Below are 61,161 nucleotides of genomic sequence, written 5' to 3'. Positions count from 1 at the left end.
TCCCTGCCCAATATAAACATGTTGAGAATGTGCAGCGAGGGGGGGGCACATTACAACTTGATGCTCCTCCAGAGCTACCGGTGAAGGACAGGTTGTAGTGGTGGTTTGGTAGCTAGGTGGTTGCTAGTTCAATACAGTCACATTTTAAATAAGTAAATGTTACAGCTCTGTCATTTCAGCTGTTACAGTGTGCACTGAGTTCATTATTTTTTGGCATTACAGAAGTTTGCCAATCTCTATTCTGCTATAGCTTTGGACTGATTATAAATTGTGTATTTTAAAGGTGAAACTCACACATCTGATCTGGCAAGCTTTCAGACTCACTGGGTTTGGTCTGATTCAGGTAATTATAAGGAGGCATAGTTATCCCTAGTAACAAGCTGTTGGAGTTACCAGCCAATGTAATGTACTGTAGATTGCTATGCGAATCAGTGCTAGTAAATGTATACATGTTTTGCATGGCATATATTCCTAAAGATGAATGAACATGCCAACTGCTTTAATAAATTCTCATTGGGTTAATCATTTCAGTCAGGGTTTTAAATATGGGTAAGTCCTACCAGCCGATTACCAGTAAGTGAAACTTTCTTTGCAAATAAAACATTAATTTACTGTAATAGATTTCGAAATAGTTTTCAGCAGAAAAAATCTTTCCCCTTGAGATCATAACAGTTCTTTATGGTTTCTTCATGCGCCAGTTCAAATGATTCTTCTTATTTTTTAAATATCTGGAAGAAGTGAAGCTTTAAGTAGATGTTTTTTATAGAGAGCATTTCCATAGGAAACGGTGAGCTGGCATGGTAAAACATTCTTGCAGCTATACACCTCATCAAGCTTTCAAGATATAGTATTTCTCGTACTTCATTACTATGTACCTGACTTGTCATTGCTATCCAGTAGATCTAAACAATCTCCCTGTCCTCTTTCTCAAGTTTCTTCTTATTGCGCAGTGAATAAATAACTGAAACCAGTTCACCACCACCACAAGGTCGTCAAGGGTTTAAAGCTCACAGATCCCATCATTTATCTGGTCTTAAAAGAGTCACATTTCACTATTCTACAATTCCTTCTTTTGTACTGTTATCAATCTTTAAATCATGAGAAAACACTGTACGATTCCTCTGCTGAAAAATATTGTATTGACGATACATCAAGGATGGCTTTATTAAATTATACACTTTGAAGACCACCATGCCCGCCACATGCGTTTTTAATTCCAGCTAGGATGTGAACATCACATGGGTACATGATACTCCCACTGCCATGGGATCTGTCACTGCTGCTATATATCTCACAGAGTAGCTGAGGTCTAAGAGAGATGAACCACTTCAGCAGTGATTAACAGAGCTCTGCAGTTGGGTTTTAACCTAGATGCCTCCTTCCATTGCAACCATATGGCTGAGGTGTCTGCCCGTTACTCTCCCACTGACAAGCACAGCACTTCTTCACTTGAGGAAAAATTACAAAACCAACTATTCCTCATTCCAAGGTCTACTTTTATGTGTTGAAACTCATCCAAACCAGACGAACATAAAAAACAAAAAGCATTTTTTTAATTCTATTATTTTACCTTCATCTTGCAGCATGAGGCACTGGGAGGTTTTATAATATAAATGATCCTTGCCTGTCAACTTCTAGGGGATGGAGGCCCTTGGCTTTGCCTCCGGTTACATAACTCCCCAAGGCGTCTGTATATTGGACGGATACGGTCATCCTGGCAGGCGTTATTGCATACATAGATAGATCTTTTTTTTTTTCTAAATATATAGAATGTTCTGGATAGCCATATCTTTATTCCTTTGCTTCAAAATTCTGCCAACTAAACAAGTTTAAGCTTTTTGGTAGGATATATATCACTGAGTCTGGACAAGTTATAAAGTTGTCAAAAGATACTTTAAAAAAAAAAAAAGAATACCAATTACTTAAGTACAAAAGTATGTGATGTTGCTGTCAGACATACTTCTGAAAATACAGCACACCAATGACAGTCAAAGACTAACTGATAACAGCAGCTAATATTTTGGCAAAAACCCGCCACTGTTAAATCACCTGGGACTCATTTGGAAGCGAAGGTCACGTAGGATCATGAACATTAAAATATTAAAATGGAATTTGTTGGCTATATATATATATATATATATGATTTTTTGTTTTGTAAGAAGGTTTTGTTTCTTTTGCGGGACAACCACTGCTTCTGCATAATAGACCTAGGTGATAAACTCATCTTTAGAGACAGGTATTGAGGACACACAGCAGAAGGAGAAAGTGGATTTTATCAGAGCTGGCATTTGTAAACTCTGATAATTAACATTTGGATATATATATATATATATATATATATATATATATATATATATATATATAATAACCCATCATCTGTTTCATCCTAAATCCCTTTAAATGTAACGCTTAATTGGTTCATCTTTTTGAAAAAGACAGCTTTACTTGTATTGAAAATGTAATTTACTTTACTATTAGTATTAAACACAAGAACCACAATATCTATTTTACCAGCTTGTTCTTTTAACATATTGTTGTTGTTTATAGTTATTGATATGGGCGACAATTAAATAATTACAGAGTTCTGCTAATCTTAATGTGAACCTTTTAGCAGATAACTGGAAGAACCCATTTCTAATCTGTACGAAAACAAAGCAAGAACACAGAGTTCAATGTAGGCCTAAGTGTTTAAAAAGAACTATGAAAATGCAAACATGTAAAACCATGTTTTAAAATGATGGGTGTAAATAATACATGTCTAAAATGTCATGTATTATTTTATCATGTATTGAAAACAACAGGCTGTTTGGGAAACACATGAATTTATATAAACTAAGTGTAAAAAGGACATGAAAGTGTGGATATGTGCACTGTGGATATGACACTTCTACAGTTCCTGTTTCTGTATTAACATGAAAAAAGAACAAGTGTTTGTGTAGTTATAGCCTAGATACAGTATACTAGCTATAATTACATTTTGCAATCCTTTTTTGTTTTATTTTGTTGCTCAATTATAATTCTGACATAATTATTAGAAAATAATACAATAAAGGGCTGGCATAATGTCGTGGGTATATCCTGATAAGTACGGATGCAGAACAAACTGGGAAACACAATGATACAATCAAATATAGCTTTTGAAGTTTATGTTGCATTATTTTGTTTTATCTTATATTGCCAGTACTTGTTTTTAAACTGTTGCCAAATGTTTTGTTAATCTTGTTAGTGTTTGAATTTAAATACACTAGTCACTTCCATGAAATATATAAAGTGTGTTAAAAAAAAAAAAAAGTAATATAATTTATAGAAATTTGCCTCCCACATGTGCATTTCCAGCAAACCACTGAAAAAAAAAACCTCTTCACACTACATCAGATATAAGCCAGGAGCGAGAAAAGAAAATGATTCATTTATTTAATTGCTTTTTCACCATGCGTGTACAGCACACACCCATCCAGCTGTGGCTATTACATCAACGTATGAACTGATCAAAGTCCCATTAAAGTGACCCAAACTAAATGCAGTGTCAAGGAGTTTGACACAGCAGAAAAATGACCCTACAAAATCTACTCACTGCCCTGACAAAGGAATATAGTCACATGAAATAGTGCACTATTTATTCTAATGTAATCAAAATGTTTCTTTGTGTAAAAAAAAAGAAAAAGTATTTTGTCTTTAGCTTTTGGACAACATAGTTTTAATCCCTGTAAAGAGTGAAAGTCTACAAGTCTACAGATTACTACAAGTAAAGGGTGCAACAGAAAATCCAAAGTATCATGTTTTTGCCAGTCAGAACAATGGTTGTAACAAGCATCTTCCTTTGTGGCTGAATTGCCTGTAACTTCGAGGTGATAACAGCAATCCTGCTTTCTACCACAGATAACTGAAGAGATTAGAGCCTGTGATACCGGGCCTGCATGTTGTGCATCATTAGGTGGGCCTGGTGACCCTTGACAGAGCCCCTTTGACGAACGAGCCCCTTGTTTTCTCGGGTTGACGTCAGGTTCCTGCCGCTTCTAGATGATGAACTGCGAAACACAGCCTACAGTATCAACAAGGACGTTACAAAACTGCCTGACGTGTTTATAAAGGGATTAATCAGTTCACGTACATGGGAAACGCTTTAACTATGGGGATCTTATCATTTAATAATCTAAATAGGGGGCAACCCTGGGGAAAACACATGCCGAAATAAATAAAGAGATCACTGTTGAGAACGCAGTACTCTTCAAGGCTCTATTCTAAGTTTTAAAAACAGATGTATATGTATCTGTGTATTTCAAGTCAAACCCAATTGGTTGACAAAGCAGACACAATTCTGTAGTTGTTCTCCACAGGGAGCAAACATATTCCCATTGTAAGCTGGCTGGTGCACCAGTGAACCAAAGGGTCAGACATCTGAGAGGATCTGACCGCAAACATGTTCCTACATAGCCCTGTTTATGATCCACAGTGCTGGCGTCAATATACAAGAAATAAAACAAATCCCCTCATATTTCATTACTGTCCATATTTTCTTTGCAGACCAATATAATCCTTGCTTTTGTTCAACGTTACTTCTAGTGGAGATTTGTATTTTGTAGGTACTGTACATCCTTGTTTGCATTGGGCCATGTTTCAATCACTTCAGAACGGGTGAATAAGTAAGACAGCTCTATCACTTACAGAGCCTTTCTTCCCACATTCCCTTGAACTGTTATCTCTCAATTAACAAATCAAGTGTCATCTTTCAAAAGCCTGCCCTGGGTCCCAGGTTCCCATCATACATCCTGGACCTGGTCTGACAGCTGTACGTCTGAGTGAGTCGCTGGTATGTCGACTGAGGACCTCATCTCCGGATCTGTCAGTCTGTGGACCCAGTTTCTTGTGATTTAGTGGAGGGGAGCATGGGCCAGCACAGGTGCTTTCTATCATATGTGCAGTGACTGCACATTGAGCTGTGTAGCTCTCTTGGCATAATAAGATTCGTCATAAATAACCCCAGTTTAAAAAAAACAAAAAAAAAACACCTTGTCATCCACTGGAAAAAGCAGATTATTTATACTATAACGAACATGATTGCACAAAAACAGGTAGACACGCTCTGTTGTAGAAAAGCTGGCAGTAATGATTTCTTTGGCAAGTTCAAATGATTTCAGTGGGAGGTCCCTGAATGGCTCACCTGGTGAAAGCTCTGCTGTGCAGCATGCAGGGTGAGTCGTATAACCAGATCGCAAGTTTCAATCCTGCTTGTGCGAGGCAGCCGGTCTTCGTTGGGGATTTCGTGGGGGCGCTGCATTGGCTTTGGCCCTCCCGGGGTTGGGAGGTGGGATCTGGCTTAGACTGTTTTCACCGTTCTACGGCGACCCCTACAGGCCAGGTGAGCTTGGGGGCGGAGATTTTCTGGGCTGGTCTTTTTCCTCCCGAAGTCAGTAGTCTGCGGACATCCGTTCTCCAGCTCCTAGGTGTAAAAAGACACTGATTATCCCGTGGGATCGGAGGACGCCCACTGAGCCTCGGGTCTCTGAGCTGTGAGGGGAATCGCTGCGGTGAAGGAGAAATAACAACAACAACAACAACAACAACAACAATAATAATAATAATAATAATAATAATAATAATAATAATAATAATAATAATAATAATAACTGAGCATTCCAAATTGGGAGACAATTGGGGGAAAAAAATAAATAAAATTATTTCAGTGAGATTAATGATTGAGTGTGCTAAAGAGGAAAGCAAATTATCTGCAATACTATGCTTTATTAAAAAGCAATAATTAATTGATTTCTGTAATAAATGTAGGGTTGTTTTTTTACACACAATTCATGACAGTGTGATTTATTGTAGAGGTCAAATGTATTTGAAAAGTCAGGTTTTGAGAAAAATGAGGTCAAAGGTTTTCAGATTATAATTATTGTGGTTCCTGTACGGTCAATCATGTAAAAGATAAGAATGGGGAAGACTAACAGGAAAAATATACAAAATGCAAATTTCACATGGCATTAATGCATTTCTTTTGTAATTTATGAGGTTCTCATCATAATACCTCCCCCCCTGCCATTAAATTATTAGTTAATGAATAAATATTTGTAGTAGAGAACTCGGCCTTAAAGATCAGAATCTTATCTTTGATTGAACAGAGAACATAACAACTAAATATACAATTATTAAGAAGAGCAAATGCCCAGGTTTAATGGACTGTTAACTCTCTAAATTGGAAATGCATGGTGTTCATAACTCCAGTGTCGTCCAGATCCCCACATATGAACTTTAATCCTTAAGTGAGTCTTTCATCATTCCTGGAATTTGGGAGATTTAGAGCAGAATAACCAATCCCTCCTAAATGCATTTCAATGGCTTTTTGGAATGACTGATTCATTTCCTGACTTTCAAAAATGTTTACATAAAATGTGTATTAACAGACCTTGGGGTCTGTGTTTCAAGACTTAAAATACCACAACAATCTTAAAAACACCTCTTATCGTGTTACATTAGAGTGTGACATTAATGTTAATCACATTAGATTTTGCTACATATTTTACAGTGGTTAGAAGGGCTGAAAGAAGACCATATACTTATTATACTCAAATGGTTGAAAACCTCTTATGGTAAGTATGCATGCTATTGTATTTAGCATCCAGCTTTTTCAATATAATTACTATAATAAACAGTTCATCCAACACGAAATATGGTTTCACTTTCCAAGTGCCACAAATCTAGCTGTCGCTTATCAGAATACCAGGGAAAAGGAAGTTGCTTGAGTATATGTTTTTTTTAATCCAACACTATAAAGTCACAGAAATATTGACCTCCAATGGATCTATTCAATTGATCCCAACAGTATAAATAGAACATACAGTTACAGTACTTATAGAGGCAGAAATACATAAAGACTAGCATAATCTGTGAAACTCTGATTGGATCCCCAAGTTGTCTACTAGTTTAAACACTGATATAAGGCTCTATTTTAATTCCAGTTAAGAACAATCTGGTATCGACACAAGTTTTAAAAAGCAGAATAAAACGGTAACGGTGAGTTCTATGTTTATTGAACCCAAAGACATACAGTTTAAATGATTATTTTAGCTTAAAAGAAAAGTGTAACAGAACAGCACCCATACTATTGTTAGTGAAGAGACTGCTTTGGTCCTTCATCCAAAATCAAACTGTCAGCTCTGTTATGCACAAAGTTCAAGACTTTCCAACTGGCAAAAGATAAGCAGTTTGCAATGATTTGTAACACCGCCATTTGATTCTTAGTAAAGCGATCCTATAAAATGTGAACGCAGAGATGCTATCTGAGAAGAAATGTTCTGACCAAACATAATTTTAACAGTCTTTTGGAATCAAGCCAACTGTGATGATTTTTTTTTAAAATCCCTGTGCTCATAAACTAAACTCAAGAATATTCTCTCTGAGATTAATAGCGTATTTCAAGAATATATATTTCACTGCGCACAAGTTCTGACAATAGCTAACATATTTTCATTTATACCTCGATTCACCCTTCCAAATAACTTGATGGTTTTATTTGGTTCTATTACCAATGGTTCAATGGAGAAGGCCCAGTCTTCATACCAGGCCTTGCTGTGTCTTAAACACATCAACAGTGTCATGATTTAGTATTGCAATTAAAGAATTATATGTACCGGTGCAGCCTGAGATAAGATGGCATTCCACACTCAAGATGCCTGCTGCCACTGCTTTTTGCAATAATTGATCACATGGGAAAGACAGGGATATAGTATAGGGGGGCAGCACTATATGCTGGGGCATATATTAATACAATCTTAAAGAAAGGCTCATTTCCTTCAGATTGGCACCTTTGCAGTCGTGAGCTTCCTCTTCAGAGGACAGGAGGTATTTCACAGCCACCCTACGAAAACAAGACCCTAATGTTCAAATGGAAAATATGTTACACTATTGAGACCACTGGATCCTAGAGTCTACCCCTATACTGACTAGTGATTATACAAAGACATTATTGAGATATTAGAGTTTTAGTACTGTTACAATGTTAGGGGGACATTTCACCATCATTGAAAAAGTGAGAGGGGCATGTCTCATCTCCCCCGCCCCGCCCCGCCCCTGCCGCCCGAGACAGAATACTCTGCCATGGTGTTGAGGACTCTTAGAGGAGAGTTCCTTTGGAATGATGTTAAACCAAAACCGCTGACATTCTGCATTCCTTGAGTCTCTGTACATGATACTTTGTGAAGCAGATGTTGCTGGCCAGCGAGTGGAATCGATCTTCAGGGCCACTCATTGGCAGTGTGTAGATGTGGGGGTATACAATGGTGTGACTGAACTGCATCTCTCTTTAGATTATCCACATCTGGTGTTCCCTTCACTTTTCATTTTGACTTAATCAAAATGCACTTTATCAGAAACACACTTTTCCTGAATCAAATCTGGTAAATTTAACAGCTTTACCAAGGACACATTGATACCATTCGGGGAAGAAATAAATAAACATTGGGAAAGAGGGCACACTGGCAGTGTTTTCATGAACAGCCGGGTGTTGTACGTCCCATTGGATTGGTGCTTGGATATGTTTATTATCACCTAGGGAGAGGGAATTTTATTTGGAAAATAATAGTTTTTTGGGGGGATTTGTTTTCCTTATGGATTTTTATAACAGTTCAACTAGTAACGTTTTCCCCGTCTATTCACCAAAGTTTTGAAGACACTCTACCAAGTATATATCCTAATATGTTCTCTTATAAATTCAATATGTTTCTTTCCCTGATGACCCTAAAAATAACTGCTCCACTGAGTAATGCACAAGGCAATGCACAATATATAAGAACACTGCCCTGTATTTAACCAACTCACTTACACGGTTCACTGTGCAATATGAATTGCACTGTCGTGTCCATACACCCGATCCCAAGACAATAGAATGCCTATAGTGTTGAAACATTACTGGAAGTGGAATTCACAAGCCTCCCACACGCAGGACTGGAGTATTTGTTTAAAGTGTGTTTAGCTTGTAGGTCCCATTGAGAGTGAATGCTCACATACACTTTTACATTTCTGGATTCTGGGTTGTTGTTACTCAAGTCAAAGGAAATCAGATTATTGAAGATAAATATACACTGCCCAAGCCACGTTGTTGATGCTGAATGATTTAGATATTTTATGAGCCAAATTGACAGTGTTTTGGGTCTAATCAGCTACTAGGTACCCGGTCTAGCATTGATGGGCCGAATGGCTTCCATGAGTAAATGTTCTGCTTGGCAGGTTGCAGCTTTTAAACAGTACTGCATGTTAATATTTGATGGACCCTTCTCCTTCCTGCATGAGCTATGGCCTTAAAGAGTAAGTAGCGGGGTTCCGAAAAATATAGCGTTACACATCCCCACGTGTTGCTACAATTGTTTAAATAATGTACCTGCATTTTTTCTTTTCATTGTTAACAGTCTGTTTCAAGCTCTTTTCAAATTGTCAGCTCTAGTGTACTGACAGTGTAAAGATTATTGCCCATATTCTCAAACAGGTAACACAGCAATACCAATCCATAATGTGGTACGGAACAGAGAAGCCAAAGCATGTGTTGTTATGTTTTTACACTCTTCCTGCAGTGGTTTAGAGGACAGATCTCAAAACCCAGAGCACTAGAGCGGCCATCCTGAAACGAGCTTTAAAACAGACTTTCAAGTTCTAAGTGTAAACAGTTGTCAGGATGTTAACAATGAAAAGAAAAATACAGTAACATTATTTATTATTATTTGTTTATTTAGCAGACGCCTTTATCCAAGGCGACTTACAGAGACTCGGGTGTGTGAACTATGCATCAGCTGCAGAGTCACTTGCAACAGCGTCTCACCCAAAAGACGGAGCACAAGGAGGCTAAGTGACTTGCTCAGGGTCACACATGGGGACTTTATAACGCTATATTTTTTGGAACCCAGCTACTTACTGTGTAAGAGCAATGTATACCTCTTGATCTCTTCCAACTTAGTCTATTCATTTCTGTGTTTATTGTTAAAAAGAGACGTTGACCGAGTGAAAGTGTGTTCAGTGTCGGCACTCGATGGAAACAAATCAATGATTAGGCAAGCAGTGCAGTATCTGTGAATGACCTTTGTGTATGTGCTTCAATACAGTACCAAGCACCCATACTGGGGGTAATGCAGTTCAAAACAAGACAGCTTTACCAATTTGTATTTACTGCCAATGATTCATTCTCTGAAAATATTACAGCCAGAACTCGGGTTCCGATAACCTTTACTTCAACGGTAGTGTGCCAGGAATTGTGATGGGCTTCAATGTAGTAACTCACAGCATGTGCTTGAAGAAATCAAAAGACAAATTACAAACAGAAACGAGAGCAGGCCATGTAATAGTGCTTTCAGTGCAAAAATGTTGGTATCAGGGCTGATAAAAACAAAATAATAATGGAGCTGAGGAAAAGGTTGCACTTGCCAGACAAAAAAAAAAAGTTAAAACAAATTCTTGGCATTCAGTTTAAAAGAACAAAGTTTGGAATGTTATTATAAGACATATTAAACACATCACAGATTACAGCTGCACTTAATATAGAAAAAAAAAACAGGTTTTAGTTCTCTATTCTACAAAAATAATACTTAACGTGTTTTCTACATGACATTCATGTACGTTCTGTTTTATAAGCAAAGTATGTTTAGGTAAGTATCTGTCATAGACTCAAAGCATTTTGACAACAATCTGTTTTTAAGCAAGGAATCCAGATATTCGTGTGCTGCAGTGTTGCTAATGTATTCAAGGATGTATTCACGTGGGGGGTAATGCTGTTCCCAAGCAATCTGAAAAATGTCTGCCACTCTGCAGCTATTATATTTTTTTTGATCTAGGTCATAAAGAAGAACTTGCGACCCAGAGATAAATCTCTCGTAATTTTCAAGGATCAGATCTGCTTCAGTTCTGAAAAGTCCAGCATTTAGGGTTGAATTTAAAGCCAGCAGAGACGGCCAGACCTGCATAGTACAACTTGGACGTCTGTGAGAAAAGCATTCTTTTCTTAAAATAATTTTTATTTTTTTATTTTTATCAAGGTCGTTCTTGCTCCTGCATACCAGGGTACATTAATTAATGTGTCTGCAGCTGGTGGTACCACTTTGGCTCCTTCAGAGCAGCCTCTTCTTCCATTTCTGTTTAGGTAATGTTGGACTAGTTCCCATATCTCGTTAAATACGGAATCTGTGATCCTAGGCTTCTGAGAGGAATCCATTATTTTAAAGCTCTTAAAAGAAGGAACCGTTGCTGTTTTTCAGTTTCAGCTATAGAGTATTGCCATCTCAGGTCATACAGCACTACTGGAATGTTTATGTGGATATGTTTTAATTTCTTAAAACTATTTTTGTTTTCCAGGTCACTTTTTGAGAATCTTCAAAGATTATCAAAATGGATATATCTTTTTTTTTTTACTGTATATAGTGAATCGGTAAAATTTAAAAAAATCAATATACATTTCAGCAAATTAAAAACTCTAACATTACAGTAAAATTCCACATATTTCATTTACGCGTATCCTGAAACAAAACAGAACTTCAGCAACATTCCAATACCAAAACTTGACCTTCAGAATACTCACTGACGAAAATACAGTACAAAAAAACATTGGGTTTTTTTGGTGTTATTTCTTCACTACTTATGCACTGGAACTATGGAGCAACAGAATGTACAAAGCTGAACCTATGTTTTAATTATATATATATAACTTTTTGTTATATAAAATATAACAAAAAGGTTCACACCTCAGTTGTATATTTCAATTACAGTGAATTAATATTATTTATTTCGTGAACTTTTTAAACCAAAGATGAATGAAACACAGTCGATTGGGGGATCTCGTGGATGCCTTGCTTCAGCCATCTGCAGCTTGTTTTTACTGTTTTAACTAAAGATAGTAAAAATGAGGGAGTCAGTGTTCATTGAAGGGCTGGCACAAATGTGTGGCTCAGACAAAAGAGAGCCTTTCTGCTTTTTATCTGCTGTTTTCATTTCGAGGTTTTGGTGATATATATGAAGTGCATTAAATGCCAGGGCAAAGGCACAGCTGACATTTATTCCTTTGCACTATATGTGAGGGTGTGTGCGTGTGTGTGAGCATGTGTGTGTGTCTGTTTATTAACTGTCTTCGAAACTGCTGAAAGAACTAACAGTAGAACATTGTTCAGCCAAAGATAGGAACACATTCCATTGTAACATCCACAAGAAAACAATCCTAAATAATGATTGATGCCTAACATAAAAACATTGTATACAGTTTGTTTAACCCTGTGGTGATAAAGAGAACACAGAGAGGCTTATTTAATAAAATATGTGTGAGTGAGTATTTCTGTGTACTGTATTGACAGGTTTCACAAATCTAGATTTGCACTAATCTTGGATATTTTAGGTAAACAAATGTAATATTTTTGCTAATCAGGGTCTGTGAAACCGCAGCTGCACTTTTTTTATTAATATAAATTGCTGTAATAAATATACTTATTTGAAATCATTTTCTGATAACAGAGTCTGCAAGTTTTCCTAATGCACTTGAGATAGTGGATGAGATATTCCTGCCTCATCCTTCAATAGCTCATTTTGCACACACTGTGGCTCTGTTCTCACAGATATTCCTCATGTGTTGGAGATAATATACCAATTCCAACTCATATAATGCCCTTTTGTACTACTTTTTTTGTCCCAGAAATGTTTCTGCACTGATGTAGTGAAGGTAATTGAAATCTTCTGATATCTGATATAAAAAAATAAAAAAACAACTTGGAGTCTTTTAAACTTTGAAATAAGCAAGTTTCATTCATTTTCCCATTCCTCTGTGCTGTGATTGTATTGCTCATGTTCTGGTCTTTTTAAATTTGTATTTATGGCATAGGTCTGTGTATTAAGAAATGCTGCCAACCCCATACAAATGTTAATAATGAGTTTAGTTTGTGTTGAAATGTTATTAGTTACTTTGTTTTACTTCATTTCAGTTACTTATGCATTATCCCTTTTAAACCTCTTCATCTGGAAAGAGCTAATTTAATGCTGATATTCCAGTTCATTTAAAATAATAATAATAATAATAATAATAATAATAATAATAATAATAATAATAATAATAATAATAATAATAATAATAATAATTCTAGCTCTACGATTAAAGTTTGATAAAGACAGTAAACAAGGTACTGAGGCAAAAAAAACTGCTAACGTTTCAATCAGGTATCTTCCACAGCTGTCACTGTTTCATTTAGGATACAATAAGCAAACCCCACGTTCTCCCCTCTTTGTTGTTTAACACACTGCTTTTAAAATATTTTCAGGGTCAGTTAGACTGCATTTTGTACTAAAGACCTCTTGGGCAATTCAAAGTTGATTTTTAAGTAGGATAACTTGTTGTTCATTGAGAGGAAAAATGCATTCAAATGGCCAAGGGAACCATTATTTTTCTGTGCTATTACCGATATTTAAAATGTCTTATTGGACAAGTACAAAATGCCTTTATTCTTTTGGGGTATCAAAGAACCTCCTTGCACTTCACCTGTTAGACATTGTCAGGGTAATTATTATTCCACAGCTCCCATCAAACACATAACACCCTTTTGGTCATGGCGATTTAAGCCACCTCTATCAACAACTTCATATTGTGTCTGCAAGATGTCGAAAGGAGTCTGCTGTGTTGTGCAATGGCTTTGCCTTGCCAAAGTTGTTAGTCAAGTTCACTTTGCACAGTATTAGGCTATGGTTCCAGGCAGTCTTACCTGTATATCATGACAGAGTCCATTCTGCCTGCAACGCATCACTTACAGTAATTCCTGACAGAGATGGGTAGACTAGTACCAAGACAATTTTACCTTTATCCAAAGTCTTGCGTTTAGGGTTTGGTTTACAGTACTTCCCTTAATAAAGGTGTTTTCTGGGATATTTGGCATCCTTTGAGTATTACAGACACCCACTTTCATGCACCAGCAGATTCTTGCTTCTGTCCATTTTAGGGCCAAATAACAAATAGCTAACAGTTAGAGATTGTATATAGGACACAGCTGCCCGAGTATATAACAAAGTTTAAGTCCACACCAGGTAAAGTATAGGAATATTCTGATGATACAGCAAAGGTAAAGTCATGTGCTTCTTGTAAACTCTGCAGGGTGCTCTGTAACACTTTAATACTGCAAGATTAGTTTAAGACAACTATTAAGGGTAAAAAGTAGCACAAAAAATAAAAAATACATTTCCAAAATCAAAAATAACAGTAAAAGCTAAAGCATGAGATAATTGTGATTTATTAAAATAGCCACAATTCCCAGAGTGACATGTAAAATGATGGCAAAGCATGATTTTTATTATTTGTACTTTGGCATTAATATCCAATGGTTATTACACATTATGATCTTACTTCTGTTATGGTTTTACACACATCTGATTCTTTCATTGTATCTGAATTATGGGTTGGGGTGGGGGGTGGGGGGTTCTGTACAGAAGTCGGCTGCACATTCATCAGCAAACACATACTTCATGCTGATGATACATGTTTATTGTGTTTTTACCTTCAGAGACGACATGCATCACAGACAATTTAGCAATGATCGAAGCTGAACTTTCTTTTTATGTAAACTATGCTTTTCTTAAAATAGCCTCTGGTTGTGTAGATAGTGTCTCTGATTCAATCCTAGTTCCACTTCTCTTATCTTATTTGTATTAAAGGGTAATGTTTATAAATAATAATACATATTCCAGAGAAAGGCTGCATATTTTTTTCTGTTATAAAGTTATGCTCAATGCTGTGTACACCTTTACTGATTCGTACCGCAAAGCACACCTGTCCTAACTGAGCAGATCATGATTTAAGGAAGAGAAGTCCAACTTTTTACCACTTTTAAAGTCACACCAGATGTGTCCTAAGAAATTGAGTTTCTCAAAGAGAACAAGATAAGGACAAGATAATGGACTTTGATATTGTATTTTCCTACAGGACAAGACTTTTTTTTTTCCTCCTAGTTAAAAGTTGAATCTCAGGTCAGGAGCTCTCAGCATAACCCCAGACTAGAATTCCAGATGGTGCAGTCAGGACTAGCGACGGGTCTCAGTTCATCAATTTCATGTGCTCTGGATAGCTGGTCTCCTTATGGCCCGGCCTCCCATCCACAGTGTGCTCTTTATTCAGAACAAATTGAGACATATCCTGCGTAATTGGTCCCAGAATTACCACAATTTACAGGGGGGAGAATAATTGAAAGCTAGGACCAGGACAAGTTTAATTCTTGGTCAGTCCCATTTGGAAACACACTATATAGCACGTCTACAGTATTGTTTATCGCATGTAGGGCACTTCAAGGCAGTACATTTCCAGGGCATTGCAAAAGAAATATAATATGCTGCAAATAATTGTATACAGGAAACACTGGGGGTGTCAGATATTTCAGATTTTTAATAGGTTCTACCCTCTCAACCAGAATGTTTTTGTTAGCCTTAATGAAGGACATAACCCCTGCTGGATTACCTTACTGATAACATTACAAATAATTTGCAGATTTCTAGACAATGGTCTATTAGCATAGTACTAATTGAAAAGAAACATGATTTACTTAAGCATTTACAGTTCAGGTTTTAAATTCATATACATTTTCAATGACCTGCCTGTTGTTAAAATAATGTATACCTGATCTCGTGTTTGGTGGCAAATTAAAAAATATAATAATCAAATTCCAAAACAGGATAAATACTATTAAGAAACATCTGATATTTAAGACATTTGAAATGTAAAATTCCATCAGAAGGCATTAGCACATGGACGATGACCACGGAGATTTGAAACAGAAAATCTAGCTTTAAAATAACGACACTGAAGAAAATGAAAATAAATCTGTAAATTAAAGCTTTAAATAGTAAGACAAATAAATACATAACTACTACTACTACTACTACTACTACTACTACTACTACTACTACTACTAATAATAATAATAATAATAATAATAATAATAATAATAATAATAATAATACAATCCTAATTAGAGGGCATTATTTTGATATTGGTAGATGAATTTGCCTACGACGCAAACTTTTACTTTCTAATTAATTGTCTTTGCTTAATTCTGCATATTTTCCACTGTAAATGATGCAACTGTGTTTTTTTCTAGACAAGACCAGAAGCAGTGATAATCTTAAAAGGGTTCAGGGATGAAAAAGATAGCTTAGCTGACAAAAGTAGAAGCACACGATGTAGCAAAGCCATATAAACAGGATTGCTGTTGGTTAGAAAAGACAGTAGTGCTTGATTACATTACAGGGAGACTGCAGCAAAAGAGCAGGATGCTAAAACAAGGTTTAAGAGAGCAACCTGGGGAGTTGAAAGACGAAGTTACAATCTGGCAGTGATTAGACAAATAGTCTAACGGATGGACAGACAGCTTGGTCAGCCCTGGTCAGTGAAATGTGGAATCACAAAAATTAGAATTATTTCTCTTGGTCCATTTATCCAGGTTCACAAATGGTTAGGAGCACAGCTAATGCAACAGATAAGTCCCCATGCATTTTATCACAATGGGCTGTGTCACGGCTACAAAAATATTTTAGGTTGACGATATGAAACCATCCAGAAATCAATAGGCCTTGATACACAAAGAAACAGAGAAACAGAGAAACAGAGCACAGCCTGTGATCCTCATTGCAGCACTGAAAACATTAAACAATCAAAGGCAAACAATCTTCCCAAAACAAATACCCCTTCAGAACGAATATGTGGATTTAATCTAGACTTAATCAGAAAGCTGGACACAGGTAATGACTGAACGAGTTCGGGTTGGGGTTGGAGGTCAGGGGTCAGGGGTTAGGGTATGAACAGCCAATAAACAAATGCAGTAGACCATGGAGTTCTGTAACTGCCCAGACTTAAGTAGTTTTGCAAATCATTGGTTTACTGAGTGAATATAGATAGGGAGCCAACAAAACGCTCCTCTGGGTCGGGATATTTCTGGAATTGTTGTCTGAAGGATGTAATGCTGGCGTAACATTTGGCTGCCCCACAATCTGTGTTATTTCAAAATCAGGGTTCACCTAATGGTAGTTGTAGAAGCCAATGCATGACACGAGACCTAGTAAAAAAAAAAAAAAACTGAGAAGATGAAATAAAAGCTGGCCCACAAAGTCAGCATAGTTGCAGATAAGGTATAGGAAAGAAACAGGGAGAAGTAAACCAATGAAATATAAGAGATTTTAGTGCTGGCTGTGAGATCTATTATAGGCAAGGTGAGGCCACAAGTGTAATATTTAAGCATTAACTTAACTCAACACAGCTGGCTTCATGTTTTAAATCATTTTACCTGGACAAGAACACTTCATGAAAGTCCATGAGAATTACCTAGCAGGTAATGCCGTGCTGGATGATGTATCTAAACCGATTCAAATTGACAGTAAAGGTCTCCACACACCAGCTGCGATGCATTTTCTCCTGCAATAAAATGGTACTTTTCTGTGACACTAGCTTTCACAGCAGTGGCGACAGGCGCGCGCTGTGTTAGGCGACTCTCCTCTGATTGTATCATCAGCTGGAAACGATCACACATATGATAGTCCTGATATACAGCTAATAAAAATGCAGAATACATAACAGCTTTTCAGAATACTTATTTCAGTAAAGGTAAACGAATCATACACAACAGCTATATGCCAGATGGTCTCCCTCATTGCCGTGTCTTTATCATTTTTGTGTCCTAGATTGTACAGCTCTGGGTATTTTGATGCTACAAGAATGACCTTTTCTTCCGCCATTGTTTATTGAAGGTGCTCATGGGAAGCTGTTCCTCATTGGTCAGTTCCCGAGCTGCCGCGCGACAAAATCCCAAAAATAGAAACCAACCCTGCCATTAGATTTTGTTTCCAGAAGTGTAATAACACTTCCTTTTTATTTTAATAAACAAATAAACGGGAAAGGTGAAAGCCAGGAGCTGAATGTTTTCCATTGCAGCATGATAAGAATCTAGTTCAACATTCTTTTGTCCTGTCTGAGGCCAAAGGCAGGTCACTGCCACTATTTATTACTTTGCTCAGTTAACTCACTGAGGAGTACATGAATCATGACAGATTGCTGGGTGCGTGCCTGTTTTTTCAGTTGTACATTGGATGTAAGGTTACAAAGGAAACAGACCGAGGGCTGACTTAAAGTGTTTCTAAATCCCATGTGAAGATGAGCTAACAGACTCAGGCCATACTTTCCTTTAGATGTTGATGACAGCGAGCCATGGTTTAAAGAAGGAGTTCTGGAGCAGAGGGAATCCCTGTCCCTCTGGGTCCACTCCTTCTGATCTCCGCATAATGGCTAGTTTGGTAAACGTGAAATGTATGTCATTGTTTAGCCAGACTCTTCGTGCTTCTTGTAAGTTCTGCACATGTTTTTTTTATTTTTATTTTTTTTATTATTATTTTATTTCACAGCAACAGTGCTCATTTTGGATAGTCTGTGATACCACTGTAGCTTCCATTTACTTAGATTTAAAAAAAAAAAAAAACTTTCCTTTTTCATTTTATGATGTTTTCAAGCGCTCGGAGTGGCTCTTATTGCACTTTCTCATTTGTTATATAGTCTTGTGTTAGTCTTGTGGCAGACAACTAGGACTGAAGAGCAGCTCCTATATTCACAGTCAAAGCACCTTACGACAGACAAAATATAATGAAAAAAAAACAACACACAAGTTTGAAGTATTTGCAATAAAAACCAAATCAGAATTGTTGCAAACATTATACAATGGTCAGGGGTCAGGTAATACAAAACAACATTTGTCAGGGGTAATGCCAGGGGTGTGGATTACAATACAGTGCACTGAACTGAAAGCTAAGGACAGCTTTTCATGTTCCAGTCTGTTCCAGTAACATCATCCTAAATCTATTCTGTCTATGAGTTATTTTATATGGTTACTTTGGTCTGGACGGAATTCAATCAAAATGTATGGCACTGCCATAGCAATATGATATAATGGATATGGCACCGCCCTAATTTTGTTTTATTTAATCCACGACACTCTTCTGTTTATTTAATACCCATTTCCTAGTCTAGTCACACTGGGTGGTGGCATGCATACAACTTTTATTTGTAGGCTCAATTCAATAAAAGAAAAGAATGTGTAAAAAAGAAGTTTTGAATGTGTAAGCCTACATATCATTTTGTTAAATAAGTGGGGGTTTTTGTACTGTTTTTTACTCTGCAACAAAGACCACCCAACTCAAAGCACCCTGAGGCCATTGAGAAACACATGCCCAGTGTGGTTCTGTTTATTCCGTTTGCTTCTTTTCAATTATCTTTTTGCTCACAAGAGTGCCATCAGCATCATATGGGGACATTACCCCTGCCAATCACACATTTCAGTGAGCAACAGCAATGTTAATGACAAACAGCAGAGAAGCCCCCCCCCCCCCCCCCCCCCATCAGGTGTGCCACAAATAGCAGTTAGCAATAAGAAGGGTATAATCCTGGCTACTTTAGACTGCACTATGGTCTACTGTAACAGACTGGCTGATATTATAGTGGTGCCGATATCACAAATGGGAAGGCAAGGCATTAAATGCACTGTGAAGTTCACAAGTGCACTAGTTCACTAGCATGCTAACGGCTCAGATGATTTAGCTGCTTTTTGCTTTTAACAGATACATTTTCTTTCAGTAGATAATCATACTGAGGTCACCATGAATTTTTTTTTTTACTTTCTGACCAGATACAGTAGTTGTTCCTCCTAATATTCAAAATCAACCACCCAGGTAATCTGCATTTATCAGTCATTTACATGCTTTGTAACCCCCCCCCCCCCCCCCCCATCATTTGTATAACGTTTTTTTTTTCCATTAAACTTCTTGAATCTGTTAATTCACTAACTGACGGTGAACAGGGTTTTAGTATGTATTGTATGTATGTATGTATGTATGTATGTACATGCTATGTATTTTCAGAATGGTTGGGTTCAGCAATAGTGTTGTTTAATTTCACAATTCACAGGGAACTTCATTGCTACATTTCCCATGCAAGGCAGGAAATCAACACAATATGATGGTGTGCACAGCATTTGATAATACACTTGGAATGTTGTTCTCAACTTCAGTTCCATCCATTAAGTAAGCGTGAATGTGGAGCGATATTTATTTTGGCTGACAGTCCAAATATAGATTACTATATCCATTTGTTTATATTTTACTAGCACTGCTGTATACATAACAAAAACAAATGAACAAATACTCAGTGAAAATGTTGCTTTGTTTTAATTGAAATGTTGGTGGATTGCTTGTGAACGTAGTGCTCTTGAAGTGAAGGGACAAACAGCAGCTCCACTGGTTACACCCAGACATGATGCAGACTGCTACTGTCCTCGAGCACAGCCTCAGAGTCCAGACCTGTGAAAGAACCCCCCGGCTACTCCAACACTGAGGGGGTGTACAATCTCATCAGAAAGGGTTACTTCAGGTTATTATTAGTAGTAGTATTATGATTATTATTAGTAGTAGTAGTAGTATTAGTATGATTATTAGTATTATTAGTAGTAGTAGTAGTAGTAGTATTGTTGTTGTTGTTATTGTTTCATTTATTTTAATAATTACTGTGAAGGAGAAGCTACAACATTGGACCTGCACTGCAGTTTTAAGACACTTTCATAATCTGGATTTATACCATTTACATTTCCCTATCATTTAATTTCTCGCCTGATTAATATCCTGTCATGTGTTATAAATGATTCTCTATTAAAGTTTCTGCTTTGTTATAAAAAAAATGCTTTAAAAAATTACTTAAAAAAAGGCTGATTAAGTAAATATTCTTAAATAATCAATAAAACAATACACGAAATGCAAATGATTCCGAATGAAATAGCTGAAATGAATTATCCCAACATCCCAAACATCAGTTTGTCATTCTTTCAAAATATAAAGATTACTAATTCTTCTTCATGTAAGACAGTATTATTCATACATCTTATTACACAATAAAACAGAAAAGCATTTGGGTTAATTCTATGTATATGGGTTTTTATGTCAAAGCCCTGGGCTAATAAAATATTAGGTAACACGCAATGTGCTAATGACTAAAACATAATTGTAGAAGCCACCTAATTATGGGTTAAATAGAGGTGTACAGATGTACCTCGTTTAACAGTGTGTAACCTTTTCAAATGCAGGGTACGTGTTTTATTGCTGTGTGTACTGGCCAGGTGAGAGGCGGATGTGTTGCTATAACGGGGCGCGCGCATAACCAGCAGAGTGAGTGGAGGAATGTTGAGGGAGATTATTTTTAAAACCCGGGATTTTAATCTTAATTGGAAAGAAGTGTCACTGTTTGTAGACACCTGTGTGTATTAGAACATTGCATATTTTAACGTGCAATGTGTCATATCAATGCATATTGCGAAACTATATTTTACGATGTGCTTGCGATCAGGGTCTGAATGACTGATGCCACCTTAAGACTCCTTAAGACAGTCTCGGTTTTACATGAAAGAAAAAAAGATATTACTCAAATACAAATATAAATAATATTTTTGTTGAAGATTTACAGTGAAAAAAAAACGTTAATAGTATCGAGGCATGTTCATGCAGTTTGGTGGCATACTGTTCTTAAACGACATGCACTGAACTTATGAGTTTGTAATGAACAGTTTTTTTTGTAATAAATATAACTAGAAAAGGGTGGTTTAGTTTGTTTTATTAAAAACAAATTAGTTTTTTTAAAAAACGTGCGTGGGAAGTGTTTTGTTTTTTTTTAAAATGCGACTTGTATTGTATTGTCTGAGTGAATCTTCCATGAGGAGATTTATATTTTCAAATATATTTATAATGACGTATTTATAATGAATTCGAAAAGAAATTCGTCAATAACCAAGCACTGGTTATATATCGTGCACTATCACAAATAATTTAACTGAAAGATATTTATTTATTTTATGGGAAAAGTTGTCTATGATTTTGTATTTTTATTTTTAAAAGAAAACATAAAATGTTTATTTTCTAATGACTTTAAACCATTTATTATTATTATTATTGTTATTATTATTATTATTATTCCTCTAATAGTGTAAATGTAACGTTATTGTTTATTCGTTTGAAAATGTACAAAATTCACATATGTTGTAAAACAATCAATCAATAAAGATACAATAGGCTAAGTCGTTTTTAATAAATCGGGTATGATGTGTTACTTCTGCGTGCAGCGCGTTAGCCCACAGTCCAGTTTAACACGTAATTTTTGTTCTAAAAAACACCAAAAACATAAAAACGTGCTGCTTCTCGCGTTTACTTGCAACAACCGGGTGATCATACAGCCTACGACAAATCTTTTATTGTTGATGCTATAGCTTTAAAAAAAAAAGAATGCAGAAAATTGTTGTGAAAAGTTTATATAAAATCGAAAATATTCAACTTTATTTAGGTCAATATTAACAGACTTGGAAATAATAATAATAATAATAATAATAATAATAATAATAATAATAATAATAATAATAATAATAATAAATCAGGCAAAACACAATTTCTTGCCATAGACGATTTTATTCTGCGTATCATAACATCTGCCTGCCGTATAACTTCGGTATCAACAAAAACAAACGTTTTCTCAAAATCCAATTGGCTGGTGCCTAGTGTATGTTGGTCCTATTTTAAAGGAGACAGAAAATAGCTCTACAGGAGCCTGGTGGAGCGTGTGAAAATAAATAGAAAACATGTCAGGTAAAAGCGATTATCGAAGAGGGGAAAGTTCATCAACGTTTTAATCCAGATTCCAGGGATGCCAGACCAGGAAAGGCATCACTGTCCGTTATTCGAGAGTGACGTCGGGCGGCTGACCTTAACATAGGATTAAGAACAACATCATTTCTCTCACGTAACCTTGTTACAATATTAGATTATGAGACTCATTAACTGTGGAAGCGCCTATTTATATTTTACAATCGTGTATTGACTAGGCAGCAGTGTGGAGTAGTGGTTAGGGCTCTGGACTCTTGTCCGGAGGGTTGTGGGTTCAATCCCCGCTGAGGAACACTGCTGCGGTACCATTGAGCAAGGTACTTTACCTAAATTGCTCCAGTAAAAACCCAACTGTATAAATGGATAATTATATGTAAAAAAATAATGGATAAGGGCGTCTGTTAAGAAATAAATAATTCACTATCTATCTGTGGTAAAATCATAAAAGCACACAGCAGTATTTAATTAGCTACTTTACACCACAACTAAAATAAGATCATGGATATTATAATAGCATTACAATTCAATATTTGTTTCTTCTACTACAAATTAAGAATTATAACTGTATTCCCATTGTGCTAAATACTTTTACTGTATGTATGTATAAGTAAAAAAATCTAAGCAATAGGAATTCTTAAAATAATTCTTATACAATACTTACCCTGAAGAAAAAAAAGCTGAACAGAAAAAAATCTATTACACCTAATTCATTTAATTTTTAAAGAACAATATTGAAAAGTGTATTTATCATTTATCTCCTGAACTATAATCGTATATACAGTAGTATATTTTCTTTTTGTCTTTTTGCTGAGAATGCACAGTGTCGTAAAGTCCAATCAATTTAAAGAAAGCCTTAGGTCGTGCTGGAGCTAAGTGAGAAAATGTAAATGTTGGGTATGAATCCCCCCCCCCCCCCCCCCCCTGTTTTGCCCTTTGCTTTGCCCCTTGTTTAGCACCGATAAAGGCTAAAACCCCAGTAAGACTGGTCACTGAATAGAGTGGAGTGCTCATCATCATCAGTCCTAACTCCTCCCACTCCTGAGTCAATCTCTATTTGAGCTTTAGAAACTCCAATGCAAACAGACACGAGCAAAGGAGTCCCAGGCAGCTCCTACACATAAAGACTCCCTCATACTCTCCCCATTGACTTCTCATTGACAGCCTCAAGCAGAAATCAAGGACGTTGGTGTTTAAGGACCAAAGCAATTCAGGCTACGTGGACTTTGACACTGTTGGGTAGCATCTTTTTTTTAACTGGAAAAGACACACATAAATCTAGCAAGCACTGTATTTAATCCAATATATCGGGCAAAGGATTGTTTTGGGAAAACAATTATACAGTGTCTTAAGAACCTCCAGTTATTATCTCTCTTGCTTTTCTTATTATTTTAAAGGTTTTGAAAGGTGGCAGCTCTGGATCACATGGGTTCGGATGTGCGAGATCTCAATGCTATGCTGCCAGTGTCTCTCCCTGCGGGCAATGGCAGCTGCACCTTGCCAGTCAGTAATGCACCTCAATGGGCTCCGGTCTTAGACTTCCACCCAGGGGCCCCTTACAGCTCCTTTATCAAGCAAGAGCCCAACTGGAACTCCAGTGACCCCCATGATGATCACTGTGGACTAAGCGCTTTCACGGTTCACTTTTCAGGTCAATTCAGTGGCACTGGAGCTTGTAGGTACGGGTCCTTTGGGGCTCCACCACTAAGTCAACCACCTCCCAACCAGGCAAGGATGTTCTCAAATGGCCCCTACTTGCCAAACTGCATGGAAACCCAGCCAGCCACCCGGAACCAGGGTAAGACATTGTTACAATGTTTCCTCTACTAAGATTCTGTGTAGTGTTCTCAAGTGGGTTTGTTTGGCTAGGGAACTTTTTTTATGTTTAAAAAGTATTTATTTTCATTAACCTTTCTGGAGACAATTATTTCCTGTCACTTTCAATATGTTTAGCATATCTTTAGCTATTAATCAGAATAGCTTACTATACTACCCAACTGATAAAGAATTATTTCTGAGATTTCTATTTGTTGTAATTATTTCTATTATTTGTTATGAAAAATGTTTGACAAAAAAAGTCTCCTTACAGCCACAAAATACTTTTTGTTTTCCAAAAGTTATAACAATATAACAAGTTAGACAAAGAGAAAGAGAGGGGACACCTTCTACTGGGCTAACTAAATACTAATTATGTGATTAATTATTGTTGAGTTAGTCCAGTAAAATATATCACCTGCCTGATTCTTTGTCTTGTATAATCTCTGGACTGATAGGGCTACCATTTCATCTATCAATGGTATGATGGAAAGACTTTAAAATGGTGAGCTTCTCTGTTCGACAGTCAGCTCAACTCCAATTTTGTCTTTAATTTCATCCTTTTATTTTTCTCAATACAATAAACACAGTAACTGGACTTTGAGTTTTATTTGGCCACATTATTGATTATACCATTTACCTTAAAGGTGAAAATGAAACAACGAAGAGATGTTTGGCACCTGGGTGGACCACTACTTGTCAATAAATAACCCCTTGGCAATCTTAAGCAAACTAGGTTGACTTATGCATTTATATTGTGGGTGGATGGCTAGGAATACATTTTACTCTCCCTTAAATAAGATCATCTACTGTCCGTTTCATTTTTTTTTTTATAAATAAACCCATCATTGTTCTATTACATGCAGATTCAAATACATGCACTGCTATGTCATTTTGTTCCTTTGTTGGCAAACTACTTCAAAATGTCCAAGTGTGCTAACTGAATTTTAGCACAAAAGTGATTAAGGGAACAGTTCTATGCAGTGCTAGTTACTGAACTGCATGAAAATTCAAAAAATAATTTATTGGAAAGATGCACAATAAACGGCATGTACTGTAATGTTGGTATGTACAGTAAATTGCATTTGTGCTATTGAGTTTTGTTTAACTTTTTATTTGAATTAAAGTGTTTGTATGCAAAATATTTTTACATTAATAAAAATATATAAAGATTAAATTTGTCAAAATACCTGCATTTTTCATTGCGGAATGATATCAACCTAAAAAAAAATTAAAATAAAAAAATGTCAACTTATTATTGTTTAACGGGACCGTAACTTCAAATTACTAGTGCAAAAATTCACACATATATATATATATATATATATATATATATATATATATATATATATATATATATATATATATATATATATATTTAACAAAGGCATCAGCAATAGCATAAAATAAAAACTTTTTTAAGATATCATATTTTAAAATGAATTTGTTGTGGAATAATAATAAAACACTATTCCGTAGAAAAAAAATGTGTACATCTTGATTTTTTTTTTTTTTTTAGAAGGTGGGAATAGATCTGAATGTGGAACTACTAGTTCATGGTTCATTGAAATATGAAATAAACACAGCTCTTTATTAATAGTACATCTATCTAACTTTATCCAGATGTATCACAAATTGTGTGGCAGATAAAACCAGCAGCCGTCCATTAACTACTATCTCAGAGTGGATCACCTAATGAAATTATTATATGTTTCCCATTAAAAAGGATTCACCACAGAGTCTGTTCTTATTATCTCTCTTCTCCTATTTAAGTCACATGGCATGTCACAATAGATTAAAGCCAGTTTCCTCATTGAGGTTCACCACTAAACTTTCCTCAATGGCTAGAATACAGTATATTCTAGACATAAAATGGGTAAGTTGTAATGAAACTTTGTTATTTGAAAAAAAAAACTGCATTTATGTTAATAAAAAAAGAAAAGGTTTTATTTACTAAAGGCAAACACTTAGTGGAGACTCAAAAATGAATAATTTAAAACAATTGTTGCTTCCAGTGGGTCATGATGGAGAATTTCAGCTCTAAAAGTGATGTTTCCTTTGAGCTATAGTTAAGGTTGGGTTCAGTATTTTAAAAGCTTTCTGACCGTGGGAAAGATGTTACCTTGGCTTGAGGTTTAGTTTTGCCAAGTCTTGGAAAATAACACTTTCCGAACTTTGTCCATTTTCCTTGTCATCCCTCTCTGTTCTTCCACCCGAAGATCACAGTGTACAGCAGATGTACAACTTTCAATTATTTTCAGCACATTTTAATTTCTTGTCTTTGATAAGGTCCTAATTAAAGAGACCTTGCTATCAAAAGATGTGTGCAGAGCTCCAATCTTCTTATCACATTCCTAAGTTGGGTCAGGCAACACCGGAAAACTGAGCCAAAGATCAGTTTGCTTGGAGTATTGTTTTGAAGGTCACCAAATATCTGTTTCAGTCCAACAATAAAGAATTGGTTTAAAGTGGATTAGATGTTGCAGGAAAAAAAAAACTTACTAAAGAGAAGCAGCTATTATTTCATGAGTTACAGACCCAGAGAAAAGAAGACAGCAACAGCTGTGAAATAAATAAAGGCTTCTCCGAATTCAACCGGATGGTTGAGATACCACAATAAAATTTACTGCACCAAAAGAGATTGTGTTAGAAACTAGATGCTTCACAGTCACCGGATTAGAAAATACCAAGTCTTTATTGATATTGTACTGCATTGAGAACATTCATGCACACAAAAACGGAAATGATAAAGTGCTTGATTTAGTCCTTTTCTGTTAGACCACTGTGCTGCTGTATGATAAGATTTATCAGGATTTTAACAGCTGCCTAATAAACATTTTGTTAAACGCAATTATAAATTCCATTCTATTTAGGAAAGAATCAGAACAAAATTATGAATTAAAATATTTACCACAAAAAAAAAACAAGAAGCGTTGATAAATGCTGAAACATGCTGACAAACATCAATGAACTATTACCGAGTTTTATGTTAAAACTTCAGTGAACCAAGTCCTGCTCAATCTGTACCAGCCTAAATGAATACCATCTTAACACCTTATTACACATTGTAAAACCTCTTCTACTGTGGGTAAACGGTTACAAAAAACTTCTAATCAGCTCATTTTCATTGATAATGATCAGATGTTCATGAGTCAAGAACCCACATAAGAAAAATATGACCTTTTAATTAGTTTTGTGCTGAAGCTGTTGTGAAAGTGGTTCCATGTCATTAATGAAGCTGCTGTTGAAACGCCTGATTTACGATTAAGAGTCACTTTGGGGTCGGGGGAAGACATCACTCACCCCACTCTTGTGGCACATTTCGTGTATTCTACAGCTTGTTTGTTTTTAGTGAAAGCAATTTTCTCTTTACGGTGGGAGGTGCTATTAGTTTTAGTTTAACTCAGACTCTTCAGATTTTAGTTATTAGTAGGCCTACGGTAAAATGAACAGGTGGACTGCATCAAACATAAAATGATATATTACGAATAAAGAAAAGCATCCTTTTTATGACTGTCTAAAAATAATTGTTCCTTCTTTTTAAGGTTTGTCATTTCATTCTAATGAGTTTATCAAAAGGACATTTTGTTAAAAAATTTTAATAAAAAAAAAAAATTACATACTAATTTTAAAATATAGTAGAATAATCTTATTTGAGAAACATTTGTGTATCTTTGCTCTTGTCTTCAGAGTTCCAGTTCAGCGGTTTCAGCTTTTAACATTGGGTATAAATAATATTACACATATATTTTCACCGGTGTCAATTGTTTGACAATTGTTATAATATAATTAATATACCGAGAATATTAAAAGTGAACAGAATTAAATAAAATAACCTGACTGCTTGATATTTCAGGGTTCTAATGTATAAATGAAACATTTCTGAAATCGCTTTAAAAGTTTGCTAAATTATCAGTCTTTCCATATAGGTTTACAATGATAAACAAATAACTTGTTCAATATTGTAAAATAATTGTCACCAGTGTTCCTATACAATCCCTATTCTTACCCACAGCAGTAACTGATGCAGCAATGTAATAATTCACTTTATGCAATTTTTCTTTTCTTTTAGGCTACAGTACTGTTGCTTTTGATGGGACTCCCAACTATGGGCACACTCCCTCTCATCATACATCACAGTTCTCCAGCCATTCCTTTAAACACGAAGACCCAATGAGCCAACAACCAGCAATAGGTACCAATCATCCAACTGGATAAAGCTCTGTGTGTATTACAATAAACAATGATATATATATATATATATATATATATATATATATATATATATATATATATATATATATATATATACACACACACACACACACACATAAAACAGGAAAATCGTACAGCCTGCTAAAGCAGGTCTGAGTTCAATCACATGTTAGGGTGCTGCTGAAGAAGCTAGACTTCATCATGGCTATTGCAATGCATAGCTATGGTAGTGCCATAAACTTTGATGGAATTCACGCCCTTCATATTCAAAGTGGATCGGAAGGTTGATACAAGTTCAAATTGCAGTGGCAGAGTTTTTAAAACACAGTGAACCAGAATAGTATTTTGTTGTTAATTGTGTTAGTGAGAAATAAATGTGTCTCTATAAATTACAACTTGAGTAAAGCGGATTTAGGAATGTTTAGAAACACCCTGGGACTCATTCACAAAATTTGTAGAAAACGAAAACCAGATATCACTTGTATTTCTGTGGGGTTGGGTTACATGTCAGTGCATTGTAATAAAATGATTTTAAAAATTGCAAATTAAAGACTGGTTTGACTTGTATAAAAAAAATACATTTATAGATTTAATTTTTTTTTAGAAAATGGGTTAACATAAAGTGATGCTGCCCAATTAGATTCCAGGGGTGTATTTAATTGTTTTACATTTTTTTTAAATCATTAGCACTTCTCTCTTTTTATGAAACTCAGCACTTAAATGCATATTTATCCTGTATATATTACTACCCTGATTAACACCTTCATGTCCACAAAATTACTTTCAGACATTCCTAAAAGGTAATCATAGGCAAATTGGCCATTATTTACAAATAAAAAGAATCTGTTGGTTATAAACGAACTGCACGTTAATAAACTTTTTTGTTTAAGAATTCAGCGTTACGTTCACAGGATATTGTAAGAATAACATGTATTTTTTTTTTTTTTAGTTTTCTAAGAAATTATTTAAATAATCTGAAAGAAAAAAGGCCAAATAAATCTTGCTCCCACAAGGAAGCAAGCCATTAATGGAGCATTAAGAAGATTAGTGAGCTGATTCCTCCATGAAGGCAGAGGGGACAGCATCGTGAAGGGGTGTGTTGCTAATCCATAGCTCTGTTTCTCTGCAGGAGACCAGCAGTACTCTGTGCCTCCTCCAGTATATGGCTGCCACACCCCCACAGACAGCTGTGCAGGGAGCCAAGCCCTGCTACTGAGAAACCCGTACAACAGGTAACCTGACCTAAACCAGAAGGATATGCTGTGCCAGAGATTGCGGGTTACGTTTTGGTGAAGAGGGAAAGTACTTCCTTACAATAAGTTCATTTTTTCTGTTTATTCTCCTTGTTATATTACATCCATCTATTTTTTTTATCCAGTTAGTTTGCCAACCATATCAGTTTATTCATGGTTATGCCATGATCACATCTGTATTAATAAAGCAACTCTAAGTCAGAACCCTTTTCTGACCGAGGTTGAAGACCCATGCCTTTCAGATAGGGTTGCTAAGTAACAGAAACACACAAAACACAAACTCTATAGGTCATCAAAATCGCAAGCTTCTTTTCGAATGGGTGACAATGACATCATTTAGAAGAGATTAATGCAGACCAACAGACAAAAATGAGGGAGAGGTTTTGCTTGAAAAGCCACTGTGTGAGTTTGACGTCAAGGAAGTAAGTAGTGAGGCAATGGAGGAAGGAAGGGGGCCATATCAAGGTGTGGAATTCAAGTTAAATCTCTAACTTAAATTGCAATTAAATTAAGACCTTTCTCAGCCTGGTTTATTTCCTGGTAAACAGTTGAAATCAATCACACTTTAGCTTAATGTCGCATGACAAACTGTTAACACTTTATAACACAGTGAACCGGAATTCAATTGTAATTATTGTATTACATATGGAGTTCCAATGCAGTAATCAATTCAAGACAAAGTCAATACTTGTTAATTTGATGTCTTGTTTATAACATTTTAATAATGCCTAATAACGTATGTTATTAACCTGTAATAAAGGATGATAAAGCCTTAACTACTGGGGTTTAAAAATTCAGGTTGTTTACATAGTACAAACCCATTCTGTATATTGCTCATGCATTGTGCTATTGTGCTACATATTTTAATAAAATGTAAGCAATTATACATTAATAGATGATTTGAAAAGTAAAGTGTTAATGTACACGGTGGTTAAAAAAAGCTTTCTAACGGAGTAAAAAATAAATAAAAAAGGTAATTATCCCTGCACTATAAAACACATGCTTTACTGACAGATGTTGATCTATATAACCATTAGATGTGACAGGCAACACTGGGCATTAATAACATCAAATGTGAAAAAGAGTGTTCGGGATACGTGGTCTCGGTGCTTCTGCCGTTAAGAAATGTGCCAGTATAGATGTGTGAAAGGTTATTCCTATTACCTCTGCTTGCAGTGACATAAAACAAGGCTGCGTACAGAAGGAAGGCTGCAGAATACGGCTAAGTCTGCACAGAGGTCAAGAGCTGTGCAGCAGCACACAGCAGGCCAAAATAAACTCCAAATGATATACTGCCGATTTCCTTTAAAATTCTTCATTCCAATTACTGCCTAGTTCTCTTTGAAACATAAAAAAGTGTTTTAACCAGTTCTTGATGACAACCATCTGACACCAGCGACAACAGCGTTGCATTTCCGATTACACCAACGTAAAAAAATAGAACAGTAATAACTGGAATCATCAACACGTTGTTGTTTAGCTGCAGAGCCCGGAAATAATCCCAGAATAAGAAAAAGCTGTTGATAAGAACCCATGACTCAGCTACATTGTACAGTAACAAAGAAATATGTTCCTCTGATGAAAAATATTTTTCACAAACAGTAACATTTGTCACGAGTGTTCAGTACAGAGTTCCCCGTTTAAATGAATGGAACAGTTCTTAATAGCCATTGGTATGCAACTTTAAAGTTTAAGTTAGAAATCTGATTGCTAGCTAGGTAGATAGATAGATAGATAGATAGATAGATAGATAGATAGATAGATAGATAAAAAATCTAAAGAGAACACAAACCAGAGGAGAGGAGGTGGCCCCTCTTATAAATGGAGTGTCAAACGAAATAAAGTTGAGAAAATCTCCTGTCATAAAAAGTTTCAGGCTGGCACTTCTAATAGAAATCGGGGAACTGCAGGAATTAATTACAGCAGCATAACAGGAAGAATTTGTGGAATTGCACAGCGCAGTGGCACCGACCAGCACGAGCTGCTATTGCGAATCAGGAAACGGCAGGAGAGTTGAAAAACAACTGAGTTGAGATGCAGGATATTGCAGAAGCATAGCAGTTTAGACAATGTAATGGATAATGGTGTCCAGTGCTAGTGACAAATGAGAAAGAGCATGTTTTAAGCCTGAAGTAATTAAACTTCACAAATTCAAAACTTACACTGGAATTTGCTTCAACGTGTTTGAAACTGACATTTGAATTTATTCGTCAGGAAAAAATAAAATAAAATAAATACTGCATTACTGAATACAGTATTCCAGAAAATGTTGTAAAACATTGTTAGGATCACACATCAGAAGTCAAATCTACAATGTGATTGTATGTTTATCGCAGAAATCTTATCTTGACTTTTCTATTATGCAGGATAGCTCTAAGTTAACCTTTTTAAAAAAAAATATTTAAAAAAAAATCTCACAATCACAACCTATTTCAAATAAATTGTTTAAAATAACTAAAAGAAAGTCCATTCACACTATTCCCTTCATTCATATCATTCACTTATTTTTGTTAATTTGCATTGCTGGTGTTTACAGATTGAGAACTAAGAGCAAATGGCTTCGACCAGTATTGTTTATATGAGGCATCATCTAAACTCCTGTTTTCCGAGGGTCGTTACTTTAGCCCTGGCATCAGGACATGGGTAGCACATGCCAACATAACTGATAGTCCCGGTACTAGATTTTAATAATAGATCGGTATTTTAGTTTTGAGAGTGGTGGGATTAGAATAATGTATCACTCCTCTGCAACATTCTTTTGTCTACCAGGCATTCATTACTTGTCACCTAGAATGTCTCCCCTTTAAAAGCTATTTTTCAGTCTTAACTTGGCTTTTGTTACATTCTCCTATGGTGCCTGTTTGAGATCTATGATTACAACTCGCTCATGCTCCCCTATGTTAGTCTTCAAAAGAGTTTTAAATTAGGCATGTTTTAATGTGTGTGTTTTTTTTTATGACAGTGACAACCTATACCAAATGGCCTCACAGCTTGAATGTATGGGATGGAACCCTGTAAGCACGTTGGCACCTACAATGAAGAGGTGAGCACAGCACTAAACTTACACTATACACTTTCTTAAACGCTGCATTTAAAATAACTATAGTGTTATGATATCTTAAATGTCCAGATTCAAGAAAACAAATCAAAAGCAAACGATTGCTTGTGATGTCTTTCACGTTTTCGTACTGAATCTGCTATTCAGTTGATCACTGTTGTAGCGGGTGCTGTTGACGTCTGGTGTCAGTCTCTTTTAAATTTGTTTTTCAAAGCCTGTCAGCGTGTGCAATTAGACACTGTTGTGTCTGTCTTGGGGGATATATCCTGCAAAGCAGTGCTGAGCATCAGCCTTGACCACGGTCCAAGATAATAATAGCAAGGAAGAGGTAATCTGCAAGGAACTGTAAGAGACTCAGGACACAATGGAAGTACTGAACTCACATGCACTAACAGCACAGACCCTTTTGGTTCTATAAAGTATTTGACCTGTAGGCGCCTGAAATACGAAAGGAAAACAGCAAAGATATGAGTAATCAGTGGTTAAATCGAAAACATTTTGGGTTCGCCAAGCAGTCGAATCTGTGGAAAATCTGTTCTAGACATAGCCTCATTTCTTGGGATTGGAGCCAAAGTATGTATGTGTCTTCTCCAGATAAATGCTGCAATTTACAGTATATCAGCTCACAGTTACCATGAACCTGAGGTGTTTATCTCTTAAAGAAATGAATGAATGAACTGTTTGCAGGTTTTTCTAATTTGGTTGCTTTGTTTTCTGCTTTCTGGAGAAGGAAGTTTTACAGCTTTGACACAGATAAAGGGCAAATATAATTTGAGATTGTATTTTCACTGGAAACCTTTTAAAAACACAAATATAAAATCAAAAGTAGACTTAGAGGACTTAGGTATATTAACATGCGCTGTACTGGAAAAAGAAAAAAAAAAGAATGGGAAATTATCATTGGAGTGAACTGGTTATGTGTAATCTGGATGGTGTGTAATCCAATTGATGCTCACTGCCACTAAGTATGTGTCAGAAACTCTCCAGATGTCATCGCTGTTTAAGTGTTAACTAGCACCATCTGAGTCATTCACTGCTGATAAAGTAGTTACTTACCATGCAAAGTAAAAGAAGAAAAACGATAACAAGCGTAGCAACTGTGTGTCGGTCTGAGGTCAAACTGGAGGCACACTTGAAATCCTGTCAAAGGTAGAAATGTGGCCATTTATCTTTGTTAGAAGTCCACTTAATATCTGATTTGTGTGAAGTGAATTTATAGCAGTTTACCAGTAGACACAGGGCACATTTCTGAAAGCCACACAGCAGTTAACAAACAGTACCAGCGGTATATAGCGTACAGTGTATTATCTGGGCTGGATTTACAACAGTCGAGATTTACATGTTATTTAATAAGGAGTGCAGTATCCTAAATAACGTGCGATCAACACTTGTTAAAACCACATGGCTGTCATTCACTTCAGTGATGTTTTCAAAACGTGATGGTTGTGCATCATTTAAGTGGTGTGAATAAGGCAACTGTATTTTCCAAACTCAGGGGTGAAATTCTGCCGGTACTCTGTACCGGGACTTATTTTGATGCCTGTACTGGGTACCGGGACTTATTTCATCTGCTTTTCATCCAATGCGGATGCATTCCATCCACTCACACAGTCCACTAGCGCAACGTTTCTCAAATGCGCTTTCGTTCAGCACAGTTCGTGCTGCTTGCATTGTTTCTTCATCCTGTTTCTGTTTCTGTTAGCTGCTACTGGCCACCATTAACGTCAGTATAATCACTGCATCTTGATTGGCTGAGCTTTCATTCTGATCAGATTTCAATGAGTCACAAATCTCCGCCCATTTCGCTTTGTGTCAGTGCTCATTCGTTGATCAACCAGAGAAGACTTAACATCATCCCTTTTTTAGGATATCTCTACAGCACTTACGGCACAGTGTAATATTTCTTAAAGCTTGTCATTTAAGGTTTAACTTCAGTGTTATATTACAGTACATGACTGAGTGATACATGCAGATACAAAGCTTTAAGTATTTTCAGCTGCCTTGTTTATGGTGAATTGGTTATAATTGATCAGTTATTTTTTAAGGCTTATTTTTTATTCATAAATGTATCGTGTACCGATATGTATACATTTTTTAAATATTTATCCATTGGCACTCAAATTGTCTCCATTTTTAAAATGTTTACACCCGGCTGTGCATATGAGTACCTGCACTTGTTTGTTGAGAATTTCACCCCTGTCCAAACTGATTGTTTTTTCTTGTTTGTGTAACATCTGAAACACCTTTCGAGTTGTCTTTTCACGTTTCCCAGAAACCTGATGCTGATTGTCTTTATCCTTACAGCCACACAACAGGTTATGAAAGTGACCACAATGGGCCCTTGTTGTACAGCTGCAGTGCCCAGTACAGAATACACACACACGGTGTCTTCAGAGGACTCCAGGTTAGTAGCTCTGCCAAGTGTTTCAGAGTTCAACAAAAGGTTACAGACTTATTTCAATGGCATGTTCATCTGTTTTATTAATGTGAGAAGAATCAGCCAGGACTTTGTGTGTTGTGGTTCCAAGATCAGTACAAAAAGTACACAAAACCCAAGTATATATTTTTATTAGATTACTTTACAGATATTAGAACTGTTTTCTATCATGTTATGAGAAAATGTTACAAAAGTAAGTGCTACAATATAAAACATAAACAATAGTGGAGCGATTTCAGAATGAAATGCTTCTTAAGATCCATTTAGCAATAAAGATAGAATTTCCCCTTTGTTGCCAAAATTAATAAATCATCAAAGCTTAATTAAGTCCTCCAACATTCTGTAGGCAGAGAGGACTTTTGGATATACTTTAACTCAGAAAGCCTTTTCTTTCTCCTGATTTCTTCACAATCTAATGTTTTAGATTGTCCATTAAAACAACAAAAACAACGTTTGTTAAACTTTAATGAGGGTTTAGATTAAAAAAAAAAAAGAATACTTTTATTTGTGGCTGTCCCTGTTATTGATTTACAAGATAATAGAGACAGATGGTTTTAATTTGATAAACCCTGGGATCTACCGGCTGATTCTCTGTGTGGTCAACTGATACAAATGGTTTATGGCTTTCTCACTTGGTTTATCCTTTCCATATCAATAACTTCTAGCCAGCATTAATTGCACAGCTAAAGAATAAAAGCCCATTATACAAACCTGGTACGAATTAGAAGCACGTTTTGGTTTTTTTTTAAAAGCATTCAGTATTATATCTGATTGTATAATGGATTCTGTCTAACGAATTCAAAAAATTAAGAAAACAGATTTAAATTAATATTTAAAGACTAACGCATAACACTGAGACTGTGGGGTCTTTTTGATTCAAGACCTAAAATGATGGCAGATGTAAACACCGCTATCATTTAAATCAACAGAAACCTACAATTCTACGTGGGAGCCTCTTTAGTGTATTTTTGTAAAATGTCAGGTTTGGTTCTATTGTTATATTAATATTTAACCAATGGCAGTATTCAGATCCACCACTGTATAAACCATGAATATAGACCTGTGTCTTTTCAGAAGGCTTTCCTTGTTAGACATCCAGGTGGCTGCTAGGCCATTTGATCCTTTAACTTATCAGTTTAACTTTCAAAGAATCTGCCTTTGATATACCAGCACTGGTTACGTTAAAGAACGAATGGTTCAATTTAATCTTACTTGCCACAGAGTTGGTTGGCATTATAACTTTGACCGAGAGCCTTATAAAAGAACTGCATCCAAATCATTGTGTGCGTTCATGTTTAGTAACCATCAAAAGCCTCACCCTTGTTCCAACAGGATGTTCGGAGAGTGCCAGGAGTTACTCCTGCCATTGTGAGGTCATCGTCAGAAGCCAATGAAAAACGTCCGTTTATGTGTGCATATCCTGGTTGCAACAAGAGATATTTCAAATTGTCCCATTTACAGATGCATAGCAGGAAACATACAGGTAAGAATGTTTTCTTATGAAAAAATATTGTTGAGGTTGAATATTATTAGTTTATTGTAAACTGCATCCATTAAACTTAATAATAATAATAATAATAATAATAATAATAATAATAATAATAACATCCTCATTAAGCTATTAAAAGGAAGAGTTTGGTCCTCAATGCTTCATTAGGAATTTTGGGAACTATTCCAGTAACCAGCTAAGGACAAAAGACATACCGAATGCAATGCAATAATATAAGTTTTCTGTGTAAATGAATGAATCAGTTCCTATTTTGTCTGCCCTTTCTAGGTGAAAAACCCTACCAGTGTGACTTCAAAGACTGTGGAAGGAGATTTTCTCGATCGGATCAGCTTAAAAGGCACCAGAGAAGACACACAGGTAAGAAAGCCTGGAAAAACCTTCTCTTTGCACCTGCATTTTGATCTAAGCTGCTCTCTTACTGATGGTGCTGGTAGTGTTTCTTACTGTGTGTGTATATATAAATAACAGATTGATCCTAAACCTACAGTTCATTATGCTTGCATGATGCATGTATCTGTCAGTTTTGGTTGCAATATTAAGGTATGGAGTAACACCTTCAGGCGGCTTGGCTTTTGCATTTTAAAAGCATGCATTTCTTTTCACTTTCACAGTTTCCATGGCTTTTCCCACAAGCACATATGTATTTTTTTCTTTCTCTCTATGTAGGAGTAAAACCATTCCAGTGTGAAACCTGTCAGAGAAAATTCTCTCGGTCTGATCACCTTAAGACTCATACCAGGACTCATACAGGTAAAACAAGTGCGTAAACTTTTTTTTTCACATTTATCAATTCACATTAAATAACTATACCATTTGGAAACGCCATATGGAGTGAAGAGTTTCACAGGCAGAGGTGTAAGAAAACTAGAAACCTATCCAACAAAATAAAATATTATTTCCATAATATGCGAGCCAGAATATCACCATTGTTATTGATTACTGCTGCCTGTATCCTGAATAACAGCAGTGCGAAGTGCATACTGAATTAAATAATACTGACACGTGGATCGGAACTCAAAAGTTGTACCCATTATGAATAAAAGACACAGTTTTGCTCTGTTATAGGTGTAGCGTAGTTCTATTAAATGTTCCTTCTCTTTAAAAGCATTTTGAAATAATCCTGGCCTAAGCCATGCTGTTAAAACTAAAAACCTATAAGCCATGGGTTCAAAATACCACACACCATAAATATTGTCACCTACCGGTACTTAAACTGCTTGTTTTACTGCTTATTTATTAACTACAATCTTTGCCATTTGACACACCGAGACCACACAGCTACACAGTGCTCTCAAGTAACACACTTAAGTGTTTAATGTCAAAGGAAGGCTTGAGAGGATCGTTGTAAATAAAAGTGTTGAGCTGCAGCATTCATTTAGCGATTCATCCACTGAGGCAGCATTAAGTGGCCCATGGCACCTATTAAATTATTTCAAGTAGCGGTTAAGACTGAAAAAGTCTTGTTTTGTGCTCATCGAGACCAGTGTCCTTTCATCTCAATAGGTGAGAAGCCCTTTAACTGTCGCTGGCCCAACTGTCAGAAGAAGTTTGCGAGATCGGATGAACTGGTACGCCATCACAACATGCACCAGAGGAACATGACCAAGCTCCAGTTAGAACTCTAAAAACCATGCCAGGAAATAAAAAAGGGACATGCAGCTACTGCAGAAATGCTGGCTTTCAGAGAGCACTATAGTGTCAGAAACTAGGTGCTTTGACAGACAGGTTAACAAAGTTAACACTTTACATGAAGTGTCTTATTGTGTACTTACATATCAGTTAGTAAATACATGTGTTTTTACACATAATCACAATGTTTACATGCATAGTTTAATGTGTAAATTTGCTTGCACAATATTACCTTAACCCTTTTCTGATAGAATCGTGTACTTACATATATCATGCAAAAAGCTCATTTACACATTAAGTACATTGTAACTATGCATAATAACATTGCAAATATGTGGAAATACACAGCCATTAGAGATACGTAATATGCAAAGTGTTATAGTGTGCCACATTATTCTCCTCCTATGTACAGTATCTTGCAAACCTTGCAACACTATTAAATAATACATCGTTATATCAGTGCGTAAGCACAGTGTAAACCCATATGAGGCCATATTCATGATGACCCTAAAGGAGTAATGTGGTGTAGTAACCTCTTAACAACATGTGCAGAGTCTATTCCCAGAATGTACTGGGTGAAGCTAATTAAACCTGCCATTACACATTCACTTCCTGTGCAACAGTTATTACAGCCCCACCTGAGCCTCACCCTCACAGTCTAGGGTTCTGTTTGGGGGGGGGGGGGGGGGGGGTCAGATGGTGTCGGAATACCAGCTGCACGGAAAGTGAACACACAGCATGGTGGGAGGATGGATTGGCTTCACTTGAATTAAAGTGATATTAAACAAAATTGTCATGCAAGAAAATGATTTCAAAAGGCTTGGTTAGAACCCCTCTAAGTTATAGACACTGACAAATTTAAAACCACAAAAAACTGTGATCTCATTATTATTATTATTACTATTATTATTTTTATAGGAAAAAAACAGTGCTTGATTGTGATCAAGCCGGGACTAAATCTATGATATAACTTATTTAAATGTTCAATAAAAAACTTTGGCTTTGGTAAAAGACTTTATCAACGATATGTAATGTAGATATCTTATTTCTACATAGCTGTTTTTGGGCTGTAACCCGGGATTCATTAAACTGATCAGAAGGTTTTTCTCTAAGGTTTAACAAGTGTTGTGATACTAACATGGCTGCAAAAGATACTCTCACTTTCATGTTAGGTTAACAGCAGAGTCATCTTTAGCGTTTGGAATTTGTATTCTACGTACACAATCCCCTCCAACAAATACTGGGTCCCGCCAGTCCAAGTGCAGTCCCAGTACCTGGTAGAGGGTAATGTACAAATAGTCACGCTGGCTATGTGGCTATTATCTAGTTGTGATATTAACATAGTAAAAAAAAAAAAAAAAAAAAAAAGTGCTGGTCCACAGTTTTCATTTAATCAAGTTTTCCTTGGGGGGGGGGGGGGGGAAACTAACTTAAAGACTGAAATCTTCCAAGTATAAATGTGAAGAACACTTTGATAGCTTAAGGAATTGTATTATTTGATTGTTTATGTGTATTTACTGTTTCTTGCTTGAAATTATTGTGTGTGTATATATATATATATATATATATATATATATATATATATATATATATATATATATATATATATATATAAAATGTGTGATGAAGTAATTGCTCTGTCAGCAAAAAAACAAAATAAACATTGTATAATTATTAGGTGCATCACATTTTCCAGAGTTGTTCCTCTTAAATGTATTGACAACACTAACAATATAACCTGCATTTGTTTTTTCACTGAGCTTTGAATTAAAGACCATTTAAAAGAGAATTGTCGGCGCCAACAGCTGTGTTGACTCAACCAAAGTCTCGGGTTTCTGACGCTGCATTGCCTTTTCCAATAGGAACTGAATTGAGATGAAGCCCCAGAACCAGTGACCACTACTTAACCTATCCAGGGCTTGACCACGGTTAAGTCACCTGACATCAATCACAACACAGCACAGCTATAAAGAAGTTTACCCGAGCCACTATGTCTGACCTTAGAATATCTATGCCCTTTATAGAACAGTACATACACTACTCAATATTTGTTATTTATACCCTTTATATACCTACCTGCATGAAAACCTCAGGGTGTGAGAATTTCAATTTTAGGTCAGTAATCAGTGATATACAGTAGAAACAATAGACACTTGTGTGAAAATGTTAGATCACTTTGTGCTTTAATTAGGCATCTTAAACACATTCTAAAAAGTATCATGAATTAATCATTTGTGTACTTTCCTCTTACTATTTAAAATTAATTGCACAATCACTAATTTGACTATTTTGACTATTTTCCAAGATTTTCAGGTACAGTGGTTTGATTTCATATGCACAACAAATCAAACTACAGAAGCAATGGGGTGTTGTAATACATGTGCACACTGCTGAACTACAGAAGCAATGGGGTGTTCTAATACATGTGCACACTGCTGAACTACAGAAGCAATGGGGTGTTCTAATACATGTGCACACTGCTGAACTACAGAAGCAATGGGGTGTTCTAATACATGTGCACACTGCTGAACTACAGAAGCAATGGGGTGTTCTAATACATGTGCACACTGCTGAACTACAGAAGCAATGGGGTGTTCTAATATATGTGCACACTACTGAACTACAGAAGCAATGGGGTGTTCTAATATATGTGCACACTACTGAACTACAGAAGCAATGGGGTGTTCTAATACATGAGCACATTTATTTGTTTATTTAGGAGACGCCTTTATCCAAGGTGATTTACAGAGACTAGGGTGTGTGAACTATGCATCAGCTGCAGAGTCACTTACAACAACGTCTCACCCGAAAGACGGAGTACAAGGAGGTTAAGTGATTTGCTCAGGGTCTCACAGTGAGTCAGTGGCTGAGCCGGGATTTGAATATATATATATATATGAATCAGTGGTTGGAAATTCTGGCCTGTGATTGGTTAAAACCTCATCATAGGAGCAAAAATAGATTGAACTACTGCCCTAACATCCTTACACCACTGGGCAATAGTCTCCATCTGTCATGTGATTGGTTCACATCACTGTCAGTCTCACCCCTTTTCAAGGGAACTTCTTTCATCTCCACTCCTCAGAAGAAGAGAAAATGAGGCTGAATGTGAAGAAACTGCTGAATAGTGAATCTGTGACTTAACAGAAAACAAATTACAAAACATACTGCAAAAGAAAGATGTCCCAAACACTAAAATGGTGATTAAAAAATCACCGGTCAACGGGTGTAAACAAATATGACGGGCGGGATATAAACTGGATTATGCAGCAGTCAGCAAACCAGACAGAGACAGAGAAAAACCTTGCTAACTACGAAGTATGAACTTCACAAACATTTTCTGTTATTTATTTATTTACTTGTGCTGTATCAGCTATATTTAAACAAAACATATAAGTCATTATTTATTTACATATGCTGTATCGGCAGTATTTAAACAAAATATATAAAGTCATATTTACTAGCCAACCTTGCCTCACTTATTTTCTTGACTGATTCATATGTTGAACATGTATTGCAGACTCAGCCATAGTGGAAAATTATAGCCCCCATTATAGCCCCCTGTCGGTAACAATAGTCTTTTCTCAGGTCAATACTTTTCCACTATAGCACAATCGTATCTATTAAAAAAAGGAATTTGAAATTATTTTGAGCTTTCAGTGAAGTCAATGGTTAGTGCAACCACAGTGCTTCAGCAAAGTCTGTACCAGCCTCAGACAGAAGTTTCTGTTAATGCAATGTGTGATATGGTGCTGAAACAGAAGGCTAGTTTTCTCTGGCCAACGATGATGAAGTTTGTTCACTTCTGAACTTTACAAGTGATAATGAAGAAGTTTGCAAAGTTCATTTACTACCCCCCTCCATCTGCATTCAGTCAAAGAGTCCTTGGCATTCTGAAAAGCCATTCATCAGATTCAGGCCAATACAACATTCCCTTCATGACTAAAAGGAGGCAAAAGAAACTAAGATGCTTAATACACTTCATCTGGGGCCAAAGGCCATCCCTTTTGTAAACAAACCAGTGACAAAGTAAAATACAGAAGCATTGAAGTTCACTCTCTATTTACATAACTGATGTCCCACATCATTTTTATCATTCAGTGTATCATGGACCATATTTGGATCTCCTTGTTTTGCTGGTCTGCAACTCCCTTTGTCGCTGTTTTCATTCTTTTACAATAATAAATACTTGCCAGTACTGTTTACAAGTGTTTTAACCAATTATTTCCTTTCATAAGTTACTCTGTATTTTGGTGTAAAACTTCACTAAGCAGAAAATAAGGTAATGACTGAGGGATGTGTATATACTGTAAACATATATACTCTATATATAATCTCAAATGTGCAGGACAAGGCAAAAGAAAGATCTACTTATAACCCTTTCAGGTACTGTAGTACTGCATCTCCTACTGCAGATTGTTTCACCTGCAGAATGAAATTGTCCACACCCCCAACACCTTCTTTCCACTCATTAACCAATCAGCTGCTTCTCCAAATGACTGACATGCTTTGCAGCCTGTGACATGCTTTAACCCCAAAGACACTGCTGAGCTGAAATTCCCATAGAAGTGAAAGAGTTCCAGGCTGCCTGAAAGAAAGGCACACAATGGAACTCTTTAGAACCACTTTTTTTTTTTTTTTTGCAGTTAGGTTTAATGGATGAGGAGCTATTGCTACATTTAACCTTTTCGTTGCCCTCAACTAGTCGTGTGAGGGGCAGTGAAAGAGAAGTACTGCAAACAGATGAGCACTAACAAAGGCAATTACAGTTTGGATTGAGCAGGTGATTTTTTTTTTTTTTTTGCATGAAGCACTTTGCTCTAATCAGAGGCACTTGTATACTTAAATACATGATATTTCATCCAACAGACACGGAGACTGACATCAAAAGGGAAAACTGTAAACAGAAACTTGAACATGAAATTACATTTTTCCCTTTGAGTTTTCTTCCTAAGGGACAGTATTAAGGCGGGATCGTTTATCAAGCAGATACAGCACAAGGATTGACGTTTAGCAAGCCATGCTCATTAAAATATGCAATTACGGCTTACCAGAATTTATAAAGAGATATTATTTAAAACCACTTTCATGGAAATAAGACAGTGCTTAATCCTATTTCAATTAAATATTTAGAAAGGAGGCTCAGTCTGTGCAAGATAAGCTGGTCTTGGGGTATCCGCCGCAGGATTATATTGGGATTTAAACCCACTTAAGAATTAATAACAATGAGACGGAACAAGGTCCTAATCAATAAACGTTTCTTTGACAAAGTGCCAAAGACTAAGAGTGCTTAACTGTAAAGCCCTGTGAGTGATCCATTTATGATCAAGACTGAACCACTCTCTGCTGACCAAGCGGCTGTCTAAAGAGTGACAAAAGTATGATTCAACTGCAATTCCACTTTTACTGAAAACCTCTTGATAATTTGTGGGAATTGGGCCCCCTGCTAAGATAACGGGGCAAGGCATGAGTGTTAATGAATCAGCTGAAGTCGAGATAGGGTCAGGGATGCTCTACAAAGATGAGTGATTGGGAAGATGTAAAGGGTCACAGTATGTAATTCACAGCGGTTATCGGCAAACCTCTGGACCCAGCAAAAAGGTAACAGAGTTGGGTGATAAAATCTAGGATGTGTGGCAGAGAACTTAACCCCCATATGAGGTGACCGACATCTGGACTACATAAGAATGTGTTCCTATCACCCTTCCATTGCACTCTATTCAAACATAATTATATTTAGATCATTCTTAACCAACTGCTTAACATTTCTGGATAAATTGATGTTACTAACCAGTGAATAATAACACAATAAAAGTGCATATAACCCAAAACAGCTTCACCTTTCCCAGATTAGGCTACAACACACAGGTACAAATCTATACTACCTATTGTCTATCTTTACTTTGTGAATAAAACATTTTATTTGTTGTAATGTCCTGTCTATAGAGCACTTATTGTACACAATCACACAGTAAATAATTACAGTTCAGTTCTTACCTGTAATCTACTCTTGCCGCAGGTGTGAAAAGGTTTGAAGAACAGATTTATTATTCATTATAATATCACATTATCAGAAGCCACATTTATGTAGTAACTGGAGTATAAATTCTCTGTGTGCAACTGTTTATGGGAGACTTTCTGATAACATGCAATGCATCAATGGGTCTGCATGTAGTATACATAGTTTTACATGATTTATTTCTCCATTATAGAAGGGGAAATTCCTATCTGTCAACATTAAACCTGCAGTGTTCTGGCACACATTTTCTGAACTACGGTAAGTTGAAACAAATCTACTGGCTCATAAGTTTATAATTGTTTGAACATGGTACTACTGTACACCTGTGTTCAGCAAAAAAAAAAGTAATCTTCAATTTCATCACCCTGGTACCAAATGGTGCTTTCGCCTCAATTCTTAATAGACCTGCATTCTTTCCTATCCAGTCACAGGAACTGACATTGATTTAAAAGACTTGCATCTACCTAGAAGTGGTTGAAAAATAATGTCAAGACTCTTATTTGCCAAGACTTTCAAAATCGCAAAAAGTTTCTTCTACAGCGTTCTACCAGCGAGTACCAAGCAATGACTTCACCTCCTGAGAAAATGTAATACATTGCACTAAGAAGACATGATTCATCTGGTCTGTGACATATCATTGGTACTGAGACATGCTGTGTGTGCCAATCCTCGTCTGAGGGGCCATGTCCAGTAACTGGCACCTGAAAAAGCTAAAAGACCTCATGCTGCTGGAACTAGTTCATTATACACATTAATCACCACACACAAGGTGCTCAAGACGTGAACCATTTGGTTGAAATAGTTCTGAATATACGTCAGACTCTAAATAGTGACCTATATCGTTCCTAACTGAATAATGTACACTATGTGCTATTACTTTTTAAATAAGCAGAGTTAAGAATTACGCTAGCTTAGTCTGATTGATATATGTTTTAGAGACGCACTTTGTGAAGACTTTTCTAAATAGAAAGGACATGTTTGACGTGATCCATGGAAATAACCTGTTATATTAGGATATATGATTATTATAATCCACTTACATTTAGCATTCATTGATGATCTGGTTGATGCTTCCTTCTCACTATTAGAATGGCAGTGTTGTAGCTGTTCCAGTTTTTATCATGAGCTTCATTATCACAGTGGTTTAGAAACAAACTCAGGTGGGTCTTATTAAGCTCATAGTAAAACAGCATCCGTTTTAATGAGGCGAAGTTCACCCTGGGACCTCTCTTGTTCTCAGTCTTTAAAAAAGCCATTACCTGTCTCAATAAGCGTGCCATTTGCATGTATTTGGATGACAAGGTCATTTTATACACAGATAAATCATTGGATGGGTTGTCTGAATTTCTCCAGATGGCCTTTAATAGAAACCAGCGTCTGTATTTTAATAAAACAACCTGGAGTACATCAGCTACCAGATAATGTTGATTGGTTTAAAAACTTGGCTTTTACAAACATCTGTACACATTATATAAAAACAATTACTATTAAACTGTCTACACAAAAACGTTTAGACTAATGGTATAATATGGAACCTAAGTGACTGTCCAGCTGCTGGACTATGGGATCTGTTTGCTGATTTGACAGTGGAATTGTGTTACCTGTGACTGATAGACTGTAAATAGGGTTAGCTTTTGTAGAGAAAACAGGCAATATCTTGTTATGGCAACATAACTGGTTACCACATGATTTCAGAAAGGAAATACATTAACCTGCTGTATTTAAAGGCATGCAAATTAAATGTAAACTGTCTTAGTATTACCTTGCCATGTTACTCCATCCTTGAATTTCCCTTTTCATCAGTTCTCGCTGGAAGCCCTGTTTCATGCCAAGCAGTCATGTGGGGAAGATTGATAGTGGTGTTTTCCAAAGTTACACTGACTTGTCGACCTCAAACTGCAGTGCGAGCTAATACACGGAATAAAATACGCGTGAATAATAGTTCAAATGGGTCATAATGTTATGATGTGGCGCAACAGGGTACATTGCAATTCATTTACAGGGCTGACGTGTCAACCCAAATGCAACCCTACCACAATTCAGACAACAACGATGAACTGATTTCATGAAAACAATCTAGGGAACCTGGCAAGAATCACCACGTGACAGAACAACACGGGAGGCCGGGGGTTTGAAAGTAAACACAAAACAACATATGCATCTGTATAACTCAAGGGAGTGTGACTGTAAAACTGCAAACACAACAACAACGAAAAAAAAACACACACACATGGCATTACATACTTGCCAACTGTTCAGCGGGACGCTGTCTGAGCGTCTATGACTGATTGCTTTCCCTGCAGTGGAAGATCACATGATTAATAAAAGTGGTCGAAACTTCACGCAGGAAGCTATACGGGTAAGGAATTAGTCTCCAGTAGATACATTGCCATTGGTGGTTTAAATCTGAACTGTTACAAAATGATTATCTGTGTTTTCATGTTGTAAAATCTGCATTAAAAAAAAAAAATCTAAGGTTAAGTAACTGCACACTACGAACCAGCAGTTGGACAATTCATGAACTTTTCCTGTCGAGCAATGTAGTAATTTCGAAGTTCTGTACGACTGGTTAGAAGGAGCAGAGACAAGGTTAATCGTCCGGGACATTGTTGATCGATTTGTTTCGGGGGGGGGGGGGGGGGGGGGTCTCACTACAGCAGTGCAACGGAATACTGTCTGTAGTTAGAGGTGGAAGGAAAGCCATTCTGAGAGACTGGGTTACATTGCTTTGCAGTAAAAATGAAAATGTCAGTTGCACTTTATTTTTTACATGCAGTGAGGAACGCCACTGGATAGATGAATCAGTTATACATTCAATTGTTTGCAATCTACTCCCCGTGTATGGACAGAAAGTGATACGATTTATCCGTTTAACGCCAGAAAATGGTACGCTGTTAATGCTGTGATTGACAGCTGCACAAGTCATTACTAACAAGACATACAGTAGATCACCCACAAAATCGTATATGTCTACAATTTTAGACAACCCAATTTGTTGCTCATCAGTTGAAGTAATACATTTGCTGAATTGTGAGAAGAAAAAAAAAGATGTTAAAAAGAATTTTAAGGGCCAAACTCAGTACACCGTACCGGTTTCAGAAGGGCGTTTCCTTGTTTTCTGCCTGGGCAAGCGCAGTACAAGGGGTGCCACATTTTAACAAGTACCGCAAAATAACATCACACCTGTCTATAAACAGTCAGTAGATTTGATACACTACCATAGACCCATGCTGTACATCCCCTTCGGTCACGATTTTTTTTAATTTGCATTTTTCGAAATGTTGATTGTGTGAATTCTTTGGCATTCGAGAAGCTGCCCTCACAAAACTTGTCAAAAAACAAACAAACAAACACATGTGTATTATAAAATAGACACACAATAGGAAACTTAACGTGGTGATTATGCACGCAGTGACTGTATACACACATGGTGCAGTGTGCCGTCTTCCTCCTATCAGTCAAACTGTAATAATAATAATAGCTACACTGCAAGTATGCATCTACCATTTCATTTTTACAGTATATCTGTCACTGACCACTGACCAGGTGAAGGATCGGCAATTACCCCCCGCCCCCCGCTACACTGTATTTGTATTGCATGTATGTCAATAGGTGTGAATAAATATCTGCGGGAAAACTCTAGCAAGAGTAACACAGATTTAAAGAGGTGGAATTTAGATCCGTCACTATGTAGAGCATAAAAATAAACCCCAACGTGCATACAGTTTGTTTTCTTCCTTGTACAAAGAGTCCAAGACCTTTTCAGTCACTGGTAAAAGATTATTGGCAAGTCAGACACTACTAACTTTAATGAGGTTATGTTTGATGGCGGGTAAGAGAATTGATACTACACTTCCTGAGAATAAACCACTCTGACAGATCAAAGCAAACAAGTATAAGATAACACAGAACATTTTAAGGAAACGCACTAATTGTTGAGACGGAGTTAGTCTGAACTTTCAGTGGCTGCTCTGTTTTACAGTCTTCTAAAGTGGAGTCATTCTCTTATATATATATATATATATATATATATATATATATATATATATATATATATATATAGGACACTGGGACACAGAGGGCACTGGCCGGGAATGGAACAGAAATGGAAGACATGCCCATTACTTTTTGCAGCTGTTTTTATTTATTATGCACAGCCCCAATAACTTACCCTAGAAGCAATAACAGAACAAAGAGAAATTAACTTTGATTTAATGGCTTTTAAAATCCCCACTTGAAATAGAGTTCAGCTTCTCTTTGAATGCTGTTTTAGCGCAGTACTAAAAGCAGCTTTCTAGTGCTGAATTTCTGTTTAAAATATAGCTTGTACACATTTAGTGTTATATGCTTGATATTGTTTTTTTCAGTTCAGTAAAAATATGGGTGCATTTTATACAACATATACTGTATCTGTTATAAGTGAAATGGTACCTATACAGGCTATTTTTCCTCCTGTGCTGTTGTAATAGGTTGATGTAAAACCAGGGTTGTTTTTCATTTATACCCATCAGCATTGTCCAAATCAATGTTATTGTGTTCTAAAAAGAAACTTAATCTTAATTATAAGACAATAATTCAAATATATATATATATAATGTATGAAGATTTTATTCATGCTGAATTCATTCAATATAAAAGAAACACTGAGCTGTGTAATTGACAGACAGGATGTCCTGCTGACTGAGTGAGGTCAATGGAAAGTGAAAGAAAACACTGGGACAAGCTTCTTAATTGTGTCACAACATATTTTCCTTCCATTTTTTATGTAAATTGTACCTATGTGGCTTTTACCAAGATGCCACTATTGGAACTAAATGTATATTCATAGGTAGCGTACCAGGTTCAAAACTACTGTCATCGGAACACCAGAACACTCTTCTAAGAGCCAATCAGGAGACATATTCTAAAAGACACAGTCTGATGGAAAGGGGTCTGTTGAGATGTGTTTTGACCATGGCCTGCTCTGCCCTCTAGTGTTTGCAGCAGTGCAATTACAATAAAAGCTAAATATATCCCCAAATCAAACCCTCCTCAGAACAGGTTTGGTATGTGCTACCAGTTTAGTCAAATTGAAAGTAATGTTTCTAAACATATTAGTTTATTTATTAGCTGATGGTAGACTTTAATACAGTGTTCAAATGTTTATTTCTATTATGATGATTTAAAGATTAAAGGGCATGCTATGTGAAATTGGAATTCTTTAAAGCACAGCTTTGGAACTTGGATGGCATCTGTCCAATAACGCTCCAGAACTTTGCAACTTGACATTTACCTCAAGTATTGATCTTGATCTTTAACCTTTAGCGTCTTGCAGAATAACTAACGATCTGACCAGTGTGTTCAATAGTAATTTATCGACCTACCGCTCCAAATCTCGACTCGGGCAAATAAGCAATTTTTGTGCTCAGAAACAAGATATCTTTCAAGGTATCCAGGCCTTCATTCAGCACTGAGGTAGGTTTCACTCATGCTTGCTTCTTTGAAAGAGCATGAGTGCAAGAGTCTGCAGGTATGAAAAGCTCTCAAAAAGCAAGCTGTGTTCCATTCTTTACGAAGCCCATTAAAAAACTGTGACTCCCAATGCAAAGCAGAGCCAATACAGGGTTTCTTTCTATGAGCTTAATTAGACATATGATTTCATGGCATCTACGTTGTGTGTCTAATTATGATCCGGTGTGACTAATTAATTAATTGCTCATATTTCTGCTGGAGATAAAATAGGATAGCGTCTTTTAATTACAATCCGTTGTGAAGTGTATTTTTTCCCCTAGAAACAGGATGGCTTGTAATCAGTCTGTTTGCTTGAAGGAATACTGTATCTAGTGTAAAAACAATGGCGTTGATGGGCTTGTGGGGTCACATTGCTAAGCGCTTGGCCTCTCCAGACCTTGTGGTCACCAGTGGCTGCCCCTCAGGAATGTGATTGGAGCCAGCAGTCAAGGAGGCTCGTTCACACAGGACTCAGATTGATGATGGAAGCCAACAGACCTTAGCACTTCCCTATTCCATCAGTGATTTTGCTGTGTTTTCACTCTTCTTTACTACAGGGAACCTTGCTATTGTTTTCGCAGGTACAACATACTACAGTTGTATTTAGAATTGATGGCAGAATGTGGCTGTGAATTCAATATTTATCCACAATGACCTTTAAGCACTCAATCATGAGATCTTCACCAAGAAAAAAAAAGGGTTAACAAGGTGTCTTTGAAATGGCTGTAGGCAGACTGTCATGACTGAAGCCTCCCGACCCATTTATCTTGTGACCTAAACAGATTTGTAACCTCTTTTCCCATGCCACTGGGAAGCACAAGGACCCAGTAGCAGGGGAATTATACTGCTGCCCGCACCCATCTCTTGTCCAGAAGGGGCTATGGGTCCACGCGGGTAACCATATTCCCTGTGGCCCCTTCTTTTCCAAACAAGCCGGGTTTTCAACCCTCTTGACAGCAGGCTGCCCTCAGGAATTTGCTGTCTTGGCTTTGACAAACCTGGACAGGGATTTCAATCCTCCCTGTTCGGAGCACCTACTGTGTGCTTTCTAACACTGTCCCGGGGGAGGGGATGGGGGGGTGGAGCTTATCCACACTGCCTTTTGTCCATGTTATTAACTTTATCTGATCTGTGAAAATCCTTCATAGTGTAATGCCAGTATATCTCCACATGATGGAGCTGTTTGGCTTACGTTCATTAATGCAGCTTTTCAGAACTGAGCTTGATGATGATGACATGTAGCAAGACATAAACAGGAGAGGGGGAGGGGGAGCTGGGAGGGGGGTTGATGTCGACACACTACTGTTGTAGGTTGCATCCATGGAATAAGTCGAAGCAGGAAAGTGGAATTTAAAAAATACATGAAGTGGATAGAGTTATGTGTCAGTTTGTGTTCAGTTCAATAAATAAATCAATAATTCAGCTAGACTCATGTAAATAAATTATGACAATCTTTGTCCTAAGTGATTGTGGCACAAACAACCTAAAATATACAATATGTCTTAACTTAAAAAGCACAAAGTTCAATAACAGTATCAGTTCATAAGAAACCCTGCCAAAGCGTGGATTTGTGTTGGAGTTTACCAGTCTGAATGCAGATTTTATTTAAGGTACATTATTTTATGTTTGGTAAGCTACACATTGGAAGTTTGTGAAGGAAGGTATACAGCTTGTGATTTTGGCGATACTGTAGCAGAAATAATTTTAAATTGGCCCATTCCCAGCTTAAAAACTGCCAGACGCAGGAGAGCAGACTCCGAACACAACACAGCTACTGCAAAAGCTAAAAAGGGACTCTGATAGAAATGTAAGTTACCGATCTTACAAATTGACCATTAATGTAGATCACTGTACACAGTAGAGACCAAGAACAAATACAGTGTGTTTGGGATCTGATTAAACATGACATCCTTAGCCAGTTCCAGCAAGCTGAGAAAGCGCGGATTCACAGCAGTTATCCACAAACAATGAAGGTGTAGCATTAGTGAGTGCTTGTCACATGCACATAGAAACATAGAAAGCAGTTAGTAATTCTAGCCTGCAGTAACTGATGGAAAAACTTTCTAAAATGTTACTGTCATTCACTTTCACACACTCCAGTACGCTGGGAGAAGATTTGCCCACAGCTTGTCATTGCTGTGCTAGCTTCACTAGTTTCATGTGAAAGGGTAGTACATGCAGATGAGTTAATACATGAAAACAATTGACAGCTTGACAGATGCCCATGTTTGTGGCACATGTTTGTGTTCCACTCTTTATAAAGCTGTAATATAATATTAACCTTCTTGTATTTTTGTTTAGTAGTTCATGTCATTGGTTGACAAGTGAAATTGGATGAAGTTGTACTGTAGTCTATGGGCGTGTGCGTTCTCTGGTGAGCAGGAATGCAGAATGTTCTGTTTAATTATCAGTGGATTACATGTATAGAAATGAATGACCCCATATCCCATCATGCAACACAATAAAAGAATACCCCTCCCCCACCCATATTCACGGTCACAGAGCAACTAAAACAATTATAAGGCAAAATGACATTCACATTGCAAGTTTCAGTGTAACCTACAGTGGATGTACTGTACCTACAGCTTACAGTGTATGCAATGCAGCGACGTTGCTTGAGAGAGCACCTTGCCAGAAAAGGAAATGCAGATTTGGGCGATCCAAAGAACAAAAAGCATGCGTGGATTCTTTGACACCTGGATCTGCTAACACTTTAAAAAATAATTTCACTGAGCTTAAAGTTTCAAATTTCTGAGCGAGCAGTGTTTCATCGGGAATTCGCCTGGAATTAAGCAGGAAGCTGCATTTCTTGTCTTCATCCCTCCACTTCCTGTTTGGATAATGATTGGTTTTTACAATTGTTTTTCAGAGATGTTCTTCATTGTTAAAATATTCAGTCTGACAGCAGAACCAATGTGCAAGGGAAAGGCCACGTATAGAGAAAGTCTGAATTTATAAAATATTATTATACTTGCAGACTGCACACTTATTGAAGCAGGGGCTGCATTTCCTGTTGTTCCAGATACCCACAATGATCCCATTTGTATCTGTTATTTTCCAAGTAAAATGAATTGTTGCTATTGTATAACCGAGACTGAGAAAATACTTTGTTTTCCTTCTTCAAGTGACCTGTGTGCATACTTATAAAAGTACTGTCATGTAATTGATATTCTATTCCAGCAGGTTTTACACTACAGCACTATTACAAACACGCACGCATGCACACAGACACACAAACACACACACACACAAACACACACATATATATATGTGATTCCCTGTGTAATAATTAGTTTAATTACTGATTTATTTCACTACAGTTACATTCAGCTCAAGTGTTTTAAGGGGGTTCATGTCAAACTGTATCCAAAGAGTGGAAAATGTCTCCGGATCATCTGTAATTCCTTCCTTCCTCAAATGCCAGAAGATCTTGTTCTGCTCCTGCATAGGATTTTTATGGATGAAAGCGCATTTTTATGCTAATGTTTAATCACTAACAGGAGAAACTGTTGCTTTTAAATGTTCATTCCTGAAGAAGCAGCTTTCTGCTTAAAGCTCCACATGCGTTTAATGTCCCTTAATCTAACCCAACATATTAAGAGCTTTAGCTGGAATAAGGGATAGTATTATTGCCAAAAGCAGTGCTGTCAAAGCTGATTTTAAGCCACTGCACGCCATGTTATAGGCTTATACAGCATTGCTATAATTGAGCAGCGGTTTCCTGTGGTGAGGTGAGCAGAGATCTGAATTCCAGTCATCAATTGTTTTTCAATAGGTCAAAGGAATTGACCTTCACTCGCCGATTTCATGATCATTTAACTTTTGTGGTGCTACTCCAAGAAGCTTTGGCCTCACTGGGGTTGCTTTGCTCTTCCTCACTGGAGATCCACATACTGAATTTCACAGTGAATGGATTGCATTACATTGCAGCTGGTTTAGTGTGTCAGATTTTGTATTACATTTACGTGTCTGAAATGTGAAAATTTGGATCCCATATTTTCCGCTCATTTTCATCTTTAATCTGAATATGAATCTCACTGCTTCTTTGCCCTGCACGTACCGACTCAGGACTGAATATCAGTGGGTGATGTGTGCTCTCGATATCTAGTCACCTGTTTTCAGCCAACATCAACAACTTGGCGAGACCAGGATTCGATCCAGCAAGCTCCCGATTGCATGACTCACCTTGCGCTCTGTGCTATCGGGCATAGTTTGAGAGCCAATGCAATTCAAGGTTTCTTCATGATGACAGCAATGTTCTGACAATTAAAAACCTCAGGAAAAGTATCACATTAACTTATTGAAAACATGAACTGAAGTGTTAAAAGTGATTCTGAAAGGTTGTCTAGCTTTCGCCAATAGATATGACGGGAAGGATACCAAAGTGCGATCAGTAGGAATAAATAGGCTGTTTAACTGAATATCATGATAGTAATGATGACAGGTGTTGTGCATGTATGTTTAAACAAGCATTATATGTAGGGCTTCTGTTTTTCAGTTTGTATAAATTTCATTTTTAAATCTATTTCGGGGCTTTCGCTTTTTATATATCGTATGAAATTATTGTTTTCGGTTACTTTCCAAAATGCTTGGGTGTTTTTTTTCCATCACAATATGTAATTTTGTTTTAAATCCTTCATATTTTAACTGTAATACAGCTTTAAATCCCGCGAACAACCCTCCATTTCTAATTGTAATCTCAAAAGGAAAGGTATTTTTTTTTGTTTTGTTTGTTTTAGTAGGTTTTTTTTTGTATGGGGAAAGGGGTGGTCAACGTGAATTGAGTAACCATTTCCACAGTTTTTCCAGTGTTTTCCAGTGTTTATTGGCTATACACCGATTTCATTTGTTTTCGTATCTGGGTGTTTTACGGTTTTTATCGGTTAAACCCGAAAATCAGAAGCCCTAATTATATTTGAGCTTTCTGTTTCCAAAGTATTTACTGTAATTTGTTATGTTAAGTTTAATCTTGTGAAAACAGATTTTTTTTTTTTGCTGTCTTATTACAAGATAACTGTGTCGATTTTAAAAGCTGATTCTGTTTATTAATTTAACTGTGTGTTGTTAGCTGTCTAATCTCCTGTCAAAGTAATGCTTATATGTAACTAAGTCTTCATCCCATTATATATTATTTACATAACATTATTTGTGGATACAGCAGTTACAGTATTTATGTGTAAAGTGTTTGATCCAAGTTAAAAAAAAAAAATACATAAAGGGATCTTTCAGTAAGAGGTGTTTTTGTTTACGGTTGACTTTAATAGAATATATTAATTTGGTAATAAGGCTAATGAAAGAAATACAGTATGCATATTAATATGTTACAGTACTTGTGTTGAACTACAGTAGGCATGACAGTATTACAAAATGACAATATTCTATTCAAGTCAAAGGTAAATGTATATATTTGTAATTGCATATACATATTTAACAGTATGCAATTACTTTGGGGTTGTTTAACCTTATTTTTGTGTGAAAATAATATGTGAATTAGTCATAACCTTTCCATTTCCAGTCACATCTCCAATTAGTTTACTTGGTTTTATTTAATGTGAAAAGATGTCAGATTTCAAACAGGCATTTGTTGGGATATCTTAATGATTGCTACACACTTGGGTTTTAAAAGCTATACAATTGGAAGAACAATAATGCCTTTTGGATTGGCTGCATTTCAGCTCTCAGCCTGCAGGCAAATTAGACTGAAAAGATTCACAGTCCAAACGGGCTTGTAAATATATCCTGTTAATTGTGAGAAACACTGAGCTGTTATCCGCCTGGGGTAATTATTTTAATTTTTTTATTTTTTTTTATTTTAATCAAATCAAGTTTTGCCATGAATGACTCATATCCCCTAGGTGATTAAATGCAGACTATCAATTTATATCCAATAAAAAAAAAAAAATGTTTAGCTAATCAGAACAAGCCTCAAATAATATCTGCACGCCGATATGATTCATACAATGAAAAGCTATGAAAACCACATGGCACTTTTCATTTGCAGATGACTCCGGGGCACTGTTATCTAGTTCTTTATGTTAAATCAGTCAGGATGTATCTTTCTTTAAGACAGTGATGGGAGAGTGAGGGGGGGGGGGGTGAAACCTAATCCCTACTCTGGGAATGATCCAGCGTAGTTTTGGATATTAATTAAATTTATTAAACAAATAAGGCAGTGGTGCAGGGAGACAGGGGTCCATCTGTTAGCATTGTGAAATGATCTCTGTGGAGAGGCACACTGAATGGTAGTTAAAGTTCAGTTGCGGAGCTCAGCAGATGGGCTCCGGTCTCTAGTGGGGAAGATTTGGTGACGGTCCAACAGCTTCTCTTCCCCCTGCAGCCTCTTTTCTCTCTCCAAAGCTGCAAGGAGGCAACATGCTCGCCCCTTCTATCGCTGATTTGTTTATCCAAGTGATGTTTAAGTCTGATTCATTTCTCCCGAGCAGTGAGTCACGGCTGATCCCATTCCGTGTCTGTGTTGTAAACCTCAATCAGAAGATAATTAGTAAAATTTAATCCCATTGACTTTGCACCCCACTTGTGCACACGGCTACATTTCAGCCTGCAGCTCAGCAGCAAAAGGGCTGAAAAAAAACCTCCTCCTATGCAGTACACAATTTCCCTTTCCTTTACAAGATAAAACCATTTTTCTGAAAGGGTATGTTTTAACTCAAAGGTTTTTGGATTACATTGTGAGCATTCCCATGTGATCGAGGATAATGAATCATTAAAGGGCTTGTTTATTTAATAACACTGGTTACTTGCATTGACTTGTTGTTAATTTCAAACCTTTTGTAAATAAGTGATATGAATCCCATAGCACAGGACAACAACTGGAAAAAAAAAACAAGATTAGGGTTTAATGTTCAATGGAGCACTTTTATCATCCACTGTTTGGGGTTCTATCTGGGTTAATGGAGCCCCAGTCCCAGGCACAAGAAACTAGAGCAAGTGGGTCTCCATCACTGAGGTGGTTGTACAAGGCCCCTAGTAACAGTAGGAGAAACATGAAGAGTTTGAAAATGATCCAGGTCAAGCAAAGCCTGGGTAATAAGGCTCATATGGCATTCACTGAAGCTCAGTGATTAATAAAAATAATCAGTAGTTTCTCACTCAGTTGGAGTCTCAACAGCCACTTGAGTAGTTGGACAAAGCACAAGATCAAGAACAGAGGTTAATGGGATATCCGTGTTTTACACTGGGCAGGAGGCGTAGCTAGTGCTTGAACACACCGTGAAGTACATCTTGAAGTCATCTGACCACTAGGAGGCGTGATGGATTGGGTAGCTAAAGTAAGGACCATGGACAAATAAAGAAGCGAGTGGTTTAGCTTTATTCTTGGTGACTAGTGAGGTAAGCTGGCTCTTTCATTTTGGTTCTTTGTATAACGGTCAAAGACGGTAATCTGTTTAGACATAAAGCAGCTATTGTATTTGAACTAGTTTAAAAGTATTTCTGGATAGACAAGCCCCTGGTGCTTTGGAAAGTTTAACATTTGAAACGGGTCGTCACTTTGTGACCGACAATGCCACAATACCAAGATTGTGGCTCCCAGTCAGACCAAGATGGCACCCAATCATGGCTACCATTTATCTGTCCGATAAGGCTTCACATAAGTTTTTATAATTTGAACCTCCAACACTTCACCAAGGCAAAATGCTAATACTGTAAAAGAAGAGAAAGTCAAATGGGGGATATTGGTTCAAAAAAGTGTTTTTTTTGTTGTTGTTAATATTATACTAATCTTCAACCTGTATAAGGCCTAATTCTCTTTAAATACTTGTGTATAACTGAAGTACAGTTTAAAATATGTTATAATGTTAGATGTGAGTGTTAAAAATAAGAAGTGTAATTATGCCTTATGTCAGCTATAATTTTTAAATCTTACAGGTCAGGTAAAGACATAACCTGCTGTGATAGATTTAGATTTTATGGCCATATGTTTTTTTTTTTTGTTTTTTTTTTTTTTTTTATTGTAGTCTTAACTGAATTACTGTTGTCATGAAATAATGATTAGAAGTTTTTTTTTATTTTTTTTATTTTTTGTTATAATGTAGAACCAGGCAGCTAGCTATTACTACCTTACATTTCCAGGACTTTCAGACTATCTATTCAAAGCAAATTAAAGGGCAAGTAAAAGTAAGCTGTCAAGTTGTTTCTATGTGCCAATTAAAAGCTCAGAGAACAATAATGATGTCTGGACACAAAGTAAACTATAAAGGAAAGATTTTTTTAACTTTAAGACCACTGCTACCTATAGAAAATAGTTCCGGAACTACACTACTGGTTATATCTGTACTAATCAATCGATTCATCGATTTTTGATTGCCATGGCTTTGATTTTGCACTAATTGATGCTAGGAGATTAATTGCGTGTACCTGTAATATTTTCCAATCTTTACCAAATGGGAAATTAAATAATAACATTAAATTAAATATTATCCCAGTCAGTAATGTTACCAATAATAATAATAATAATAATAATAATAATAATAATAATAATAATAATATTTTTTATGGTTTATTTGGGGAAAGTTAATATTCGACTGCAAACATCAGATTATCTGCAATACTGTTATCTTCCCATCCAGCTCCATCTAAAGTGAATAGGGTGCTTTACCACCTGACTAAAATTATTATGTGTTACCAGATTAAAAATGGGCACATGACAAACTAATTGAAGATTACGTTTGACCCTCTTAGTCCGGGTCAGTTAATATTCATTTGATGTAGAGGTTTTATATACTTTATTTAATTAATAACAATGTGCGTGTGATGCAGTGCTTTCAAAGATACGATGAACTTTTATCAGTTTAAAACATTCATAGTTATTACCTTTTTTTGGTCTATGTAGGATTTTCTTGGACATAAAATGAGGTCATTTGTCAATCTCAGAGCATTAAGACCTCGTAATATCAATGTACTTCTATAGACAACACACAGCTTCCTCCCACTTCCTCCCAATCCAGACTTGCTGCCAGGATAGTGCTCAGTATGGACATGTAAACAATGCAGTAGATGGATACTGTGACACCTTTAATCAACCATTATCTGATCAGGTAAAGACTTGTTTCACTCATTCCCAATTTCTTTAATAACTACTTTGAAAAGTTTGAATTCGATTATACACATTATAATATGTTTTATGTGGCCTCAGCACACGCTGTCAGGCATATGATGTCAATATTTCTTTATTTTTCCTTCAACACCCCCCCCCCCCCCCCCCATGCAGATAATCTTATAGTAAAGCTTCTTTTTTTCTGGAGAAAATACAGGTCAAACTTGTATTGGTAGCTTTTTCTAAACTAAACTAACTTGTAACAATATAAGTTCTTAGAGTCATATTATGTTACCGTAACTTAAAAAAGCCAATGAATGAATAAATAACCCACCAATAAATGACTGTTCAGAATGATGAGGCTTCTGGTTAGGAACAGGGCATGGGGTGACAAGTATTATTATAACTTATATGAACATGATACTGGCTCTTTAATATATCTGAATACTTTCAGACTTTCCACCCTACTTGAGATTACATGCTTACACTATAATATAAACAAATACTGTACAGCTATAAGGCTATACCATTTTTTTTTTTTTTTTTGTAATCTACAATGAGTTTATCAACTACTGATAAGGTCATTTGTTTAATTAACGTGAATAAATATATATATATATATATATATATATATATATATATATATATATATATATATATATTTAATATCCTAGTTTGAACCAAATAGAAAAAAAAGAAGATATTAAAAAAAAGCTGTTGTAATCGCTCACAGTAAGTGGATGTGACTGGGAAAGGAAACTAAATGAAAGCAATTCCATTAGACACGCAAGTTTAGCAAACACAATTTTCAGACTTGATTCAAGTATTCTTTCAAGCGATAGTTCCTATATCTCCTGCTTTATAATCTTGTTTCCTTCCATGTCACTGGAATTCAAGAACACAGTTGCTTTGGTCTACAGAGAGATGTCATTAGTGATGTTTTTTTAAGTATATGAAGCAAAACACATTTAGATTTGTTATCACTTGATATTGTTGCGTTGTATCTACAGATACATTAGCTTAATATTGTCACCTACATAGAGTCGCTGTTAACAAAAAGCTTGTTTAGCTATTACAGTTCAATGTGCAATACTCTTAGAGCAGACAATAACAACGACGCACACATTGGGGGAGAATATGCATTGATAGGACAACATTTAAAATAAAAAAGGAATACACTCACTAATTTAATTGACGTGCTTTTATCTAGAGATTTACAAGCATCGCGTGCAGCCTGTGAATACAATCTGGGATCATCATGTAATAACTTTTCAGCTAAAGTTATTTCAGCATCCTGTCAGAGTCGATATATATTCAAGTTCACTTCCTTTTAGAGGTCATGAGGTAGATACAGTTGTATTCCTTTAAACGTGAATTAATAACTTCAACACTTAATCCTAAATTCAGAGACAAATGTTTTGGTGTGATAACTAATGTGCAATTATTATATTATTATGAAAGTTGCAGTATGTAATAAATACACCATCTAAACTATGGCCCATAGGAGAAGAAGAGCAAGATGGCATAGCGATGTTATGTATGGTACTTATCAGAGTTTACCATTTCCTTTATTCATGCATTAATTGACACATACTTAATGGTAAAAAGCACAGCTGCTCATTTTGCCCTTTGACTCTTTAAGTGGAATATTATTTGAGTTGTTTTGTGCAGCTAGTGGCCTCTACTTCATCTTTTAAGTTATGAAGTACGGACATTGGTGTTCTGTATAGTGTGTACTATCAGTATTTATTTCCATAGTGAATTTCAATAGTACAATCCTTCTTTTACATGTGTAAAAGGGAATGATCCTTTCCTGTTCTCTACAAAATGCCTGACAAAAAACAACAACAGTAATGACTGTGTACTTTCACAAATAGTGATGTCAGTAACAAATACTGATGTCATTTCCTGGTTAGGTACATATTCCAGATACAGCACTCGTGTCATTAGTGTTTCCTACTTAATGACCCTTAACTAAAAGTCAAGTGCATAAGGGGTTCATTTCTTTGAAC

At 36.4% G+C, this 61,161-nt stretch overlaps 1 protein-coding gene and 1 long non-coding RNA gene across 3 annotated transcripts; one reads left to right on the top strand and one right to left on the bottom strand.

Moving 5' to 3' along the window:
* Window positions 1–3,387: 3,387 nt before the first annotated feature.
* Window positions 3,388–47,018, bottom strand: LOC131701977 (uncharacterized). The gene is made up of 3 exons (XR_009309210.1): window positions 46,849–47,018; window positions 46,367–46,512; window positions 3,388–5,440 (listed from the first exon to the last, which is right to left on the bottom strand). It is a non-coding gene; the product is annotated as an uncharacterized LOC131701977 (long non-coding RNA).
* On the top strand, window positions 23,738–40,374 carry LOC117434596 (Wilms tumor protein homolog). 2 transcript variants are annotated; one of them, XM_034057181.3, is made up of 9 exons: window positions 23,738–24,466; window positions 28,556–28,678; window positions 29,828–29,930; window positions 32,914–32,994; window positions 35,314–35,413; window positions 36,779–36,929; window positions 37,224–37,313; window positions 37,623–37,706; window positions 38,460–40,374. In XM_034057181.3, the coding sequence occupies exons 1-9, from the start codon at window positions 24,094–24,096 to the stop codon at window positions 38,579–38,581; spliced, it is 1,227 nt and encodes a 408-aa protein (XP_033913072.1). In that variant the 5' UTR covers window positions 23,738–24,093; the 3' UTR covers window positions 38,582–40,374. The 2 variants fall into 2 exon arrangements, with proteins under 2 accessions (XP_033913072.1, XP_033913071.1); XM_034057180.3 differs by having other exon boundaries at window positions 37,623–37,715.
* Window positions 47,019–61,161: the final 14,143 nt, after the last annotated feature.

The sequence above is a fragment of the Acipenser ruthenus genome, chromosome 28 (genome assembly GCF_902713425.1).
Source record: "Acipenser ruthenus chromosome 28, fAciRut3.2 maternal haplotype, whole genome shotgun sequence".
NCBI classification, from domain to species: Eukaryota; Metazoa; Chordata; class Actinopteri; order Acipenseriformes; family Acipenseridae; genus Acipenser; species Acipenser ruthenus.
This window is presented reverse-complemented; position numbering and strand designations above follow the sequence as displayed.

What these genes read in the sequence shown, in the direction of transcription:
- LOC117434596 (XM_034057180.3), top strand. Translation starts at nt 24,094, where the DNA reads ATGGGTTCGGATGTGCGAGATCTCAATGCTATGCTGCCAGTGTCTCTC. An exon ending in GCCAGCCACCCGGAACCAGG is followed by an intron (nt 24,467 to 28,555) that starts GTAAGACATTGT and finishes CTTTTCTTTTAG; the next exon opens with GCTACAGTACTGTTGCTTTT. An exon ending in TTGGCACCTACAATGAAGAG is followed by an intron (nt 32,995 to 35,313) that starts GTGAGCACAGCA and finishes TTATCCTTACAG; the next exon opens with CCACACAACAGGTTATGAAA.